The sequence below is a fragment of the Bos taurus genome, chromosome 16 (genome assembly GCF_002263795.3).
Source record: "Bos taurus isolate L1 Dominette 01449 registration number 42190680 breed Hereford chromosome 16, ARS-UCD2.0, whole genome shotgun sequence".
NCBI classification, from domain to species: domain Eukaryota; kingdom Metazoa; phylum Chordata; class Mammalia; order Artiodactyla; family Bovidae; genus Bos; species Bos taurus.
Genome location: NC_037343.1, coordinates 14,400,968 through 14,473,056, shown reverse-complemented (window position 1 = coordinate 14,473,056; position 72,089 = coordinate 14,400,968). Strand labels below are relative to the sequence as shown.

General features: G+C 37.3%; 1 pseudogene; it reads right to left on the bottom strand.

The window, feature by feature from the left end:
• Window positions 1–12,519: 12,519 nt before the first annotated feature.
• On the bottom strand, window positions 12,520–62,857 carry LOC789551 (large ribosomal subunit protein uL24-like; annotated as a pseudogene).
• Window positions 62,858–72,089: the final 9,232 nt, after the last annotated feature.

Sequence of the window (72,089 nt, the reverse complement as noted above, 5' to 3'; positions counted from 1 at the left end):
TGTTTTTAAGTTAATCAAATTCATAAAATGTTTTTATATTTGTTCTAACAGGAATTTCTAAAGAAAAGTAACAGTAAATGACTCTACTTGAGCAAATAAAGCTAACAATTATTAAAATGGTCAAGGGTCAGGAAAAGTAGGCCAGGAGACAGAATGAGAACAAAAGCATCTTAGTTGAGCAGACAGTAGACCTACATTTTCTTGCATATCATCACTGGAATACAAGGTTTTCAACATGTTTTTGTTTGAGTTGCCTTTATTCACTCTTTTCTGGCTCTATTAATAGAAAAAAATATTTAGATTATTCTAGTTTCAATCACTCCTCTAGCCTGTGACAGTACCACCAAGACGTAAATGGGGAATGGTCATTTCTCCTAAAGAAAATGTGCTATTTGGCATAAGCAGTGGAAGAGGACAAGAAAAATCACAAATGTTTGTTACAGAAATCAGCTGGATGACATTTTATATCATAATATTTACCTGAGAAGGTAGACTGAAAACAGGTTTTGTTGTCCCATGTCTTGCTGGCTTGCAATCTCCTTACAATATTAGGAAAAGAATAAATCTCTAACTAAAAAGAGGCAACAATTCAACACAACAAAGGTAAATAATTAATATGCCTGACTTTAGGACTTCAGTTCAGTTCAGTTCAGGTGCTCAGTTGTGTCCGACTCTTTGTGACCCCATAAATCGCAGCACACCAGGCCTCCCTGTCCATCACCAACTCCCGGAGTTCACTCAGACTCACCTCCATTGAGTTAGTGATGCCATCCAGCCATCTCATCCTCTGTTGTCCCCTTCTCCTCCTCCCCCCCAATCCCTCCCATCATCAATCTTTTCCAATGAGTCAACTCTCTTCACATGAGGTGGCCAAAGTACTGGAGTTTCAGCTTTAGCATCATTCCTTCCAAAGAAATCCTAGGGCTGATCTCCTTCAGAATGGACTGGTTGGATCTCCTTGCAGTCCAAGGGACTCTCAAGAGTCTTCTTCAACACCACAGTTCAAAAGCATCAATTCTTCGGCACTCAGCCTTCTTCACAGTCCAACTCTCACATCCATACATGACCACAGGAAAAATGATAGCCTTAACTAGACGGACCTTTGTTGGCAAAGTAATGTCTCTGCTTTTCAATATGCTATCTAGGTTGGTCATAACTTTTCTTCCAAAATAAGGGAGTATGGTATTGATGAAAGAATAGATAAATCAATGGAACAAAATAGATAGCCCAGAAGTAGTTCCACACAAATATAGTAAACTGATCTTTGAACCATTTCATAAAAGAAAGCACTGATAAACTGAAATTCCTCAAAAAAAAAAAAAAGTTTCTGCTCTGCAAAGACATCATCAGGAAAACAAGACAAACCACAGACTAGAAGAAAATATTTGCAAAATGTCTACATGAAAAAGGTCTCTCAGCTAAAGTTAATTAAAAAAAATCTCTTATAACTCAATAGATAAAAACAAATAAAAACCTAGTTAGAAGATTATGAGACCTGAACAACCATCTCACCAAAGAAGATACACAGATGTACAAGAAGCATATAAAAAAGTGAGTCATCCTCTATCACTGTACACTTTCAAATTATAACAATGAGAATACTTTTTACTGAAATATCTTAAATCTAGAACACTCACAACGTCAAATGCTGATGATGTGAAGCAACAGGAAGGTTCATTCATTGCTGATGGGAATGCAAAATAGTATAGTCACTTTAGAAGACCATTTGGTGGTTTCTTACAAAAGGAAACTTACTCTCACCATGTAATCCACCAACTGCAATCCTTGGTATTTACCCAAGTAAATAAATTGAAAACTTATGTCTATACAAAAACCTGCACAGAGATATTTAAAGCAGCCAAAACTGTATTTGTAACTTCCAATACATAGAAGCAATCAAAATGCTCTTCTGTAGGTGAATGGGTAAACAAATTTCGGTACATACAGATATTACATTATCAAGATACAAACATACAAGAGTGAAACTTAACTGTGTATTAGTAAGTGGGGAAAAAAGCAATCTAAAAGGCTACATACTATATGATTCCATCTACAGGATATTTTGGGAAAGCTGAAACTATGAAGAGAGTAAAACAAAATAAAATCAGTGTTTGCCAGGGGTTGGGAGTTGGTGAATAGGTGGAGCACAGAAGACTTTCAGCAGTGAAACTATTCCACATGATGCAGGGTATATGTCATTATACATTTGTCAAAATTGCATAATGGATGACACCAAGATGAACTATGGACTCTGGATGATAATAATCTGTCAATATTTGCTCATTGATATAACAAATGTTCTGCTCTGGTGTGGGGTATGATGAAGAGGTTATGAGGTGAGGGGAGTGAGGACTGAATAGGGGGCGTGTGGGAGCTCTTTGTACTTTGCACTCAATTTTGCTGTGAACCTGAAACTGCTCGGAAAGAGCTTCTACAAGAATACTTTAGGAACTCAGAAACTGTTTTTTAGCCAGAGCTTTATAATCCATTATATTCGTGACAATCTCCGAGCTGTTCCAGATTTGGCTAGTGACCACTCCTCCAGCTGTCTTCTATGTTTCGACATATTTTTAGCACTTTATCATTTTCTGACTCCAAGATTACCTTGAGATTTCTTAGTCTCAGTCCCGATATAATCTATGTTCTAAGAATACATGATTCCTTTTCTGTGGAATATGGTACATGCACTAAATGTCCATATTGCCACTAGAGAAACTGGCATGCCATTGATACTCATGGAAAATATCTCAGAAAGTACTTTAAATCACGAGATCCAATCAAGCATCACTGGGTATCTTTCCATCCAGTATTATCATTTATATTAATTCACAGTTAGAAGACTGTTCTCAACAACAATAGCATCCTGATAATTACTCATATACTAAATCTTACTTTGCAGATAAAAATGACATCACTCCCACACATAAAACTATTAATAAAACTCAATATAACCTTTCAGTTATAAGAGGACTGTGGTAAAATTCATTTGTATGTGGATAATGGTATCAATAAGATAATATTAGGTTCCCTAATCTCCATTTCTATTCACTGGCATTATATTTCTTATCTGGGTTATATTAATTGCTTTTAAAATCTATGAGTATGTTCATCAGTTCCATTTCTCTTGATTCCATATATATGTTAATGTACAATATTTGTTTTTCCTATTCTGACTTTTGTAAAGCAATTATCCTTCAATTAAAAATTAAATATTTAAAATTAATATGTTTACTCAGAATAGGCCCATTCCTTTCCTATTTTTATACCTAATCCCCTCTCAACTCCTATAGGTCTCTGCTTTCCTTAAATTCTGTTATATATTTGTGGGTTTCAAAAATCTGTGCATTCTTATCTCTTCATATTTCTTAATCAGATATAGTACATAATATACATAAAGCAAAAAAGTGTGCCTTTTTTGTTCTCTTGATACAGTATGAAAATATTTATATAACAGTGCATAGAGTTCTTTATTATTTTTATAAGAGATCTATTGAATTCACATGCCATAGAATTCACCCATCTAAAAATGTATAGTGCAATAACTTTTAGCATAGCCACAGAGTTTTGCTACCTACACTACTATCTATTACAGAACATTTTCATCACCTCAAGAAGAAATTCCATAACTTTTAGATATAACCAGTCAATCCACAATGACCCTCAGCCTTAGAGAACCACTAATCTTCTATCTCTATGTACTGCTATCCTGGAACTTTCACATAAATAGAATAATATATGTGTGTTTTTATGACTCTTTTCACTTAGCACAGTATCTTCAAAGTTCATCATATGTGGTGGTGTTCTTCATTCTTTTTTATGGTCAAATAATGTTTCATTGTATGTATGTGTACATAGTTTGCTTGTGTTATCTATATTATATTTGTCTGTTCATTACTTGATAGATATTCAGTTGTCCATCCTTCATTTCATTTATGTATACATGTATGTTTGGAATTGCTGCATTAAATGGCAACTTTATGTTTAACTTTTAGAAAATATAACAGAATGATTTACAAAGAATCTGTAAAATTTTAAATTCTTACCAACAATACATGAGGATGTCAACTTCTATCCATCCACATTAAAAACATATTATCTGAACTTTAATTATAACATATTCTAGTACAATTAAATTGTTGTCTTGTGGTTTTGATTTTCTAGTCTCTATATCATTTATATACACTCTAGCCCTTGTTATTCCTTTCTTTCTGCTTGCTTTAATTTGATATTTTCTGTTGCCGTTGTTTCCAAAGGTGGAATAGCAAGTCAATGAAATGGTATGGACCTAACAGAAGCAGAAGATATTAAGAAGAGGTGGCAAGAATACACAGAAGAACTGTACAAAAAAGATCTTCATAACCAAGATAATAATGATGGTGTGATCACTCACCTAGAGCCAGACATCCTGGAATGTGAAGTCAAGTGGGCCTTAGAAAGCATCACTACAAACAAAGCTAGTGGAGGTGATAGAATTCCACTGGAGCTATTTCAAATCCTGAAAGATGATGCTGTGAAAGTGCTGCACTCAATGGGCCAGCAAATTTGGAAAACTCAGCAGTGGCCACAGGACTGGAAAAGGTCAGTTTTCATTTCAATCCCAAAGAAAGACAATGCCAAAGAATACTCAACCTACCACACAATTGCATTCATCTCACACACTAGTAAAGGAATGCTCAAAATTTTCCAAGAAATTCCAGATGTTCAGGCTGGTTTTAGAAAAAGCAGAGGAACCAGAGATCAAACTGCCAACATCTGCTGGATCATGGAAAAAGCAAGATAGTTCCAGAAAAACATCTATTTCTGCTTTATTGACTATGCCAAAGCCTTTGACTGTGTGGATAACAATAAACTGTGGAAAATTCTGAAAGAGATGGGAATACCAGACCACCTGGTCTGCCTCTTGAGAAACTTATATGCAGGTCAGGAAGCAACAGTTAGAACTGGACATGGAACAACAGACTGGTTCCAAATAGGAAAAGGAGTACGTCAAAGCTGTATATTGTCACCCTGCTTATTTAACTTATATGCAGAGTACATCATGAGAAACGCTGAGCTGGAAGAAGCACAAGAAGGAATCAAGATTGCCGGGAGAAATATCAATAACCTCAGATATGCAGATGACACCACCCTTATGGCAGAAAGTGAAGAGGAACTCAAAAGCCTCTTGATGAAAGTGAAAGTGGAGAGTGAAAAAGTTGGCTTAAAGCTCAACATTCAGAAAACGAAGATCATGGCATCTGGTCCCATCACTTCATGGGAAATAGATGGGGAAACAGTGGAAAAAGTGTCAGACTTTATTTTTCTGGGCTCCAAAATCACTGCAGATGGTGACTGCAGCCATGAAATTAAAAGACTTAGTCCTTGGAAGGAAAGTTATGACCAACCTAGATAGCATATTCAAAAGCAGAGACATTACTTTGCCAACAAAGGTTCATCTAGTCAAGGCTATGGTTTTTCCTGTGGTCATGTATGGATGTGAGAGTTGGACTGTGAAGAAAACTAAGCGCCGAAGAACTGATGCTTTTGAACTGTGGTGTTAGAGAAGACTCTTGAGAGTCCCTTGGACTGCAAGGAGATCGAACTAGTCCATTCTGAAGGAGATCAGCCCTGGGTGTTCTTTGGAGGGAATGATGCTAAAGCTGAAACTCCAGTACTTTGGCCACCTCATGTGAGTAGTTGACTCATTGGAAAAGACTCTGATGCTGGGAGGGATTGGGGGCAGGAGGAAAAGGGACAGCAAAGCATGAGATGGCTGGATGGCAACACTGACTCTATGGATGTGAGTTTGAGTGAACTCTGGGAGTTGCTGATGGACAGTGAGGCCTAGCGTGCTGCAATTCATGGGGTCTCAAAGAGTCGGACACGACTGAGCGACTGAACTGAACTGATCAGACCTGATGTGATCTATGAGCTATCTCTTCTTTTTTAATATAGGCATTTAGAATTACAGTCTGCTGTGCCCTCACATAGAGACACCTTGCCACAAGTGGTGGCTGAAAGAAAGAAGGAATTTTCAATTTCTTATCCCCAATTATATCAAAATTAATGTCTGCAAAAGGTAGCTGAGGAAAGGATGAAAACTGCTTATGTTCTGCCCATCCAGATCAGGTGTCATTGTCCCCAAACTGGGACCTTGGGAGAAAGAAAGCCTGTGTCCTTAGCTGCACCCATCTGGAGATTGGGGGTTCCATTACTCTGGGCTAGCAGAATGAAAGGGGCAGGTCATAAAGCAAACACCACAGCTTCTCTCTGTTCTTGTGGAATTTCAGTAGACATTCTTGACTAAATGTTCCATCATTTGCTGTACTTTTAGGTCTATTCCCAAAGACTTCATATGTTTTTATTCTTAAATGTCTTTTATTCTTTTCACTGAGAATTGGGTACATGGAGCCCCTTAAAATGTCATGCCAGAATCCAATCTCTTCATTTTTTAATACTGTAGTTTAATGTATAGATAAAAAATCATTTAAGCAATAAATAAAGAGCCTCTCGATGAAAGTGAAAGAGGAGAGTTAAAAAGCAGGCTTAAAACTCAACATTCAAAAAACAAAGATCATGGCATCTGGTCCTATCACTTCTTGGAAAATAGATGGGGAAACAGTGAAAGAATTTATTTTCTTGGGCTCCAAAATCACTGCAGATGGTGACTTCAGTGATGAAATTAAAGGACTCTTGCTCCATAGGAGAAAAGGTATGACAAACCTAGATAGTGTATTAGAAAGAAGAGATATCACTTTTTCAACAAAGGTCCCTCTAGTCAAAGCTATGGTTTTTTCAGTAGTCACGTGTGGATGTGAGAGTTAGACCATGAAGAAGGCAGAGCACTGAAGAACTGAAGCTTTCAAGCTGTGGTGCTGCAGAAGACTCTTGAGAGTTCCTTGGACTGCAAGGAGATCAAACCAGTCCATCCTAAAGGAAGTCAAGACTAAATATTCATTGGAAGGCCTGATGCTGAAGCTGAAGCTCCAATACTTTGGCCACCTGATGCAAAGAGCTGACTCACAGGAAAAGACTCTAATGCTAGGAAAGATTGAAGGCAGGAGGAGAAGGGGCTGACAGAGGATGAGATGGTTGGATGGCATCACTGACTCCATGCACATGAATCTGAGCAAACTCTGGGAGACAGTGAAGGACAGAGAAACCTGGTGTGTTACAGTTCATGTGGTTGCAAAGAGTCGGACACCATTGAGCAACCAGACAACAACAAGGTATGCCCATTTAGGTGTGTCCTATAGCTTGTTATAGGACTTCCCTGGTGGCTCAGATGGTAAAGCGTCTGTCTAGAATGAGGGAGACCCGGGTTCAGTCCTGGGTTGGGAAGATCGCCTAGAGAAGGAAATAGCAATCCAGTACTATTGCCTGGAAAATCCCATGGACAGAGGAGCCTGGTAGGCTACAGTCTATGGGGTCACAAAGAATCGGACATGACTGAGCGATTTCACTTTATAGCTTGTTATTAGGAATAATACCAGAAGAGTACATATTTGCATGTTGGGAATATTTTTAGAGATGAATATTTAGAGTTACTGTATCAAAGTATGATTTTTGATCCAATGGATTAATGCACATATATGTGTATATATATATATATATATATATATATATATTTTTTTTTTTTTTTGCAAGCGTGCTCAGTCATGTCCAAATCTTTGTGACTCTATGGACTGTAGCCCACCAGGCTCCTCTTTCCATGGAATTTCCTGGGCAATCTATATTTTTATAGTTACTGTGAAATACATTTACACTAGGGTGGTTGCTGTTGTTTAGTCGCTAAGTCATGTCCAACTCTTTTGTGACCCCATGGACTCTAGCCCACGAGGATTCCCTGTCTATGGGATTTTCCAGGCAAGATTATTGGAGTGGGTTGTCATTTGCTTCTCCAGGGAATCTTCCTAACCCAGGAATCGAACTCACATCTCCTGCATTGGCATGTAGGTTATATCATTTTTAATTCTACAAGAAATATAGGAGATTGCCTGTTTCTCCACAGACTGACTGAAAGAGTGTGTTGTCAAACTTCTGAATATTGACAATACTGACCGATGAGAAATGGTTATTTTGGAATAATTTGAAACTGCATTTTTTCTCATTAGTGACATTAGCAGTTTGTCTTATCTTTAAGAGCTTTGGTGATTTGTCTGTGTATATATTCTGCTCCATTTTCACTGTGGTTTGATCTTTTCCCTTGATGTTTTTAAAGTCCTATTACAGATTTTAGAATTTTCTGTAGCGTGTATTACAAATATTTTCCCCCTGTTCGTCTTTTATCTTTCCTTTTATTCCTCATGGAAAAGTTTATTTAATGTTTTAATATTCTCAAATGTGTCAATATTTTCTTTCATTACATGTGAATTTGAATCATATTTAGACACATTTTCCCCAGAACCATTACTAAGACATTCAACTCTGATTATTGGGTTTGTGAAAGGCTGCTTAAAACTTTTTACCTCATAGGAGGGGTCACAGCTGGCTCTGCACCTTAATACTTTCTCCTGCACTGAACATGCTTATAATACTTGGAGCTTTAGCAACTATTTACTATCATAAAGAGAAGATAAGAGAATCATAGAAAAGTTGGTTTTCACAATTTTAAACCACTGGCAAAAACAGCATATCCACAGTTTTCTGTTACTCAAAAATAAACAACACTCCTGTTTATTTCACTGATGATTAAACAGGCAAGTTAATGATTTTTGCAGATTAAAGAACTTCTAGGTGATACACTAAGCTCCATATGTAAGTTTATATGTGGCACTTATTCATCTCCTTATGTGTTGTTGACCATTCAACTTTCATTTTTCATACTATTGAATAGAGTGCTTACTTCCTTTAATCATAAGAAACCACTTTTATTCTCCATCTCCTTGAGCTATTTACTGTGAATCTTATGCATTTAGTTTTGAGCTCAAATATTAGCATATTTATAAATTTAATGGGCCTTCTTTATAGAATTAACAGAAATACCCTTGAATTCTAAATCCTAATAATGTAGCTGTGTGGCAATGAAACAGAACATGCCTCCTAGACTATTGAAGACCAGAAAATAAAAGTTATTTTTGGTGAAGTTTGTAAGCCAAGGAGACAATGAATTAATTGTGCATGCTGATTTTCATAATGCCACACTTCAGTTTCCCTTGGATTTAATTTTAATTAGCTGACGAATTAATTAATGTTCAGTAAACGCCAAACATAAGATCAGAGATATATGGATAGTTTAAACATTTATAAAGCAGAAGTTCTAAATGGTGAAGATTTATGGACATTCAGGTCAAGTCTCAAACAATAAAAATGTTCTAATTAGGAAAGAAAATAATTTACGTCACATAAAGAAACAATGAACCTTGTGAAAGAAGACTGTAATATAAGGTAGCAAAATTTTACCAAACATCATGTATAGTCCACCTTTGTTGGAAATCTGTTCACAAAAATTCCTGGAAGAATCGTTAAATCAAAATAAAAACTGCTTGATTTACATTTAGTTAATAGTCAATTATCATTCAATTTTCCTAACAACTGTGTATACTATACAGTTCCTTCAAATAATAAACTAAGTCTTCAACAGGAATTATTAAAGCCCTTATCCATGTCAAATTAAGAAAACTATATGGGTTTTGAAATTGTTTGGCCCTCTCCCTCTTTCTTCCTGTCCCTCTCTCTGTCTCTTACTCTCTATCACCTTCTTTCTTTTCGCAACCTCATATGGGATTTTCTTGTGTGTTCTTAACTAATGATTTCTTTTACCTCTTACTTTTTATACTGGGCTTGCTGTTCCCATGAACTGTGTTTTTTTTTTTTTTTTTCTTTCAACCACTCTGTTTCTAAACTCCAGCTACTAGTCAGACCTATGTACAGTGACATTTGTGAAGCTGCATTTTCCTTCAGTGTATTCTGCTAGAGTATTCATTTATCAACTTATGTTTTTGAGAACCAACCACGTGTCCAAGATCTACAAACACATAGACTCTTAAGAAGCTTACAACAGAGTGTTAAAGACAGAAAAGTGGTGCCGTCAATTATTAGCTGAAATAATAATCATATGAAGTAATATATACCAGAAGAAAATGAAAGTTGTGTTTGCTTATTCTCTAAGAAAAGCTTCTGTGTGGAAGCGCTTTGCTTAGAAAGGTGCCTGTCATTCTGCTTGGAGTTGGATCTTGGCATGACAGCTCTGGGTCTCTCTCAGCAGCTCTGCTGAGTTTTTCAAAAGGTTTATTTCTTAATTCTTCCATTTTAAGACAAAAATTGACTCTTCATTTTAATACAACCAGGAAAAATTTTAATTGCTCAAATTCATGAACCTATAATACATCATGTATTAGTTGTATCAGTTTGATCAGTAAATTTACTATATGCAATATCCATTAAGGAATTTGTTGTAGGGATTAAACTTTGCAGAATCGTGTAACCTTGTTGCTTCTGCATATAGTATTGTGAACACGGTCATTAGGGCCAGCACTTGGGAGCAGAAGGTTGGCAAGAAATGAGGGAGAGTAAGCCCAAACTGGAACCCACAAGAATAAAATGAAACTCACAAATTAAAACTGAACCCCACTCCATCTCTCGTAAACAACACCATTGGTAATGTCAGTAACCTGTAGGATGCAGCCTTTTAGTTCAGACGTGTATTTGCATCCGGTCCCGCATTTGGAAAAGGTGGAGGATCAGATGAAAGTGGAAAGAATGAAGGAACTGATTGCTGGAAGATACCAGCCATGTGAGCCAGCTGTTTAGTAAAAATATACATGAGATTCAAAGTGTACATTGACTACAAGCACCTTCACAGTGGGGAAATGCTAACTCACTTCTGTTTAACAAATGAAATGTGAATTTCTTAGGCCAACACTAACCTGGAACCAAAAGAAAATGAAATTCTGGGAAATATATATAGATCCAGTTTAGTTAAGGTGACATATTAGAAAAACACTACACTATTCTTTATAAACACACAAAAGCATAGCAGTCCAAAAGATTTATACTTTGCAATCTAAAGCTCATTTTTGAATAAGATAGATAATCTATTTTATCTCATTTTAAAACTCAAAAACAAAAAGTCTGTCTGGTGAGCCAATTAAAATTGTAAAGAACTTGCAATCATGAATAGAAATCCAACTGAGTGTGTAGCTAGTTAGTGATTAAGAATAAACTGGAAAGAATGATATTGACTTTCCCTACAGAAAACAATGATTAAACCTCAATATGACAAGACTGTTATTCATTCATCCATCCATATTCCTCAGCTTCATTATTCCTCAACATCTATTCATATGATAAATATTTATTTATTTCCTATAAACTAGTAGTATCCAAATCTGCAAGGCTACAAAAATATAAAGATTTGCCTGCCATTTAAAAACTGATATTTAAGTGAAGAAGCAAGGCATTTTAATATATCACAAAGCAATGTGAGGAAAACTATAACAGGAAGTGTACCCTAAGTATAGTATTATTATCTGAGAAGGAACAGATATAATGCATTCAGTACAGATAAACAACCATATGCAGTACTGGTGTATGTTTCTGTATTTCAACTCACATGAAAAATAGGATGCAAGCATTGTAGAGAAATAATTCAGTGCAATATTTTATTTGGCTCCTTTGGTTGGGTATTATGGTTGGTTGATTTTTTTTTTTTCTGTTGTTTGCAATTTTTGCTAGGTTGAATATGCAAATAAATATAAAGCTGAAGTAATAACACAGGAGTTTCAGTTTTAATCATGGGTTTTACACAATGACAGTATGGTTAATTTTCTATCTACCAGACATTTCTTATTCTTACTTACAATTTTGTTTTGACAGCAATATGCACTTGGAGGTAAGAAATCATGGCTTTAAATTGGTTTTAAAAGATTCTGTTTTCCTTTACCAGTTGGGCGTTTGAACTAACTCTGGCCAATAATATGCCTGGGAAATTTGGCTCAAGCATTTTCAAGAAAGACTTTAGTCTCGTTTTGGAAGAATAAATAGGATTCTTTTCTTTCCTTTGATCTTCTGAACTCTTTTGTTCTGGTCACTGTAGCCTGAGGATGTGAGCCTTTGGCCCCTGCATGGTTTCCCTATGCCCTCGCAGACAGTGAGAAGGCTAAGGAGTCACAAGGCAGTCCAGTCAAAGCCAGGGTACTGATAAGCTGTCTCACCCAACACTAAAATGCCTAACTCCAGCTCTCTTTAAATGGTAAAGAGTCTTCCTGCAATGTGGGACACCAGGGTTTGATCCCTGGGTAGGAAAGATCCCCTGGAGAAGGAAATGGCAACCCCCTCCAGTATTCTCGCCTGAGAAATCCCATGGATGGGGGAGCCCAGCAGGCTACAGTCCATGGGATTGCAAAGAGTCAGACACGACTGAGTGACTTCACTTTCAGGTCTCTTCTTAAGTGGATTTTCTTTCCTTTCTTTTTGGCCTGTGCAGCTTGTGGGATCTTACTTGCCTGACTATGAATCAAACCCACACCCTCTGCATGGGAAGCATGGAGTTCTTAATCACTGGACTGCCAGGGGAGTCCATTATGTGGATTTTTTTTTTTTTCCATTTTAACGGTTTTTAATGAAAGCTGTAGACAAGATGACTTTATTCTTGCATCTTCTCAACTGTTTCTTCCTTATATTTGCCCTTTTCCTTTCCTACTTGGCGAGATTTGGCTTTACGTTCCAGGATCTTTTTGTGGTCTTTGTCCAGTTTTAGTCTGGTGATAACCACCTTGCTGGGGTGAGCGCCCACATGGACAGTTGTGCCATTAGCCTTCTCCTGCTGCACTCGTTCAATGCAGATGACGTATTTCTTCCTGTAAACCTGGACTACTTTGCCAATTTGCTGCCCTTTGTAGTGCCCTCGTACAAACTGAACTTCATCATCCTTTCAGATGGGCATGGATCGAACGTTGTACTTCTGTCTTAGCTCTTTAGAAAGAGGAGAAGACATAATTTTCCTGAGAATGTGGGAAGGCGCATTGAAATGCCTTTTTCGATTCTTGCTTCGGTCAGAAGTCACAAAGGGATTACGTGGATTTTTATGAGCAGTTTTAAGGTGGTAGGTATTATGGTACTTGAAACTGAGACATTCCTAAGATGATGAGCCTTCCATGAGCTAAGAAATATTTGCCTAAATTTAGATATGCTCAAGGTTTTAATTCAACAGAGACATGCTAGTACAATTAAAAGGTAATTCAGAAGAAATTATGGCTCATATGACTTATTATTTGAAAGTGTTTATATTCCTAGGCCTTTATTCAACAAACATTTATGAAGAGATTTCATATACAATGTACTAGAAACTAAAAAGTATGAAAACATGAAAAACGATGCTGACAATGAGCACCACATTTGTGTAATGAGAAAAGTTATTTGGGGCACAAATGCAGAAAACTGGGTATAAGGTGGCAAGTGTCGTTGAGAGAGACACTGAATAAATTTCCAAGGAGTTTAAAAGAACAAGCCTTGTTTTCTTACAGCATCAATGCAAATATTATGAAGAGACTGACATATTTTTCTTTGAAAGTTGGGTGAAATTTGTATAGAAAGATATGATGCAGGAGGATATTCATTTGAAAGGAGAATAATTAACAAAATATGTTAAGGCAGAAGAGGTATATGAAGTTCTGAAGCATAAATAAAAGGCAGCAGTGGTACATGAAATGGATTTTATGTGCAGGTGAGGATGGCAGAATTAGGAAAGCTTTCTATCTCATGTCACATTTCTTTCCTACAGGGATTTGAAATTCAAAGAAATGTTTTGAATGAGATCATCACTATGACCAAAGCCTGCCTCTCTGGAGAAAGATCTGGTTCTAGTGTGTGGAATTGATGGGAAAAGAGAAAAATCTGACCCTAAAAGAATTAACACTAGGTAACTTTTAGAATAGACACTGTGAGTGCTAAATTATAGGAGTATCTGTGTGCTAGTCGCACTAGTATTGATAGAAAATTGTAATTTAGTGGGAAACAGATAATATTGTCTCATCCATCTTTAACCTTATGAGTAGGAAACCCTATTCTTAAGTCTGTTACTTATATATCACTACTTTTTTAAGGTCAGTTCAGTTTAGTTCACTCGCTCTGTCGTGTCCGACTCTTTGCGACCTCATGGACTGCAGCATGCCAGGCTTTCCCTATCCATCACCAACTCCTGGAGCTTATTCAGACTCATGGCCATCATGTTGGTGAGGCCATTCATCCATCTCATCCTCTGTCGTCCCCTTTTCCTGCTTTCAATCTTCCCCAGCATCAGGGTCTTTTCCAAGGAGTCAGCTCTTCACATCAGGTGACCAAAATATTGAAGTTCCAGCTTCAACATCAGTCCTTCCAATGAACACCAAGGAGTGGTCTCTTTTAGGACTAACTCTCTGGGTCTCCTTGCAGTCCAAGGGACTTTTAAGAGTCTTCTTCAACACCACAGTTCAAAAGCATCAATTCTTCAGCGCTCAGCTTTCTGTACAGTCCAATTCTCACATCCATACGTGGCTACTGGAAAATAGCTTTGACCACACAGACCTTTGCTGACAAGTAATGTCTCTGCTTCTTAATATACTGTCTAGGTTGGTCATAACTTTTCTTCCAAGAAGCAAGCATCTTTTAATTTCATGGCTGCAGTCACATCTACAGTGATTTTGGAGCCCCAAAATAACGTCTCTCACTGTTTCCATTGTTTCCCCATCTATTTGCCATGAAGTGATGGGACCAGATGCCATGATCTTAGTTTTCTGAATGTTGAGTTTTAAGCCAACTTTTTCACTCTCCTCTTTCACTTTCATCAAGAGGCTCTTTAGTTCTTCTTCACTTTCTGCCATAAGGGTAGTGTCATCTGTGTATCTGAGGTTACTGATATTTCTCCTGGCAATCTTGATTCCAGCTTGTGCTTCATCCAGCCCTGCATTTCTCATGATGTACTCTTTATATAAGCTAACTAAGCAGGGTGACAATATATAGACTTGACGTACTCCATTCCTGATTTGCAACAAGTCTGTTGTTCCATGTCCAGTCAGATTACAAAATTTCATCACATAACACATGAATAACAAGAACATTAATTTCCAAAATAATTTAAGCAGGAATAAGTACCACAAGTACTTTCCAAAATTGTCATCTTTTTCTGGAGGTTTGAGTATATCTATTCTTGTATGCATGGAGAGTATTGTGTGAGAAGAATTTAATAAGCTTTTTGAATTGAATATTCCCTTGGAAAATTTAATTTTTCTAATGTATGGACGCTGAAATTAATGCTCTTATATTTTCTTTATAAATTTCATGATATTACATCAGAATTTCCTCTTTTGCAAAAATATATCATTTCAGGAAAGTTTATAAGTTTTAACTCTTTAAGTATATAAGTATTAACAGTTTTTGGAAAACTAAATACTAACCATTCATTAAGACATTATTGTACTATTTTACTTCTTCAGCTTTGGAAGTGATATTAGATAGAGAGCTTCAGGAACACTGATAAGATCACATTTTGTTCTGGTTAGCTAACGGTATGTTAAAAGATATAGGACTTTTCTACACATATCCATGGGACTTCCCTTGTGGCTCAGACGGTAAAGCGTCTGCCTACAATGTGAGAGACCCGGGTTCGATCCCTGGGTCGGGAAGTTCCCCTGGAGAAGGAAATGTCAACCCACTCCAGTATTCTTGCCTGGAAAATCCCATGGACGGAGGAGCCCCGTTGGCTTCAGTTGATGGGGTCGCAAAGAGTCAGACACGAGGATCACAATAAATTGTGGAAAATTCTGAAAGAGATGGGAATACCAGACCACCTGATCTGCCTCTTGAGAAATTTGTATGCAGGTCAGGAAGCAACAGTTAGAACTGGACATGGAACAACAGACTGGTTCCAAATAGGAAAAGGAGTTCATCAAGGCTGTTTATTGTCACCCTGTTTATTTAACTTATATGCAGAGAACATCATGAGAAATGCTGGACTGGAAGAAACACAAGCTGGAATCAAGATTTCCAGGAGAAATATCAATAACCTCAGATATTCAGACGATACCGCCCTTATGGCAGAAAGTGAAGAGGAACTCAAAAGCCTCTTGATGAAGGTGAAAGTGGAGAGTGAAAAAGTTGGCTTAAAGCTCAACATTCAGAAAACAAAGATCATGGCATCTGGTCCCACCACTTCATGGGAAATAGATGGGGAAACAGTGGAAACAGTGTCACACTTTATTTTTCTGGGCTCCAAAATCACTGCAGATGGTGACTGCAGCCATGAAATTAAAAGACGCTTACTCCTTGGAAGGAAAGTTATTTCCAACCTAGATAGCATATTGAAAAGCAGAGACATTACTTTGCCAACAAAGTTTCGTCTAGTCAAGGCTATGGTTTTTCCTGTGGTCATGTATGGATGTGAGAGTTGGACTGTGAAGAAGGCTGAGCGCCAAAGAATTGATGCTTTTGAACTGTGGTGTTAGAGAAGACTCTTGAGAGTCCCTTGGACTACAAGGAGATCCAACCAGTCCATTCTGAAGGAGATCAGCCCTGGGATTTCTTTGGAAGGAATGATGCTAAAGCTGAAACTCCAGTACTTTGGCCACCTCATGTGAAGAGTTGACTCATTGGAAAAGACCCTGATGCTGGGAGGGATTGGCGGCAGGAGGAGAAGGGGACGACAGAGGATGAGATGGCTGGATGGTATCACTGACTCAATGGACATGAGTCTGAGTGAACTCTGGGAGTTGATGATGGACAGGGAGGCCTGGCATGCTGTGATTAGTGGGGTTGCAAAGAGTCGGACACGACTGAGCAACTGATCTGATCTGATCTGATACATATCTATGTGGCAATTATAAGAATCCTTAGATGAAATGATTGCCTATACTTCCCAAGGTATTCAACAGATGACAAAACACACCAATACAGTTGGATTTTGAAATAAAGTCCCAAAGAAAAATAAAATTTTTAAAAATTCTGGAGATGTACATCATAGTGACTATAGGTAATTACATTGTATTATATATTTGAAAACTATTAAAGAGAGTAGATCTTAAAAGTTCTTATCACAAGAAAAAAATTGCAACTATATGTGGTGGTGAATGTAATCTGGACATTGCCATGATCATTTTGCAATACACACAAATACTGAATTATTATGTTGTACACCTACAATTAATATAATGGTATATATTAATTATATCTTAGTAAAACAGAGAAGAATAAATAAGCAAATTGACCAAGGGGTAAGATGTATTTTCATTAAATTTTTTAAATTTTAGTTTCAGGGAGAAATAATTGAAGAAGATAATCAGCAAGTTCTGTTGTAGTTCTAGTGTGTCAAGGGGTTTTCAATTATTTTAAGATTTTTTAGATTCTTTTTTTCCCTTTTGTTACAAGAATAAGAAGACATATTTTATTGGGTAATAGAAGATGTAAATATAACTGCATAGACAAAAATATTATGAGAAAACAAATGAGAAAAAAACTTATCTGTAATAATGATAAATAACTTTATAATATACATTGTATTTGGGATTGGCACACGAGAATAGGTCAGATTTATGCAGACAGATGGAAGAAAACCATCTTCAACATAGAAAATGCTCAGAGGAAATACACAAAACCTAGAAAATTTGTTTTGAGAGTAGAACTCAATAAATGTTTTAGTTGACCTTGGCATTTTCATAAATTTAGATGTCATAAGATATATGATATTTGTTCATGATTTAGTGAAAAGGCAGTGCTTTTACTTTATTGCTTTTATTTTAAAAAGTAGATAGAAGGTTAAAGAAAAGTTCATTTGAGAGGGAGATATTGAAACTTCAAAAATATGAGTGAGAGAGATAGAGAATTCACTTAAGAAAAGAAATTAATAGTCCCAGTGAACAGATACAACAGAAGAAAGGGTCACAGTAGTTGCCACTGATTTCCTTATTCATACTTCTTGGCATTCAACAAGCATATCTGCCAAACTTTGCATTAGTTTTCAGGGCACATGGGTGTGCACAAAAGACATAACTTACTTCCATGAAGCATTGGTAGAAAAAGATGTAAAACCATAAAAGATACCTAGATATATGATTACTTATTTTAATAGGAGCTATAATGTAGATAGTACTGTGAGAGAATAATGGTTTAGGCAAAACTGGAGGGCAGTCATTGCTGGAGGAGAACAGTCAAGGCGAAGGAATTTCTAGGTAATGAAATCTGTGAGCACAAACTTGAATTGGGGAGGTCTTCAGTGCTAGAGGAATTATAAGAAGAGGAGAGCTCCTGGAAGCATTCTGACCTAGGGGAAGCATGGCACATGATGAAATCAGGGAGGAAGGCAGAAGAATGATTCATCACTTCCAGCATCACAGATGTGATTTTAAGTACAACTGAAAGACATTATAATGCTTAAGATAATCAATTAAAAATTTTTTTTAATGATTCATAAATCTGGGTGCAGGACATATGAGAAAAAAGAGGAGGGGCGAAATTCTCTCATCTGGGAAGAAATGATAATAGAGACTAATATAGAGGCAGTAGAATTTGTAAAAGTTGAGAGATTTGAGATATTATTTGGAATAGAAACAAGAAGACATTTTAGAGTCTTTTACAAGTGTATTTGAGTCTGTGTGACATTAAAAGTTTAATTTTTAAAAGGTGCATTTTCTAATGGTCAAAATGAATTTGGAAGATAATAGAAATTAATAATATTAACACCTATGTGACACATATTTCCCAGTTAGATTCTAGCTGCTAACAGAGAAGGCAATGGATATATAAACTAAAAATCACATTTTAGACAAATATAATTCCAAAAACTTTAGCTGATATATTATTATAAAAGGCTTCCCAGGTGGCACCAGTCGTAAAAGAATCCTCCTGCCAGTGCAGCAAATACAAGAGATGCAGGTTCCACCCCTGGGTAGGGAAGATCCCCTAACATAGAAGATGGCAACCCATTCCAGTATTTTTTCCTTGAAAATTCCATGGACAGAGGAGACTGGTGGGCTAGAGTCCATGAGATCACAAAGAACTGGATATGACTGAGCAAGCATGCACTCACACACACACATGCACAGACACACAAGCACATCATTCAAAAATATATTCCTGACCAATGTTTTCTTAAACCAAATGGTAGAAAATGTTTCCAATAAGGTACTCGATTATATCATTCCAGTTAAGAATAACACACTGTGAGCTCTGAATTTGTTTATTATTCACTTGAAAATAGTATTACAATATGAAAAAAATGGACTGGGATATTTGTCCCCTCCCTATTTCTTTAAATCAATAAACTTCATTGAGCACAAATTATCAAAAACTGCTGGAAATCCTGTCGGTATAAGTCCTTTGTTTAAAATAATTAAAAAGAAAAAGGAACAAGTTAAGATGGTTATTATTGAAAATGAAAAAGGAGAATTAAGAGTTGTTAAAATGACCTCTAATATTAAGAATCTGGAGAAGGCAATGGCACCCCACTCCAGTACTCTTGCCTGGAAAACCCCATGGACGGAGGAGCCTGGTGGGCTGCAGTCCATGGGGTTGCTAGGGGTCGGACATGACTGAGCGACTTCACTCTCACTTTCCACTTTCATGCATTGGAGAAGGAAATGGCAACCCACTCCAGTGTTCTTGCCTGGAGAATCCCAGGGATGGGGGAGCCTGGTGGGCTGCCGTCTATGGGGTCACACAGAGTTGGACACGACTGAAGTGACTTAGCAGCAGCAGCAGCAGCAATATTAAGAATCAAGTACTGCTACATGCAAATATGATTGTTTCACCTGATCATTTTAGGTTGTTCAACACAGCAAATTAGAATGTAGATTGTAAGAACTGCCATTCTTACTGCATTTTATTTTACTGCATGCTGTTTACTGATTTTTGCATACTGGCTACAGATAAGTTTCTAAATAGTGACCTCTCAAAGTAATCAGAATGTTAGAAGAAAAGGCAATTACTGTGTGTCAGTTAAGTGTTATAATAAATTGAATATTCTTTTGTTGAATTTTATAATAAACATTAGTAATATTCATTTCTTTAGTAGGCAGAAAGCCCAAAATTTAAATAAACATTGAAACAGCATGCTTGTATTTTGTTGAGAGTTTATAGGACAAGAGCTAAAGTTTAATCTTGAAGAGAATTTTCCTAAGATTCCTGGCTGTGAAACAATAGAAGACATTTTGGAACAGAGATAAAATAGTTAATACAGTTTACTTAGAATATGGGCAAATCAACAATGATGATTAATTTAATACTCATGTGATAACAAACATAATGTTAATCAATTTTATTATCAATATATTTAGGACAATAAATTTTATTAGTGATTACTAAATTTTCATGGGAATAAGAAACTGCCATGCATTTCAATTTCTAGCCATTAACACAAGTCAGTTAACACAAAGCTGAAAAGTTTTTACCAAAGTTCAATTATATATTTTTAATCTTAACATAGGCTTCTCAGGTGGTTCCAGTGGTAAAGAATCTGCCTGCCAGTGCAGGAGATACAAGAGACATGTATTCAACCCCTGAGCCTGAAAGATTCCCTGGAGGAGGAAATGGTAACCCACTACCGTATTCTTGCCTGAGAAATGCCATGGACAGATGAGCCTGGCACGCTACAGTCCATGGGGTCGCAGAGAGTAAGACACAACTGAGTATATACAGAGACACAATGTTAACATTCCTCTTTATTGGGTATTTTTACATGACATTATATTCCATTTTTTTTTAATCATAACATTGCTTAATAACACTATGGAAACTCAAGTATTTCATGCATTGTTAAAGCAATTTTATGTTAGAAACTATATTGCAAGCAATTCCTATTAACAAAAAATTCCTATTAAGTTGTCCCTTGTAAATTCAAAACGTTATTTGAAAAATTTAAATATTACTAAGTATTAACTATTAAGATATGGTATAATTAAGTCATTTATTTACATATTTCATAAATCATTATCATATAACACTTTTCCAGCAATGAGTGTCTATCAGTGGGTAAAGAGCTAAACTAACTGCCCTCAAGAACTTTATTATCTAATTTTCTATACAGCAAGTGCAGACACATTTTTTATGGGATCAGATTATGATAATGCTATAAATGAAACAAACAAGGAAAAGATAGTAGTGATGAGAGATATTTACAACTATCAACTGCAAATTTGAAAGACTGCATAAAAAAAAGTGAAATTTTATATATCTGAAAAATTGAATATAAAGATATGTTTCTATAATTTTTTCTATAAAAATGGCTGTAAGGCAAAGGATATTAGATACTCTTGCCATGAAAAGAAAAGTAAAAGTGTTAGTTGTTCAGTCGTGTTCAATTCTGCAACACCATGGACTGAAGCCTACCAAGGCTCCTCTGTTAATGGGATTCTCCAGGCAAGAATACTGGAGTGGATAGCCATTCCCTTTTCCAGGGGAATCTTCCAGATCCAGGGACTGAACCTGGCTCTCCTGCATTGCAGACAGATTCTTTACTGTCTAAGCCACCAGGGAAGCCCATATTCCCACTCAATGTGTATACATACACACACAAGCACACACTCACTATTGCCATGGATCTTGTTGTATTACCTTGCAAGTGAATGTATCCCTTCTTAAGCCTGAAATATACTTGTCTGGAAGTTTATCACTGAAAAAAATTTGCCTAATAATATCACTCTAAGTACGTTTTAAATGATATAGTATTAAATATAGACATCGTATTTTTATCCTAGAATCAACAGTATATAGTAGAATTAATAGCTTTCCATTACTTTCTGACAAAGCTACTCTTGAACAATTGTCCAGAAATCTGAGCCCTTGGAAACCCCTTTAATATCTCTATAATTCCAACCCCTATTTCTCAAGTAGTTAGGCTTTTCAACTTAGGCTCTTTTATTCATTCTTTCAGTTACTAACATAACTTTCCTCATAGATCACTTCATGGCAGATAGATGAGGAAAAAATAGAAATAGTAGAGGATTTAAATTTCTTGGGCTCCAAAATCACTGAAGACAGTGACTACAGTCATGAAATTAAAAGGCATTTCAGTTCAGTTCAGTTACTCAGTTGTGTCCTACTCTGCAGCACACCAGTCTTCCATGTCCTTCAAAAACCCCCAAACCTTGCTCAAACTCATGTCCATTGAGTTGGTGATGCAGTCCAACCATCTCATCCTCTGTCGTACCCTTCTCCCACCTTCAATCTTTTCCAGCATCAGGGTCTTTTCCAATGAGTCAGTTCTTCCCAAGTTGGCTAAAGTATTGGAGTTTCAGCTTCAGCATCAGTCCTGTCAATGAATATTCAGGACTGATTTCCTTTAGGATGGACTGGTTTGATCTCCTTGCAGTCCAAGGGACTCTCAAGAGTCTTGTCCAACACCACAGTTCAAAAACATCAATTCTTCAGCACCCAGTTTTCTTTATAGTCCAACTCTCACATCCATACAGGACTACTGGAAAAAACATAGCTTTGACTAGACAGATCTCTGTGGGCAAAGTAAAGTCTCTGCTTTTAATACTTTGTCTCGGTTTGTCATAGCTTTTCTTCCAAGGAGCAAGTGTCTTTTAGTTTCACTGATGCAGTCATCATCTGCAGTGATTTTGGAGCACAAGAGAATAATCTTTCACTGTTTTCATTGTTTCCCCTAATATTTGCCATGAAGTGATGGGACCAGATGCTAAGATCTTAATTTTCTGAATGTTGAGTTTTAAGCCAACTTTTCATCTCCTCGTTCACTCTCATCAAGAAGCTCTTTAATTCTTCTTTGCTTTCTACCATAAAGGTGGTGTCATCTGCATATCTAAGGTTATTGATATTTCTCCCAGCAATCTTGATTCCAGCTTGTGCTTCACCCAGCCCAAAGTTTCTCATGATGTACTCTGCATATAACTTAAATAAGCAGGGTGACAATATACAGCCTTGATGTATTCCTTTTCCAATTTTGAACCAGTCTGTTTTCCGATTTCCAATTCTAACTGCTGCTTTTTGACCTGCCTACAGATTTCTCAGGAGGCAGATAAGGTGATCTTGTATACTCATCTCTTTAAGAATTTTCCACAATTTATTGTGATCCCCACAGTCAAAGGCTTTGGCGAGGTCAATAAAACAGAAGTAAATTTTTTTTTTTTTTTTCTGGAACTCTCTTGCTTTCTCAATGATCCAACAGATGTTGGCAAGTTGATCTCTGTTTCCTCTGCCTTTTAAAATCCAGCTTGAACATCTGCAAGTTCTTGGTTCACATACTGTTGAAGCCTCCTTGGAGAAATTTGAACATTACTTTACCAGAGTGTTCTGCTGCTGCTGCTGCTGCTTCAGCCATGTCTGACTCTGTGGGATCCTATAGATGGCAGCCCACCAGGCTCCCTGACCCTGGGATGAGTGCAATTGTGCAGTAGTTTGAACATTCTTTGGCATTGCCTTGCTGAGTTTTCCAAATTTGCTGGCATATTGAGTGCAACACTTTCATAGCATCCTCTTTTAGGGTTTGAAATAGCTCAACTGGAATTCCATCACCTCCATTACCTTTGTTTGTAGTGATGCTTCCTAAGGCCCACTTGACTTCACATTCAAGGATGTCTGACTCTAGGCAAGTGATCACACCATCTTGGTTATCTGGGTCATGAAGATCTTTTTTGTATAGCTTTTCTGTGTGTTCTTGCCACCTCTTCTTAATATCTTCTGCTTCTGTTAGGTCTGTACAATTTCTGTCCTTTATTGTGCCCATTTTTGCATGAAATGTTCCCTTGGTATCTTGAATTTTCTTGAAGAGATCTCTAGTCTTTCCCATTCTATTGTTTTCCTCTATTTCTTTGCATTGATTTCCGAGGAATGCTTTCTTATCTCTCCTTGCTATTCTTTGGAACTCTGCATTCAAATGAGTATATATTTTCTTTTCTCCTTTGCCTTTCACTTCTCTTTTCTCAGCTATTTGTAAGGCCTCTTCAGACAACCATTTTCCCTTTTTGCACGTATTTTTCTTGGTGGTGTTCTTTATCACTGCCTCCTGTACAATTTCACGAGCCTCCATCCATAGTTCTTCAGGCACTCTGTCTATCAGATCTAATCCCTTGAATCTATTTGGCATTTCCCCTGTATATTCACAAGGAATTTGATCTAGGTCATGCCTGAATGATTGAGTTGTTTCCCTACTTTCTTCAATTAAAGTCTGCATTTGGCAATAAAAAAGAATTGATGTTTTCAAACTGTGGTACTGAAAAAGTCTCGAGAGTCTTTTGGACTACAGGAAGATCAAACCAGTCACTCCTAAAGGGAATTAGTCCTGAATATTCACTGGAAGGACTGATGCTGAAGCTGAAGCTCTAATACTTAGGCCATCTGATCCTAAGAGCTGACTCATGAGGAAAGACCCTATGCTGGAAAGACTGAGGGCAGGAGGAGAAGGAGAACAAAGATGAGATGGTTGGATGGCATCACTGACTCAATGGACATGAGTTTGATTAATCTGGGTGATTATGAAGGACAGGGAAGCATGATGTGCTGCAGCCCATGGGGTCACAAAGGGTCAAATAAGACTTAGAGACTTAACAACAACAACCTCATTGATAATGGGTCTTCTCCAACTTATAAACTTCCTTCTTTGAAAGAGCCAGTATCCCATATTCTAAGTACTTGAATATAGCAAATAATATGGACTGAATTAAAAGTGTGTATCATGACTACAATAGAAGAATCTATCACATAATGTACATCTCAGACTGGAAAATTTTCCACCTAGTAAGTTCAAGTAGTGAAGTGAAGAGAATTCACTCAGTCGTGTCTGACTCTTTGGTAACCCATGGACTGGAGCCCTACCAGGCTCCTCCATCCAAGGGATTTTCCAGGCAACTACTCCAGGTGATATCTGGACCCAGGAATAGAACCCACATCTCTTGTGTTTCCAGCATTGGCAGCAGATTCTTTACCAATGCACCACTTGGAATGCCCTTTTCAGTGTATGGGAAGATGCAAGTGTCTAGGCTCATTGAAATCATTCCTGAGATATGCATCTCAGCTATGTTGGGCCAGAATCCTGAGTTTTCACATTCTAAATTTTCCTCAGGGCTCATTGTAGGGAGTGGCTGCAGTCTGGAGATAGATAGGCATTTACTATCAGTATTTAATACTGGAGATATCAGATATTCTTTCCTTCTTGAGTTACCTCAGGGCTGACCAGCTCACCATCCATGGTGGCTGCAATTGCTGCTGACTGTAACATCCTTGTATATGGATCCAGCAGGAAAAGATTCCATTTCTCAGTTGCCTCGTTATAAAATTATCCCCAAAAACTTAGAATTTGAATACAGCATATCAGTCTACAAGGTAAAGTAAATGAGTAGTACTAGGTTAAATTGCCAACATTAACTGGATCATAGAAAAAGCAAGGGAATTCCAGAAAAAACACCTACTTCTGCTTCATAGCCTTTGACTGTGTGGATCACAAAATACTGTGGAAAATTCTTAAAGATATAGGAATACCAGACAACCTTACCTGTTTCCTGAGTCACCTGTATGCAGATCAAGAAGCAACAGTTAGAATCGGACATGGAACAATGGACTGGTTCCAAATTGGGAAAGGAGTATGTCCAGGCTGTACATTGTCACTCTGCTCATTTAACTTATATGCAGAGCACATCAGGAGAAATGCCAGGCTGAATGATGCTCAAGCTGGAATCAAAATTGCCAGGAGAAATATCAATAACCTCAGATATGCAGATGACACCACCCTAATTGCACAAAGTGAAGAAGAACTAAAGAGCCTCTTGATGAAAGTGAAAGAGAAGAGTGAAAAAGTTGGCTTAAAACATTCAAAAAACTAAGATCTGATGACATGATCCTTTACATAGAAAACCCTAAAGACTCCACCAGAAAATTACTAGAACTAATCAATGATTATAGTAAAGTTGCAGGATATAAAATCAACATACAGAAATCCCTTGCATTCCTATACACTAATAATGAGAAAACAGAAAGAGAAATTAAGGAAACAATTCCATTCACCATTGCAACGGAAAGAATAAAATACTTAGGAATATATCTACCTAAAGAAACTAAAGACCTATATATAGAAAACTATAAAACACTGGTGAAAGAAATCAAAGAGGACACTAATAGATGGAGAAATATACCATGTTCATGGATTGGAAGAATCAATATAGTGAAAATGAGTATACTACCCAAAGCAATTTATAGATTCAATGCAATCCCTATCAAGCTACCAACGGTATTCTTCACAGAGCTAGAACAAATAATTTCACATTTTGTATGGAAATACAAAAAACCTCGAATAGCCAAAGCTATCTTGAGAAAGAAGAATGGAACTGGAGGAATCAACCTACCTGACTTCAGGCTCTACTACAAAGCCACAGTTATCAAGACAGTATGGTACTGGCACAAAGACAGAAATATAGATGAATGGAACAAAATAGAAAGCCCAGAAATAAATCCACGCACATATGGACAACTTATCTTTGACAAAGGAGGCAAGAATATATAATGGATTAAAGACAATCTCTTTAACAAGTGGTGCTGGGAAAACTGGTCAACCACTTGTAAAAGAATGAAACTAAAACACTTTCTAACACCATATACAAAAATAAACTCAAAATGGATTAAAGATCTCAACGTAAGACCAGAAACTATAAAACTCCTAGAGGAGAACATAGGCAAAACACTCTCCGACATACATCACAGGAGGATCCTCTATGACCCACCTCCCAGAATATTGGAAATAAAAGCAAAAATAAACAAATGGGACTTAATTAAACTTAAAAGCTTCTACACAACAAAGGAAACTGTTAGCAAGGTGAAAAGGCAGCCTTCAGAATGGGAGAAAATAATAGCAAATGAAGCAACTGACAAACAACTAATCTCAAAAATATATAAGCAACTCCTACAGCTCAACTCCAGAAAAATAAATGACCCAATCAAAAAATGGACCAAAGAACTAAATAGACATTTCTCCAACGAAGACATACAGATGGCTAACAAACACATGAAAAGGTGCTCAACATCACTCATTATCAGAGAAATGCAAATCAAAACCACTATGAGATACCATTTCACCCCAGTCAGAATAGCTGTGATCCAAAAGTCTACAAGCAATAAATGCTGGAGAGGGTATGGAGAAAAGGGAACCCTCTTACATTGTTGGTGGGAATGCAAACTAGTACAGCCACTATGGAGAACAGTGTGGAGATTCCTTAAAAAACTGGAAATAGAACTGCCTTATGATCCAGCAATCCCACTGCTGGGCATACACACCGAGGAAACCAAAAGGGAAAGAGACACGTGTACTCCAATGTTCATCGCAGCACTGTTTATAATAGCCAGGACATGGAAGCAACCTAGATGTCCATCAGCAGATGAATGGATAAGAAAGCAGTGGTACATATACACAATGGAGTATTACTCAGCCATTAAAAAGAATACATTTGAATCAGTTCTAATGAGGTGGATGAAACTGGAGCCTATTATACAGAGTGAAGTAAGCCAGAAGGAAAAACACCAATACAGTATACTAACGCATATATATGGAATTTAGAAAGATGGTAACAATAACCCTGTGTATGAGACAGCAAAAGAGACACTGATGTATAGATCAGTCTTATGGACTCTGTGGGAGAGGGAGAGGGTGGGAAGATTTGGGAGAATGGCATTGAAACATGTATAATATCATGTATGAAACAAGTCACCAGTCCAGGTTCAATGCATGATACTGGATGCTTGGGGCTGGTGCACTGGGATGACCCAGAGGGATGGTATGGGGAGGGAGGAGGGAGGAGGGTTCAGGATGGGGAACACATGTATACCTGTGGCGGATTCATTTTGATATTTGGCAAAACTAATACAATATTGTAAAGTTTAAAAATAAAATAAAATTAAAAAAAAAAAAAAAAAGATCTGGCATCTGGTCCCATCACTTCACGGCAAATAGATGGGAAAACAATGGCAACTGTGATAAACTTTATTTTCTTGAGCTCCAAAATCAGTGTGGACAGTGACTGCAGACATGAAATTAGAAGATATTTCTATTTGGAAGAAAAGCTATGTCAAACCTGGAGAGTATATTAAAATGTAGAGACATCACTTTGCTGTCAAAGATCCATTTTGTCAAAGCTATGGTTTTTCCAGTAGCCATGTATGGATGTAAGAGTTGGACCAGAAATAAGACTGAGTACCAAATAATTAATGCTTTTGAACTGTGGTTCTGGAGAAGACTCTTCAGAGTCCCTTTGGCAGCAAGGAGATGGAACTAGTTGGAGATCAATGCAAGAGATGCAAGAGACACAGCTTTGATCCCTGGGTTGGGAAGGTCCCCTGGAGGAGAGCATGGCAACCCACTCCAGTATTCTTGCTTGGAAAATCCCATAGATGGAGGAGACTGGCGGACTACAGTCCATGGGGTTGGAGAGTCGGACACAACTGAAGCGACTTAGCACATATGTCCATATTATGTGTGATCTTTAGTCGACCTAAAACAAAAGTTCCCTATGAACATACAGAAAAACAAAATGAATGGGGTGAAGAAAGTACCGTACAGAGTTGAGTTACTTAATGATTCATGGGCTTCCCTGATGGCTCAAACAGTAAAGAATCTGCCTGCAATACAGAAGATCTGGGTTTAATCCCTGGATAGCGAAGATCCCTGGAGAAGGAAATGGGAACCCACTACAGTATTCTTGCCTGGGAATCCCATGGACAGAGGACCCTGGCAGGCTACAGTCCATGGGGTCACAAAGAGTCAGAAACAACTGAGTGACTATCACTTACTCACTCATACCATGTAATAATCTCATTAGCATTTTCTACAGATACTGGATTTGACAAATTAGCTATTCACAGAATAGAGAAAACTTGGTAACATTTGATAAAATGAAAAATATAGTAGCTGTAGGGCCCGGTATTCCATGAAAAATTAAAAAAAGGAACCTACATTTCATCACTAAAAGATAAACATTGCAAACATAAAGCTTGATACGAAAATATTTTGGAATATTTACCTCATATCTGCCCCTTTCTTAATCAATGCTGCTGCTGCTAAGTCGCTTCAGTCGTGTCCAACTCCATGAGACCCCATAGATGGCAGCCCACCAGGCTCCCCCATCCCTGGGATTCTCCAGGCAAGAACACTGGAGTGGGTTGCCATTTCTTTCTCCAATGCATGAAAGTGAAAAGTGAAAGTGAAGTTGCTCAGTTGTGTCCGACTCTTCACGACCCCATGGACTGCAGCCTACTAGTCTCCTCCATCCATGGGGTTTTCCAGGCAAGAGTACTGGAGTGGGGTGCTATCGCCTTCTCCTTTATTTATCCATGGTAGCCAATTAAAGAGTTTATTTTTAGTATAGAAATTACAAAGAATATTACAATATTATTAATTGAGTAATACTAATGTAATGACATTTCCCAAGACTGTGTATATTGCTTTTGGTTGCTTATTGCTCAGGGGCAAATAAAATAACTCAATAAATTCATGCCAATACTGAGATTTTCTTTCTAAATACCATTCTTCATTGTGATCTTTTCTTTAAATCTACCTAAATGAGAATGAGTTCATTTAGATTCTATAATATTTTAAATATCTCCATGAAACTTTTAAAGAATACTGCATACTGTGTAAGAATACTTAAAATAAATCTCTGATTAACCAGATAGCATAAGAAATAATTGGAATATATTTAAGATGCAGTTCTTTAAAGGTAAGAAGTATGTCCTGGACTTCCCTGGCATTCCAGTGGTAAAGACCATGTTGCCAATGCAATGGGTGCAGGTTTGATCCTTGGTTAGGCAACTAAGATCCCATGTAATGTGCAGCATAGCAAAAAAAAGTCCCAGTCAAGATATCAGACAACAGAGGAAATAGAGACAGTGATTTATATTATTGTAAAGGAATAGATGATCTTCTAATTAAATACAAATATGCATTATTTATTATCTTGAAAGCTAATTTGATAAAGATCCCTAAAATAACTTGACATTTCCCCATATACAAGAGCTTTTGTAAACACTGATCCCTTATGAATGTTGTGAAAATGTTTAGTGGAGTATCATACCAAGTAACAGAGAAACATGTTAAAGCATCATTTTTCTCTCATATTTTGAAAGACAAGCTTTTTCCTTTTCTATTTTCCTTGATTTTTATTTTGCTAGGATATTCTAGATAAAAATTTTGGACAATCAAAGAATAATTCCTAGAATAATTTTTAGTTATACATCTGAAACACCCATTTACCATGCCATATTGTATTATCACCAACAATTACTGCTTTTAATGAAAAACTCCTTCATTGTGACAAGCAGCAGGCCCTCCACATTATTTCTACATATGCAAATATGTTCTTGAAATACATACAATAGCAGCATCCATTTCTTTGTTTAGTGGTGGTTGATGAAACTTTAAACTGAGGCATATATTTATCTTCCTTTGACATTCATGATCAATAGTATGCATTAGAAAACAGTGAATTTGTGTTGTTATAGAAATATTTGATCGTAGGATGAGTAGTTAAGATCCAGAAATAGTTGAAGGTCTTTAAACTCTTTTGATTTGTGTCACATGTATCAGGAAGAAATAATTTCTTCTTCCTCTCAAATGTGATTTCAGTATCAAATATTATAAATAAATATCCCTTCTAGCTATTTGGGGGAGAGTTCATTTTCATGAACATGTTAGTCATTGTTGTTACACATTTTCAACACAGATTCTCCTGCATCCTCTCTTGTTGCTATAATTAGATATCTGTATACCCTTGTCTTTTGATCTTTTATTGTCTTTGCTAGCTAACATTTAACAAAATGACCATGTTATTTTTAGGAAACTTAAAACAGCTATTCTCATGTCAAAGCTTAATTTGATATTGCTGTTTATATTATAAAAATTAACTTCTCCAATAATACTTATAATTTCAGAAAATATACTGTGTGGTGCATGAAGTGACAGAGAAGGCAATGGCACCCCACTCCAATACTCTTGCCTGGAAAATCCCATGGATGGAGGAGACTGGTAGGCTGCAGTCCATGGGGTCGCTAGAGTCGGACACAACTGAGCGACTTCCCTTTCACTTTTCACTTTCATGCATTGGAGAAGGAAATGGCAACCCACTCCAGTGTTCTTGCCTGGAGAATCCCAGGGACGGGGCAGCGTGGTGGGCTGCCATCTATGGGGTTGCACAGAGTCAGACATGACTGAAGAGACTTAGCAGCAGCAGCAGCATGAAGTGAAGTTAAACTCTAGATATTTGACTGCAATATTAATAAGCAGGGGTTGGATTATCTTCTTACTTGCAAAACTGAGTATTTTCATTGCTTTCTGATTTCTAGGAAATTTGTGACTCTTTGATTGAAATTCAGGCTTCCCTTGTGGCTCAGCTGGTAAAGAATCCGCCTGCAATGTGGGAGACCTGGGTTTGATCCCTGGGTTGGGAAGATCCCCTGGAGAAGGGAAAGGCTACCCACTCCAGTGTTCTGGCATGGAGAATTCTATGGACTGTATAGTTCATGGGGTTGCAAAGAGTTGGATACGACTGAGTGATTTTCACTTTCACTTTCTTTCACTTCATACATACACATACATATATACATATATTACACACACACACACACACACACACACACACACACACACACACACACACAGACATGGGCTTCCCTGGTGGCTCAGATTGTAAAGAATCTGCCTGCCATGAGGGAGGCCCAGGTCCCACCTCTGGGTCAAGAAGATCCCCTGGAGAAGGGAATGGCAATCCACTCCAGGATTCTCACATGGACATTCCATGGACAGAGGAGTCTGGCGGTCTACCATTCATGGGGTCACAAAGAGTCAGACACGACTGAGTGACTAACACTTTCACTTTCATACACAGACACACATATATATGTGTGTATATATATGTGTGTGTGTGTATATATATATATATATATATATATATATATATATATATATATATGCATGCTAAGTTGCTCTAGTCCTGTCTGACTCTTCATGACCTCATGGACTATAGCCCACCATTCTTCTCTGTCCATGGGATTCTCCAGGCAAGGATACTGCAGTAGGTTGCCATGCCCTCCTTCAGGGGATCTTCCCAACCCAGGGATGGAACCCACATCTCTTATGTCTCCTGAATTTGCACGTGGGTTTTTCACCACTAGTGCCACCTGAGAAGCCCATATATATGTATATATGACTCTATTAACTTAATCTGATATTTGGTAACAAAAACTGCAATATGGAATTTTAGGATTAATTAACATATACCACTGAAGAGAGAAAAAATTACAAGATTGGGTTTCAGTTACTAGTACTGTCAATTTTCGAACTTATTAAAAAGTAAATTATATTTATGGTAACTATAATAGTTACATAACATTCTACTTTTTAAAGGAAATGGAATTAGATTTCTGAAAGTGTATCTCGAGGTCATTGTGTCTAAGAATATAAACAAAGGTGATAGAATTTATACCTGCTCTGCTCTTTTGGACAATGTAGTTTCTGTTGGGAATGAGTGGAAGGTCCTAAAATGTTAAATAATGTTTTTAAATAAAAGTCAATCAAGAAAGATATATTTATGAGATCTGGAGTCAAATGCCCAATTGCAAATCTTGGCTCAGCCAATTACTGCTATAATGCTGGGAAATTTATTTAGTATCTTTGAAAAAGTTTCCTCAACTGAAAGATGAAGAATAAAAACATTTAACTTGAAGGATTACTATGAGGATTTATGAAATCATATAAAGAATCTAGGGTTTAACCTATATTTTCTCAATACATTATTATTATTATACCACACTCTAAGGAGTATGAGATTTTGAGGGACTATTTTGAGGGGAAAAAATACACAGGAATCTGTGTATTAGATTCCTATTGCTGCAATAGCAAATGACCACACACAAGGGGTTACAACACATACAAATATTATCTTAAATTTTTGTAGGTCAGAAATCTGATACAATTCTGACTGGGCTAAAAGCAAGCTGTCATCAGGGCTGACTTCTTTGTGGAGGTTCTGGAGTGGAATTTATTTCCTTGCCTTTTCTAGCTAGCGGCCCCCATCTATCTTCACAGCCCTTAACGCTGGTAGAGTCTTTCTCACCCAGTATCACTCAGGCATTTTCTTGGTTTTGTATACCTCTTTTACTTCTAAGAATCCTTGTGATTGCACTGAGTCTACCTGGATAATCCAGAGTAATTCCTATTTTAAGGATAGATGATTAGCAAACTTTAATTTCATCTGCAACTTTCATTCCCCCTGACATGTCACCTAGCATATTAATAGGTTTCAAGGATTAGAATGTGGAAATTGGGGGTGGGCATTATTGTGCCTACCACAATCTGTGTAATATATATTTTGTTTCATAAAGTGTAGACTAAGTCAATTAGCATTTCACAAACTGTTTCACAAAATACAAAGAAAAGTGTTGTATGTGGGCAGTTTGTAACATACAAAAATTACAAGATGTATTCAGTGATCTCCACTAGGAGAGATCATACTTTGGATATACAGGGGGCCAACAAACACATGAAAAGATGCTCAACATCATTAATTATTAGAGAAAAGCAAGTCAAAACTACAGTGAGGTGTCACTTCACACCAGTCAGAATGACTATCATCAAAAGGTGTATGAAAAATAAATGCTGAACAGGGTGTGAAGAAAAGGGAACCCTCCTACACTGTTGATGGGGATTCAGTTCAGTTCAGTTCAGTTCAGTCACTCAGTCGTGTCCAACTCTTTGCTACCCCATGAATCGCAGCAGGCCAGGCCTCCCTGTCCATCACCAACTCCCGGAGTTCACTCAGACTCACGTCCATCGAGTCTGTGATGCCATCCAGCCATCTCATCCTCTGTCGTCCCCTTCTCCTCCTGCCCCCAATCCCTCCCAGCATCAGGGTCTTTTCCAATGAGTCAACTCTTCCCATGAGGTGGCCAAAGTACTGGAGTTTCAGCTTTAGCATCATTTTTCCAAAGAAATCCCAGGGCTGATCTCCTTTAGAATGGACTGGCTGGATCTCCTTGCAGTCCAAGGGACTCTCAAGAGTCTTCTCCAACACCACAGTTCAAAAGCATCAATTCTTCAGTGCTCAGCTTTCTTCACAGTCCAAGTCTCACAGCCATACATGACCATGGAAAAACCATAGCCTTGACTAGATGGACCTTTGCTGGCAAAGTAATGTCTCTGCTTTTCAATATGCTATCTAGGTTGGAAATAACTTTTCTTCCAAGGAGTAAGCATCTTTTAATTTCATGGCTGCAGTCACCATCTGCAGTGATTTTGGAGCCCCAAAAAATAATCTGACACTGTTTCCACTGTTTCCCCATCTATTTCCCATGAAGTGATGGGACCGGATGCCATGATCTTCATTTTCTGAATGTTGAGTTTTAAGCCAACTTTTTCACTCTCTTCTTTCACTTTCATCAAGAGGCTTTTTAGTTCCTCTTCACTTTCTGCCATAAGGGTGGTGTCATCTGCATATCTGAGGTTATTGATATTTCTCCTGGCAATCTTGATTCCAGCTTGTGTTTCTTCCAGCCTAGCGTTTCTCATGATGTACTTTGTATAGAAGTTAAATAAGCAGGGTGACAATATACAGCCTTGACGTACTCCTTTTCCTATTTGGAACCAGTCTGTTGTTCCATGTCCAGTTCTAACTGTTGCTTCCTGACTTGCATACAAATTTCTCAAAAGGCAGGTCAGGTGGTCTGGTATTCCCATCTCTTTCAGAATTTTCCACAGTTTCTTGTGATCCACACAGTCAAAGGTTTTGACATAGTCAATAAAGCAGAAATAGATGTTTTTCTGGACCTCTCTTGCCTTTTCGATAATCCAGCAGATGTTGGCAATTTGGTCTCTGGTTCCTCTGCCTTTTCTAAAACCAGCTTGAAATTTGGAAGTTCACGGTTCATGTATTGCTGAAGCCTGGCTTGGAGAATTTTGAGCATTACTGTACTAGCCAGTGAGATGATGGGGATTAGTGCAACCACTATGGAGAACAGTATGGAGGTTCCTTATAAAACTAAAAATATAGCTACACTATGATCCAGGAATCCCACTACATGGTGTATATCTACATAAAACCATAATGAAAAGATACATGCACCCCAATGTTCATTGCAGTACTATTTACAATTGTCAATACATAAAAGAAACCTAAACATCAATTTAGAGAGGAATAGATAAAGAAGATGTGGTACATAAATACAATGGAACATTACTCAGCCATGAAAAGGATGAAAAAATACCATTTGCAGCAACAAGGATGATCTAGAGATTATTATATTAAGTGAAGTAAGTCAGACAGAGTAAGAAAAATATCACAATATCACTTGTATGTGGAATTTTGAAAAATGATACAAATAACTTATTTACAAAACAAAAATAGACTCACAGACAAAGAAAACAAACTTATACTCATCAAAGATGAAAGGTGCAGGTAGAGAGAGATAAATGAAAAGCTTGGGATTACCATACACATGCTATTATATATAAAATAAAATAATCAGTAAGTAGCTACTGTACAGCACAGAGAACTCTACTCAATATTCTGTAATAACCTAGAAGGGAAAGGAATCTGAAAAAAGAAAGACATACATATAACTAATTTTGCTGTACACATGAAACTAGCACAGCATTGTAAATCAATTATATTCTAATATAAAATAAAAATCAAAGGGTAAAAAAGCACAGAATTATAGAAAGGATTCTAATTCACTATTTCAGCATAAGATTTTTGGTAAAGGGGAAAAGCTTCATTTTGTGAATCAGGACCCAAACTCAATCGTTTCTTTATACCTACTAAATTACCATATAAATTAAAGACTCTAAGATGCACTTATGCCCCAGACTTCAACATCTTTGAATCATGATGCATCTTATAATTATTGAAATAACTTTAATGAGGAGTTTTAAAAAAAACAGTGGTACAGAAAATAATGTTATGTCTTATAATCTTCCAGCAATTTTGATTTTATAATATGTGATAATGACCCTCATCAAAATGTGTCCTTCCTAATTTCTTATTTAAAAGTAAGATACTAAGAAAATAAGAAATGTAAGTCATACTCTATTATATTTCTATTTCATTTGAATACATGGAATTTTTGCTCTGCTATATGAATTATTTAATTTGGTATGGAAAAATTATAAACTTTATACTGAAGACTTATGGTCTTATAAGTTTTTATCTTTGGTATCAAATAATACCAATTTTGTTAACAATTGATGCTTAAATGAGTTCCACATTTTACAAACTAATAAAATAATTATGTTTGTAACCAAGATAATTTGTTATTCACAAATAGGTTTCATTTCCAGATGATTTTCCAAGGCTAGTTTTCTACCTCATGTGTTTTTTTTATTCACATTTATAAGTTCTTTCATGATAAGGAACATAAGAACTTTAACATACTCTAATGAATTTAGTACATTAGTAAAAGTAATTGGTGAAGCCACCATAGGAAACAATACAGAGGTTCCTCAAAAAAGTTAAAAATAGAACTGCAATAAAATGCAGCATTCCACTTCTGGGTATTCATTCAAAGAATACAAAAACAGTAACTTGAAAAGTTATCTGCACTCCCATATTCATTGCAGCATTATTTATAATAGCCAAGATATGGTAAAAACCTAAGTGACTAGTGATGAATGAATAGATTTTAAAAATATGACACACACAGAAATATTACTCAGCCATAAAAGAGAAGGACATTTTGTCATTTGTGACAACACAGATAGACTATGATGACATTATGCTAAGTGAAAAAAGTCAGAAAAAGACACTTCCCAATACTATACAGTAGGGCACTGTTTATTTCATATATAGTAGTTTGTATCTGTTAATCCTAAACTCCTAACTTATCTCTCCTTTGGGGTGCTGCAGCCCATGGGATGGCAGAGTCAGACATGACTTAGATACCTACCCAACAACAACAACACCCCCTTTCTCCTTTGGTAACCATATATTTGTTTTCTGTAAGTCTACTTCTATTTTGTAAATACGTTCATTTGTATCATATTTTAGATTCTACATATAAGTGATAACATGGTATTTGGATTATTCTTTCTTCACTCAGTATGATAATCTTTGCTGCTACTGCTAAGTCCTTCAGTCGTGTCCGACTCTGTGTGACCCCATAGACGGCAGCCCACCAGGCTCCCCTGTCCCTGGGATTCTCCAAGCAAGAACACTGGAGTGGGTTGCCATTTCCTTCTCCAATGCATGAAAGTGAAAAGTGAAAGTGAAGTCGTTCAGTCATGTCTGACTCTTTGCGACCCCATGGACTGCAGCCTACCAGGCTCCTCTGTCCATGGGATTTTCCAGGCAAGAGTACTGGAGTGGGGTGCCATTGCCTTCTCCATAATAATCTTTAGATCCACCCATATTGCTGCAAATGGCATTTTGTGACAAACCAACAGGCAACATAATACTCAATGGTGCAAAGCTGAAATTCTTCCTACTAAAATCTGTGATGAGACAAAGATGCCCACTCTCACCATTTATATTCAATATTGTATTGGACATCTTATCCAGAGAATTGATGAGGGAAAAAAAACCCAAAGTAACCAACTTGAAAGAGAAGAGGTAAAATTGTCATTATATGCAAATCACATGACTATATATAGAAAACTCTAAAGACTCAACACAAAAACTACTGGAACTGATAAATGAATTCAGCAAGGTAGCAGGATCTAAGATTAGCTTACAGAAATCAGTTGCAATGAGATATCAGGAAAGGAAAGTAAAAGACAATCCCTTTTAAAATTGCATTAAAAATAAAGTATTGACTACTTGGGAATATACCTGACCAAAGAGATGAAAGACATAAGCTGACAGCTATAACACATCGATAAAATTAAAGGTAATCAAGGAAATGAAAAAATATCCCATAATCTTGAATTCAAAGAATTAATATTGTTAAAATGTTCACAATACCCAAAGAAATCTATATATTTAATGTGATCCCTATCAAAGTTAAAAAGTTTATAAATAACAAAAGCTTGAAAGGATGTGGAGAGAGGAGAATCCTACTACACCATTGGTGGCAATGTAAATTGGTATAGCCATTACTGAAAAAAAAAAAGGAGGTTCCTTAAAAAAAATAAAAATAGTGCTGCCATATGATCCAACAATCACACTGCTGGGCATTGTTGTTGTTCTTCAGTCCCTTAGTCATGTCTGACTCTTTGCAACCCCATGGACTGCAACAAGCTTCCCTGTCCTTCACCACCTCCTGCAGCTTGCTCAAACTCATGTCCATTGAATCGGTGATGCTATCCAACCATCTGATCCTCTGTTATTTCCATTTCCTCCTGCCTTCAATCTTTCCCAGTATGAGGGTCTTTTCTAATGACTCAGCTCTTCATATCAGGTAGCCAAAGTATTGAAGCTTCAGCTTCAGCATTAGTCCTTCGAATGAACATTCAGGACTGATTTCCTTTAGGATAGACTGGTTTGATTTCCTTGCAGCCCAAGGGACACTCAAGAGTCTTTTCTAACACCACAGTTCAAGAGCATCAATTCTCCAGTGCTTAGATTTCTTTATGGCCCAAATTTCACATCCATATGTGACAATTGGAAAAACCATAGCTTTGACTAGACGGACTTTTTTTTAATATGCTGTCTAGGTTGTTCATTGGAGAAGGCGATGGCACCCCACTCCAGTACTCTTGCCTGGAAAATCCCATGGACAGAGGAGCTTGGAAGGCTGTAGTCCATGGGGTCACTGAGGGTCAGACCTGACTGAGCGACTTCACTTTCACTTTTCACTTTCATGCATTGGAGAAGGAAATGGCAACCTACTCCAGTGTTCTTGCCTGGAGAATCCCAGGGACAGGGGAGCCTGGTGGGCTGCCGTCTATGGGGTCGCACAGAGTCGGACACGACTGAAGCGGCTTAGCAGCAGCAGGTTGTTCATAGCTTTTCTTTCATGGAGCAAGCCTCTTTTAATTTCATGGCTGCAATCTCCATCTGCTGCGATTTTGTAGCTCAAGAAAATAGTGTGTTAATGTTTCCATTGTTTCCCCATCTCTTTGCCATGAAGTAATGGGACCAGATGCCATGATCTTAGTTTTTTGAATGTTGAGTTTTAAGTCAACTTTTTTACTCTCCTCTTTCCTTTCATCAAGAGGCTCTTTAGTTCCTATTCACTCTCTACCATTAGGGTGGTTTCATCTGCATATCTGAAGTTATTGATATTTCTCCCAGCAATCTTAATTCCAGCTTGTGCTTCATCCAGCCCGGCATTTCACATGATGTACTCTGCATGTAAATTAAATAAACAGGGTGACAATATGCACCCTTGACATACTTCTTTCCTAGTTTGAAACAAGTCTGTTGTTCCATGTCCAGTTCTAACTCTTGCTTCTTGACCTGCAAACAGATTTCTCAGGAGGCAGGTCAGGCAGTCTGGTATTTCCATCTCTTTCAGAATTTTCCACAGATTGTTGTCATCCATACAGTCAAAGGCTTTGACATAGTCAAAAAAGCAGAAATAGATGTTTTTCTGGAACTCTTGCTTTTCTATATTCCAGTGGATGTTAGCGATTTGATCTCTGGTTCCTCTGCCTTTTTAAATCCAGCTTGAATGTCTGGAGGTTCTTGGTTCAAATATTGTTGAAATCTTGCTTGGAGAATTTTGAGTATTTATTTCTAGTATGTTGCTGCTGCTGCTAAGTCACTTCAGTCGTGTCTGACTCTGTGTGACCCCATAGACAGCAGCCCACCAGGCTCCCCTGTCCCTGGGATTCTCCAGGCAAGAACACTGGAGTGGGTTGCCATTTCCTTCTCCATGCTAGCATGTTAGATGAGTGCAATTCTGCGGTAGTTTGAACATTCTATGGCATTGCCTTTCTTTGTGATTGAAATGAAAACAGACATTTTCCAGTCCTGTGAAAATGCCACTGCTGAATTTTCCAAATTTGATGGCATATTGAGTGCATCACTTTAACAGCATTATCTTTTAGGATTTGAAATAATTCTGCTGGAATTCCATCACCTCTGCTAGCTTTGTTCAGAGTGATGCTTCCTAAGGTCCACTTAACTTTGTACTCCAGGATATCTGGCTCTAGGTGAGTAATCACACCATCATGGTTATATGCATCATGATCCAGAGAAAACTCTAATTCAAAAAGATACATGCACCCCAGTGTTTAAAGCAGCATTATTTTCTATAGTTAAGACATTGAAGTAACCCGAATATCCATCTACAGATGAATGGATAAAGAAGGTGTGACAGATACACACACACACACACACATACAATAGAACACTACCCACTTTTTAATGCTAAATAATATTCCACACTAAGTGCAGGTGGCTGCACTAAGCATGGCTGAGAGGAGCTACCCCACGTCCGATGTCAGGGGCAGAAGCTGGGAGGACCCCATACCCGAAGGGCAGCAGCCAAGAGGAGTTACCCCACGTCCGAGGTCAGGGGCAGCGGCCGAGAGTGCCAGGCTACAATGGCGCAGGAACGGCTGAGAAGAGCTACCTGATGTTCAAGGTCAGGGGCGACGGCCGGGAGGAGCTACCCCATGCCTGATGCCAGGGGCGGCGGCTGAGAGGACCAACCCCACATCCAAGGAGCGGTGGCTGTGCCGGTGCAGGAGGGCCTAGAGGAACTATCCCACGATGAAGGTCAGGAAGGGTGGCGGTGAGTAGATACCCCTCGTCCAAGGTAAGGAGCAGCGCTGCGCTTTGCTGGAGCAGCCGTGAAGAGATACCCCAAGCCCAAGATAAGAGAAACCCAAGTAAGACAGTAGGTGTTGCAAGAGAGCATCAGAGGACAGACACACTGAAACCATACTCACAGAAAACTAGCCAATCTAATCACACTAGGACCACAGCCTTGTCTAACTCAGTGAAACTAAGCCATGCCCCTGGGACAACCCAAGACAGGCGGGTCATGGTGGAGAGGTCTGACAGAATGTGGTCCACTGAGAAGGGAATGGCAAACCACTTCAGTATTCTTGCCTTGAGAACCCCACAAACAGTATGAAAAGGCAAAATGATAGGATGGAAACTGAAAGAGGAACTCCCCAGGTCAGTAGGTGCCCAATATGCTACTGGAGATCGTGGAGAAATAACTCCAGAAAGAATGAAGAGATGGAGCCAAAGCACAGACAATACCCAGCTGTGGATGTGACTGGTAATAGAAGCAAGGTCCGACGCTGTAAAGAGCAATATTGCATCAGATCAGGTCAGATCAGATCAGTCACTCAGTCATGTCTGACTCTTTGCGACCCCATGAATTGCAGCATGCCAGGCCTCCCTGTCCATCACCAACTCTGAGAGTTCACTCAGACTCACGTCCATTGAGTCAGTGATGCCATCCAGCCATCTCATCCTCTGTCGTCCCCTTCTCCTCCTGCCCCCAACCCTCCCAGCAATAGAGTATTTTCCAATGACTCAACTCTTCGCATGAGGTGGCAAAAGTACTGGAGTTTCAGCTTCAGCATCATTCCTTCCAAAGAAATCCCAGGGCTGATCTCCTTCAGAATGGACTGGTTGGATCTCCTTGCAGTCCAAGGGACTCTCAAGAGTCTTCTCCAACACCACAGTTCAAAAGCATCAATTCTTCAGCTCTCAGCCTTCTTCACAGTCCAGCTCTCACATCTATACATGACCACAGGAAAAACCATAGCCTTGACTAGACGGACCTTTGTTGGCAAAGTAATGTCTCTGCTTTTCAATATGCTATCTAGGTTGGTCATAACTTTCCTTCCAAGGAGTAAGCATCTTTAAATTTCATGGCTGCAGTCACCATCTGCAGTGATTTTGGAGCCCAGAAAAATAAAGTCTGACACTGTTTCCACTGTTTCCCCATGTGTTTCCCATGAAGTGATGGGACCGGATGCCATAGGAACCTGGAATGTCAGGTCCATGAATCAAGGCAAATTGGAAGTGGTCAAACAAGAGATGGCAAGAGTGAATGTCGACATTCTAGCAATCAGCGAACTAAAATGGACTGGAATGGGCGAATTTAACTCAGATGACCATTATATCTACTACTGCAGGCAGGAATACCTCGGAAGAAATGGAGTAGCCATCATGGTCAACAAAAGAGTCCGAAATGCAGTACTTGGATGCCATCTCAAAAACTACAGAATGATCTCTCTTCATTTCCAAGGCAAACCATTCAATATCACAGTAATCCAAGTCTATGCCGCAACCAGTAATGCTGAAGAAGCTGAAGTTGACAGTTCTACAAAGACGTACAAGACCTTTTAGAATTAACACCCCAAAAAGATGTCCTTTTCATTATAGGGGACTGGAATGCAAAAGTAGGAAGTCAAGAAACACCTGGAGTAACAGGCAAATTTGGCCTTGGAATACAGAATGAAGCATGGCAAAGACTAATAGAGTTTTGTCAAGAAAATGCACTGGTCATAGCAAACACCCTCTTCCAACAACACAAGAGAAGACTCTACACATGGACATCACCAGATGGTCAACACCGAAATCAGATTGATTATATTCTTTGTAGCCAAAGATGGAGAAGCTCTATACAGTCAGCAAGGAGCAGACTGTGGCTCAGATCATGAACTCCTTATTACCAAATTCAGAATTAAATTGAAGAAAGTAGGGAAAACCACTAGACCATTCAGGTATGACCTAAATCAAATCCCTTATGATTATACAGTAGAAGTGAGAAATAGATTTAAGGGCCTACATCTGTAGATAGAGTGCCTGATAAACTATGGAATGAGGTTCATGACATTGTCCAGGAGACAGGGATCAAGACCATCCTCATGGAAAAGAAATGCAAAAAAGCAAAATGGCTGTCTGGGGAGGACTTACAAATAGCTGTGAAAAGAAGAGAAGCAAAAAGCAAAGGAGAAAAGGAAAGATATAAACATCTGAATGCAGAGTTCCAAAGAATAGCAAGAAGAGAGAAGAAAGCCTTCCTCAGCAATCAATGCCAAGAAATAGAGGAAAACATCAGAATGGGAATGACTAGAGATCTCTTTAAGAAAATTAGAGATACCAAGGGAATGTTTCATGCAAAGATGGGCTCAATAAAGGATAGAAATGGTAGGGACCTAACAGAAGCAGAAGATATTAAGAAGAGGTGGCAAGAATACACAGAAGAACTGTACAAAAAAAATATTCATGAAACAGATAATCATGATGGTGTGATCACTCATCTAGAGCCAGATATCCTGAAATGTGAAGTCAAGTGGGCCTTAGAAAGCATCACTGCGAACAAAGCTAGTGGAGGTGATGGAATTCCAGTTGAGCTATTTCAAATCCTGAAAGATGATGCTGTGAAAGTGCTGCACACAATATGCCAGCAGTGGCCACAGGACTGGAAAAGGTCAGTTTTCATTCCAGTTGCAAAGAAAGGCAATGCCAAAGAATGCTAAAACTACTGCACGATTGTACTCATCTCACATGCTAGTAAAGTAATGTTCAAAATTCTCCAAGCCAGGCTTCAGCAATATGTGAACTGTGAACTTCCTGATGTTCAAGCTGGTTTTAGAAAAGGCAGAGGAACCAGAGATCAAACTGCCAACATCTGCTGGATCATGGAAAAAGAAGAGAGTTCTAGGAAAACATCTATTGCTGCTTTATTGACTATGCCAAAGCCTTTGGCTGTGTGGATCACAATAAACTGTGGAAAATTCTTCAAAATTCTGCATGCAGGTCAGGAAGCAAGAATTAGAACTGGACATGGAACAACATACTGGTTCCAAATAGGAAAAGGAGTACATCAAGACTGTATATTGTCACCCTGCTTATTTAACTTATATTCAGAGTACATCTTGATAAACTCTGGACTGGAAGAAACACAAGCTGGAATCAAGATTGCTGGGAGAAATATCAATAACCTCAGATACGCAGATAACACCACCCTTATGGCAGAAAGTGAAGAGGAACTAAAAAGCCTCTTGATGAAAGTGAAAGAGGAGAGTGAAAAAGTTGGCTTAAACCTCAACATTCAGAAAACGAAGATCATGGCATCCGGCCCCATCACTTCATGGGAAATAGATGGGGAAACAGTGGAAACAATGTCAGACTTTATTTTTTTGGGCTCAAAATCACTGCAGATGGTGACTGCAGCCATGAAATTAAAAGACGCTTCCTCCTTGGAAGGAAAGTTATGACCAACCTTGATGCATATTTAAAAGCAGAGACATTTGTTGTCAACAAAGGTCCATCTAGTCAAGGCTATGGTTTTTCCTGTGGTCATGTATGGATGTGAGAGTTGGACTGTGAAGAAGGCTGAGAGCTGAAGAATTGATGCTTTTGAACTGTGGTGTTGGAGAAGACTCTTGAGAGTCCCTTGGACTGCAAGGAGATCCAACCAGTCCATTCTAAAGGAGTCAGCCCTGGGATTTCTTTGGAAGGAATGATGCTGAAGCTGAAACTCCAGTACTTTGGCCACCTCATGAGAAGAGTTGACTCATTGGAAGAGACTCTGATGCTAGGAGGGATTGGGGGCAGGAGGAGAAGGGGATGACAGAGGATGAGATGGCTGGATGGCATCACTGACTCGATGGACATGAGTCTGGGTGAACTTCAGGAGTTGGTGATGGACAGGGAGGCCTGGTGTGCTGCGATTCATGGGGTCACAAAGAGTCGGACACGACTGAGCAACTGAACTGAACTGAATATTCCATTGTTTAGATTTACCAAAGTTTATGTATCCATTCACCTACTGAAATATATAATATGGTTGCTTCCAAGTCATGGTGACTATGAATAAGACTGTTACAAAATACATGTGCGGGTTTTCATACATACAAGTTTTAAAATACTTTGCATAGACTACAGGAGCATAATTGCTGGATCATATGTCGAAAGAATGTTCAGCTTTGTAAGAAATCTTGAAACAATCTTTCAGTCTAGCTGTACCATTTTGCATTCCTACGAATATGAATGAGAATTCTTATTGTTTCATATCTCTGCCAAAATTTGTTGTCATCATAGTTACAAGTTGTTTCCATTCTTATCGGTGTGTAGTGATATCTTGGTTTAATTTGCATTTTCCTGATGACAACGCGGAGCATCTTTTCAATTATCTGTATATTTTCTTTGGTAAAATGTCTCTTAAGCACTTTAGCTTATTTTTAAAAATCAGGTTGTTTAAATTCGTACTGTGTTTTAAGAGCTTCTGTATATTTTGTATATATTTTTTAAGAGTTCTTTGTGTTTTTAGAGTCCTTATTCGGGTATGTTATTGCAAGTAGTTCTCCGAGTCTGTGGCTTGTTTTCTTATTTCCTTGAGATAAGCTTTCACAGAGAAGAAACTTTTCATTTTGATGATGGCCAGCTTATCAATTTTTTCTTTCATAGAGCCTGTCCTTGGTATTGTAGCTAAAGTGTAACTGCCATTCCCAAAGTCATATAGGTTTTCTACTATGTTATCTTCTAAAATCTAAAATCTATAAGCTTTCTTTTAGTAATTCAAACTTCACACCAGCCCATTCTTGAAAAATATCCTTTCTTCTCTTCTCTTGCCTGTTTGTAAAAATTGAGTGAAATAACAAAACAATTGTATTACATGAAATCTGAATAATTAAAGACTGTATTTTAGTGCATACAATACTGGATAGATAGTGATAACAATAATACTAGCTAACATTTTAGTACTTACTATGTGTTAGGAGTTTTAGTAAGTTCTTATCATTGGTAAATTTATTAGGAGAGCAAATCAACTATATGAAATGTTATTTTAATATCTATATTTTGTAGATAAGGAATCTAGAACATGAGAGATTAATTCAGCAAAGGTCACATCGTTAGTAAGTAAGGGAGCTAGTGGATTAACAGGGCATATGATTCCAAATTTTGTACCTGTCATAAAAATTCTGTTCTGCTCTATAGTATGCACTTTTCTGTACACATATATTTGGGAGAGGATCATTATTACTTCAAGTACAAACTTATTTCTAACTGAATTCACATTCATATTTCCACCTTTTAGAAGTATTCTCAACAAGCAGTAAAGACCTAATTAATTGATTGGCATTGGTTTTATGACATAAATGGTATCTCATTTTCTCATTCTTTGATTTTTATGATCCATTGGTAACCAATAATAGCATAACTAAAGTAAAAATTAAGACAGCTCTTTTAATGTTTTTCCTATCAATATAATAATTTACTACATCTGTCTGTATGTATTCTAACACAATAAATGTGAATTAATTTTACTTCTCCAATTTTAATATCAAAAAATTTACATATCCTTGTTTTTTTTTTACTTTTTACCCTGCCCTTGAGGTATTTTCTCTTTAGCAAAGTGACTATAAGTTGGAATTAAATGTGATCCATGGTTTCAAGTTGATAAGTTTCCCTTCTATATCATATCACTCAACTAAACGCTGGTGAATGTGCATGTGCTTATGCTCTGTGTACATATATAATTATTTGGATCATTTTATTTCTTTTGAAGACTATTACTAAAATGCCTGTTTCATTAATATTCCAGCTAAAGTATAAAAAGGGCTCATGAAATGTGGGCCTAAAGTGTTGGTATTCATTTAGCATTTATCGAATGTCTGGCACATACCATATAGAAAGTTGTGTGTTGAGCTAAATCACCTATGCCTTTGTTGAACATAGAATGGGGGAAAAAAGACTGAAAAATAAAATCATCACTAAAAGTACTGAATTGCAATAGACACAATTTCATTCAAGAGAAAATGCATTATGCTCTGAGAGCATAAACAGGGGTGACATTACCTAAGGAGCTATAGAAGACTTCTCTGAGGAACCAACATTAAAGCTGTAATCTGAAGGATGTATTGCAGTTGGTTAGGTGACAAAGTCCGAGGAGAGCATTCTGGTCACTAGGAAAAAGAACATGCCACATTTCAGGGTAGTGAAATTATCCTGAAATGGGGAAGGGTAGAAAGGGATGATGGCTGGGACAAACCAAGTGGTCACTGCACTTCCTGTTATGTTTTCAGAAAGCAATAGGCATCATTGACAGATTGTAAACTGGGGAATGATATGATCAGAATTTAATTCTTGAAAAGATATCTTATTACTTTGTGGATAATGGTGTTAGGAATGTTCAGAATGAAGGCAAGATCAGTTAGAGAATGTACCTACCCAGCTGACCACCCAAAAACCAAAGATATTCATCTTTTACAACTCAAGTCCATCATCAACACCTTTTAAAAACCAATGGTGATTGCTCTTCCTTTTTGAAGAAGTAATCTAACCTTTTGCATTTATTATACAGATATCTATCGTTGCAACTGTATTATTTTATATTAAAACATTTCTTTCTATAAACAATAAGCTTAGTGGAAGAAGGAACTATATCTTAACTCATCTTTCTACCTTCTCTGCCTAACACACTGCTTCATTTATAACAGGTATTGAATAGAAAATGGTTGAAAAAGTTAATGCACTAATCAAGGAAACATGAAAGATGGGTCTTGAATTAATGTACCCATGAAGTGACATTAATGCAAGAAAAAGATCACAAAGGGGTTGGTCTGAGAACAGTAGATAAGATTTTAACTGAGAAAGGACAGGTGTAAGAAAAGAATCCCTTGCAAATGAAGGCAGGTGAACCTCTCATAGAATAAGCAGAAAACCAAGAAACAATGTACAATTAATGAAGTTAAAGGACTGGACATTTAAAAATAGAAATGTTGACATATTTTCATAAAGCAAAGTGCTACAGAAAGTGTAGGGTATAAAAGCTAAGGACTGACAAATCAGAGGCTGCTGCTGCAATTAGGACTGGCGTTCTCAATAGAGGGCTAGGGGAGTGATGCCAGATTGTACCGAATTGAGGAGTGGATGAAGAATAAGAAAATACACACAGAGATAAAAGAGAAAAGGAGCAGCACTTTAAAAAAAAAGTACATATTTTTCGTTTGTTCAGGTTTTAAGAAGGAGCATGTGTGCATGTTTTTATTTCCAGGGGAAAACAGAAGAGCGATTGAAGGAAATACTTGTATTTGTTGCCCCTTATATTGGTCTTTTTTTTTGAAGTTATTATCCTTCTTTAGATCTAATGAGCCTTCACCTATCCCCATAAGGTGACACTAAATCTTCCCTTTCTCCAATGGCCGAAGGCTTTTGTTCCACAGGGAAAATGAGAAGAATGATTCTGGTTTGTGCATCTCCTGCTATGTCTTCTCTTTCCCCTCCCCATGCCTGCATGACTGTGGAAGCTTTCCCCTGTCTCTCACCCTTCCCTCTCTGATGGGATCAAGGAAGGAAGTGACTTTTTTAGATTGTCTGCTTTTGCTTAAAGGTGGGCACTGCTCTTTGTAGATTTATACAATTCAAGCAAAAGCTGAAACCTCAGGGCGGTTTCTATGTACAAATAAAAAATTTTTAGAAGTTACTAGAGTCTTATAAATGTACCATCAGTTCAGTCAGGATATATGTTCGAAATCCATGTCCTTCCTAAGTCTTTTAAGCTCAGTTTCTAAATATTATTTTTCTATTTATAAGTCTAGTAAATATTTGCAACTCCTTTTAGGAGTATTTGAATTAGTGTTCAATCTATTTATTGAATTGGTTTATACTGTTAATTACTTTAAGTGCACTGAAAGTTGCTATAGATAATTTCCTTAACAAATATGTTTCTGTTTTAATGACTTATCATAACTTTAAAAAATATAATTGATAGGTTATAATAAATTAAAATTTTAACAAGATATTTCTTAATTATATGAACATGAGTATGCAGAAGGGATATATTTGTAGAAATATACCTAAAATTATATAATTATATCAGCAAAATATCACTTTAAACACATATAATTCAGTTGCACAATATGATATCATAAATGGAATTAAAAGACTGAACTATTATCCAATAGTTTAAATTCTCTTAATCACAAAAATGACAAATAATTGAAATCACATATATTTTTTGATTCTTTAAGGAAAACTTATTGAAGGTAATTTTATTGTCTTAAATATTTATATAATTAATACTGAAATTGTCTAGAGTCAGAAGATTTGTTGTTTTTTGTTTTAGTTGTTAAGTCTTGTCCGACTCTTTTGCAACCCCATGGATTGTGGTCCACAGCGCTCTTCTGTCCGTGGGATTTCCCAGGCAAGAACCCTGGAGTAGTTTGCCATTTCCTTCTCCAGGGGATCTTCCCTAATCAGGGATCAGGGGATTCTTTACCACTGAGCTACAAGGGAAGCCCAGCATTAGAAGATGCTTATACCACTGAGGAATCAATCTGGATTGTATTTCTGGGTTAAGTAAAGAGAAAGGACAATAGGAGCTAATATCAGAGTGATAATATGGTCCATTTTATTTAAGGTTACTTTTTAAAATTTGGCTTTTACTTTGAGCAGAATGGAGATCTGCTGGAAGGCTTTGAGCAGAGGAGTAATAGATAAAAGGATATGTTTTTGAACCTATGGCTGTTTTGCAGAGAAGAACTTATAAAGGGACAATGGCGGAAGCAAGAATGCCTGTTGGGAGACTATAATCCAGGCACATATGACAATGGTTCAATTTTGCATGGCAGTAATAGTATTAGTCAGGGTCCAAGGAGGAAACAAATCGCACTCTTAAAGTAATAAATATTAATTTATAAATAATTAAATGTAATATAATAAAGAAAACTTTTACAAAATTGCTTCCTTGTTTAAAGGAAAAAATAAAAAGAAACAAGGCATGATGAATCAAGAAGAAAACACCTACCACACACCTAAAAGATCAGGAGAATGAGTAGTGAACAACTCGGTGAAACTTTTAGCCATAGAAAAAGTCACCTTATGAGCTGTGCCCTTTGGTAGAGAAACATAATCACTTTTGAACTTCTGAGGTATAAGACAGGGGGTCTCTAAGCCAGACACCCTGTATTTATCAAGGGAAGTAAAATTTAAGCTTCGTTCTCCCCAAGATTCTCCAAGGACAAAGTTAGTGGTAAAAGCTGAGCTCTACCAGAACAAAGAGATAAGGTGTCCATATCTGCACATGCACAGGAAGGCTTCTTGGGGGTCAAAAAGAGAGGGAACACATCCCATAATAAATGTGGACATACACCCATAGGCTTCTGTGGTGGGATCTACCTTAGCAAAAATTTGCTCATTCATCTTGGGGAGGATCCATGGACCAAACAGATGTAAAGAAAGAAGAAAGATAATTGGCCAAAGGTAAACAAAGATCCTGAATGCCGAAGAATTGATGCTTTTGAGCTGTGGCATTGGAGAAGACTCTTGAGAGTCCCTTGGACTGCAAGGAGATCCAACCAGTCCATCCTAAAGGAGATCAGTCCTGAGTGTTCATTGGAAGGACTGATGCTGAAGCTAAAACTCCAATACTTTGGCCACCTGATGCAAAGAAGTGACTCATTTGAAAAGACCCTGATGCTGGGAAAGACTGAAGGTGGGAGGAGAAGGGGACGACAGAGGATGAGATGGTTAGATGGCTTCATCGACTCAATGGACATGAGGTTGGGTGGACTCCAGGAGTTGGTGATGGACAGGGAGGCCTGGCATGCTGTGTTCCATGGGGTCACAAAGAGTCGGACACAACTGAGTGACTGAACTGAACAACGTCCAGAAGGACCATCCTATATAAGTGATTGACATCACCTCTGCACTGTGCTCCTCATCACTCAGGATGCTTGCACTTCTCTCTGGGTGTGTGTCTGCCTAGTGCCTGACTTACTGCCCTCCCCTTCATTCGAGAGGATGCCTATACCCTTTCTCTCTGGGTGTGCATCTCTGCCCTGCTTCTGAGTTGGATAAACAAACTGTTTTCCTCTGTGCTCTCCCATGCATTGTTCTGTGTCTCTAATAATAAACTTTGTACCTGTTTTTACCATTTTTGCCTCCTTGAAACATTCTTGCTTTCAAACAGGGGCAAAAGCCAGGGCCACTTTGCTTCTTGCCTCTAGCCCCTGGCATTCTAGTGGCTAAGACACTTGATTTTCATCCAGGTTACCCTGGTTTAATTCCTGGACTGGGAACTAAGATCTCTCTTCAGGACTGATCACTGCTCTCCCTCCAAAATCACTTTCACCAGAGAAGAAACTAGGGAATGAATGCTCCAACCAATTTCTTTTCTCATCTGCTGTTCTGTAAGTTTCTCCATTTTGAAGAAAGTAAGAAGAATTCAGAAGGCAAAGTGCTTTTTGCGATTTAAAGATTCTTTGATGTAGGACACAATATATGTCACCTGAATAGATGAAAAGCTGAACTCTTGGTTACACCTCTGAACAAAAGAAGGATGTCAAGCAGAGCTACAGAGATGGCTATAGTGGGGAGAGGATAACAAGCTGGAGTTTGGGGGGAAGCTTCTCTATGGTAACTGGGGTACAGTTGGCTGTTTCCTGGGCTCCCTGTTGATTACCTAATTTGAATAATTTCCCTAGAATCAGGACAAAGAACTGTCCCCAGCTATCTGGTACTGGGCCCCATGGCAATGAAGGCAACTGCATAGTGGCCCAGAGTGGGAGAACCCAACCAGGCATTGTGGTTGGACTGTGATCTTCACTTACTACTCAAAAAGGGAACTGGTCAGTTTCTAATCAAGGCCTTAGACCTGAGTCAAGACACCATTAAACACACACACATACACAGAGCTACCCTACACAACTTTTTTAATATAACCTTTAAACTTCAAGTCTGCAAATTATAGTACCAAAGTGGAAAATGTGATGATGAGAATAGGAATTGAGATGTGGAAAAATTCTAATATATGAAGATAGAGACAGATTTTCTGGTACATTAGATGTTGTTGTTGTTTAGTAGCTAAGCTGTCTTTGACTCTTTTGAGATCCTATGGATGATAGCCCACCAGGCTCCTCTGTCCATGGCATTTATCAAGCAAGAATACTGGAGTGGGTTGCCATTTCCTTCTCCAGGGGATCTTCCCCACCCAGGGATTGAAACTCACATCTCCTCCATTGGCAGATGGATTCTTTATCACTGAGCCACCACAGAAGCCCACATTAAATACAGAATGTGAAATAAAGCAAGATGTCAGTGATGAACTCAATAATCTGCCCCCCAAAAAAGCTGCCATCAAAATGAGAGATGTATGTGTATGTGCTTGTAGGGAGCAGGAGGAAATATATGTTTGATGGCTCAGATTAAGTTATCCTTGAAATACAGATTTTGAGATATCTATCAAGTGTAAAATGTCAACCGTCCACTGTACAAGTTAAAGCAAAGGTCTGGTATTAGGGTGAGATACCTGTGCGGAAATTGTTAATTATTGGCATATAGATGATATTTAATCTCACAGACTAAGTGGGATCACAAAAGGCAAGGGTATAAAGAAGAAAATCAACAATTAAGACCTAGGAGTGTCCACTGGGGTGGAGGAGGGTTGAAGTGTTCATGTTAATGGAGCAGGAAGAGGCAGAGGACTTGATAGAGACTGAAGAGCACTGAGAGCAAAAGCACAAATGTGAGAGATTAGAAACCAGACAGGACAAAACACATCAAGGAGGAAGGATATACATTAGCTGAAATAAAAACTGATAACCGGTTGCTGGGATTAGCAAAATGAAGATCACTGTCAAACTTTGTAAGAACAATGACATTAACTGGTGAAGTGTATGAATCTTGATTTGGAAAGAGATCATAAAAGAGAAGAAGAACTGGAGAAAGGCTATAAATAATCCTTTTGCTTTTGCTTTTGAAAAGAATAGCCAAAGGGGGGGAAAAATGAGGCATTGGCTAGTTGCTTATTTGTTGGTTGGTTTTAAGATGAGAGAAACACCAGCATGAAATTACACTGATGAAAATAATTAATGAGACAAAAAATTGATTCAAGGAAAGGGAAAATCCTTTATATGCATCTACACTGAAATGACAAAAAAATTAAGATGGATTAGTATTAGAGTTAAAATGAACTGTAAGCCAAAATACTTTTGAAATGAGGAGGAATGACCTAATATCAGTGGATTATGAAATTAACTACAATTTGAGGAAATGTCAAAGATATTGACAAATGGCAAATCAAGGATAATATATATACAGACTGCTTTGTCTGGCATTTGTAATTGACACATTTTACACAAGGAGATGGAATATCTAGTAATGCTTTTAACATGCAAAGGATTTAGATAGATGTGAAAGAATAAGTTCTCACTTCAGGTTACAACAAAACCACCAGAATGCTTAAAATCTCTGATGGTTTACATACTACAAAAAATTTACAGTAAAGGAAACTACATTTCAGAAAGTATAATGGGATGGCTTGAAAATCAGTGCTCAGATGGTTTTGGTGGGGAAGAGCAAAGCAGGACAGATAGAGGAATATGGTGAAGAAACAGAACAACACAGGCTTGTGTTGCACATAGTCCAGAGATAAAGAAGAATTACATTTACAATTTCTGGTGTATAATTGGAATTAATGAAAATACCTCACTCCAAGTATGCTGTATTAAGTGAAATGTTTTCTGAAGTAAAAAAAAAAAAAAATCTTTGAAGGTGGAAGTGGTGAGAGAGAGAGAGAAACAAAGAGAGAAGATGGGAGGGAGATACCCTGAGTTCTTGTTATAAGCCATTTAATTATCATGGCAAAGTTGAGAGGCAGATTTTATTATCTGTTTATAACAAAGAGAAATAAGAGATTGACATTATCCAAAAGGAGAAAGCTCTAAGTAGATTTTTATTTTAGATTATTTATTTGTTGGTTGGTTGATGAAAACTGAGTTTTAAATGATATAGGCGAATGAGATATAGTAAAAGAAATTTAGTAAGACCATCGTTCATTTTCTTTAGTGATGACATTTAAGAACTATGGGAAAATTAACTGAAGTAAAAAAAAATTGGGATGAAATGATACACATATGCTTTTGGTCTCTATGCTTTAGTTTTTAATTAGTTTTATCAATTGGTATTAGGAATATGGCTTCTTTTCCCTGTATTTCCTTTGCTACAGAAATTTATGCTCTGGCCAAAAGTCCGTTCTCACTAATATTCACTAAATATGTAGGCAAAATGAATTAAATAGCCACATATAACACCTAGCCACTGAAAAACTCTCAGTCTGAGCAAAACAGCACCTCTAAACCTTCTGGTGTTCATAATTATTTCAACTAGGTTACATAGTTTTCATGCTGCTGCTGCTGCTAAGTTGCTTCAGTCGTGTCCGACTCTGTGCTACCCCATAGACAGCAGCCCAACAGGCTCCTCCATCCCTGGGATTCTCCAGGCAAGAACACTGGAGTGGGTTGCCATTTCCGTCTCCAATGCATGAAGGTGAAAAGTGAAAGTGAAGTTGCTCAGTCGTGTCCGATTCTGTGCGACCCCATGGACTGCAGCCTACCAGGCTCCTCCATCCATGGGATTTTCCAGGCAAGAGTACTGGAGTGGGTTGCCATTGCCTTCTCCACATAGTTTTCATAAATTTCCCTAAATAGGACTGTTTGGAAGAGTTGAAAAAGCATATAAAATAAGTCAATATTTATATTTACTCAAAGCAATCTATAGATTTAAGTAGTCCCTATCAAATCACCCATTACATTTTTTAACTGAACTAGAACAAACAATCCTAAAATTGTATGAAACAATAAAAGATGCAGAATTTCCAGAAAAAGGACAAAATGAACGAAAAGCAAAGCAGGAAGCATAACCCCTCCACACTGATTTCAAACAATACTACAAAGCTACAATAATCAAAATAGTGAGGTATTGGCACAGAAACAAACATGATCAATGTAGCAGAATAAGGAGCATAGAAATAAACCCATACACCTATGGTCAATTAATCTTCCATAAAGCCAATCACTTCAGCAAATGATGTTGGGAAAACTGGACAGTCACATGTAAGTCAATGAAGTTAGAACGCACTCTCACAACACACACACACACACAAATAAACTCAAAATGGCTTAAAGACAAATATAAGACATAACATCATAAAACTCCTAAAGAGAAAATAGGCAAAACAATCTCTGACATATATAATACCAATATATTTTCTTAGGTTAGCCTCCTGAGGCAAAATCAAACTTATAAGCTTTTGCATAGCAAAGGAAATAATAAACAAACAAATAAACAAACAAAATAGACAATATAAGGATTGAAACAAAACATTTGCAAACAACGTGAGCAACAAAAGCTTAATTTCAAAAATAACCAAACAGCTCACACAACTCAATAACAATAAACCAACTGAATAATGGGGCAGAATGAAATAGACATCTCTCCAAAAAAGACATACAGATGGCCAATAGGCACATGAAAAAATGCTCATTGTTGCTAATTATTAGAGAAATCCAAGTCAAAACTACAATGAGCCACTGCCTGACCCTGATCATAATGACAATCATTAAAAACTGTACAAATAACAAATGCTGGAGAGGGTGTGGAGAAAAGGGGCACTTTCTGGCATTGTTGGTGTAAATATAAACAGGTGCAGCCACTATGGAAAACAGTATGGAGGTTCCTCAAAAAACTAAAAATAGAGTTGCCATATGATCCAGCAATTCCACTCCTGGGCATATATCAGGACAAAACTATAATTCAAAAAGATATATGCATCCCTATGTTCATAGGAGCACTATTCACAATAGCCAAGACATGGAAACCACCTAAATGTCCATCAATAGATCAATGGATAAAGATGTGGTGCATATATACAATGGAATACTACTCAGCCATAAAAAGGAACAAAATAATGTCATTTCCAGCAACATGGATGGATCTAGATTACCATACTAAGTGAAGTCAGGAAGAGAAAGACAAACACCATATAATAGATTATAATTAGACTTCAGCTATATGTGGATTATAAAATATGACATAAATGACTCTATCTTCAAAACAGAAACAGGCTCTCAGATATAGAAAACAGACTTGTGGTTGCTAAGTAGGTGGAGGGAGGGATGGAATGGGAGTTTGGGTTCAGCAGATGCAAACTATTATATATAGAACAGATAACAAGGTATAGGTAGGGAGCTCGAGTCAATATTCTGTGATAAACCACAATGGAAAAATATTTTAAAATAATTATACATATATAAACAATTTATATAACATATAAATTATATATATATATAAAGTCAGACACAACAAAGTGACTGAACAATCATAAACTATATATACACTATATATAATTTATATATATATAAACTGAACCACTTTGCTGTACAGCAGAATGTAACTCAACACTGTAAATCAGTTATACTTCAATAGAAAAATAAATATAAAATTATTTTTACTCCATTTCCTGTTAATAAGATGTGACTCGAACAAATGTTGCAGTAGTGTCTATTTTTTCATTTTCTTTCTCATAGAATAAAGGGAATAGGACTATTTTAAGGCTAAGGCCTTTCTTGGTTCTATGATATGGAATATATGGTCTTATGTTATTTTAGAAAGAAGCCTAATAGAAAATTATTTTTCCTATGTACAATTATGACATGTTGAGTGTCATTGGTGACATACAATGAAATGAATGACATGCTGAATGAAACTCGATAGAATATATCAGTTTCTACAACAGTTATTATAAATATCATTTTATATTTACCATAACAGAGTCTTCCAGGCAATTTGAGAATTTCTTCCCACTCCAAATTTAATCACATGGTGAATTTTGAAAAGTAGTTCATTCAATCAGTAAGAAAATGAAGATTTAAAGAAAAATTTTTTTCATTATTATGGATAAAAGGGATAGAGAAAACCCAATCACTTATAAACAGTTTTATATGTTTAAAGGGAAAAACACAGAAACCACAACAGTAACAATAAGATTTCCATAAAGTTCTAAATCACGTGGCAGAGACAGATTCAAGTTATTTAATAATGCTTGTTGGTTTACAAATGTGCAGAGTGAGAGAGAGAGAGAGAGAGAGGGAGGGAGAGAGGGTACATTTAAATATATCAAGAAATAAAAAAAGAAAATAACTTTAAATCTCCAGATTTTAACTAGTTTGACGAATGCTGTCTTAATGCCTTACAGAATATCTTTACAATTTTTACATGTAACACCATCCTTAGTGCTTCTTGCTTCAAGCTCAGAGGATTTTTATACGATTCCTATTATACAGGAAAGTGTGTGCCTGCGTGCTTAGTCATGTCCTACTCTGAAACACTATGAACTGTAACCCTCCAGGCTCCTCTGTCTATTGGATTCTGCAGCAAGAATAGTGGAGTTGCCATTTCATCCTCTAGAGGATCTTCCCTACCCAGGGATGGATCCCATGTCTCCTGCTTTGGCAGACAGGTTCTTCACTGCTGGGCCACATCGGAAGACCATAAAGTGAAGTTAGTTGTTCACAATTGGGCATATTTTCTCGGTTCACTTTAGATGACTTATTTAATACATCACCAAGAGATGCACAATCTACTTCATTTAAAGTGGGTTTCCAACTTTCATCTGAGGAGTTGAATCATTACTTTTGCTCCTCAGAGGCAGTCATCTCTAAAACGGCGAACTGGTGAATGCTGTGTATCTGAGGCACCACGCTGAAACACATCAACAGAAACAAGACTTCCAACTCTGAAAACATTCCAGTTCACTGACGGACTCCATGAACTACCATCTGAGCGAGGTCAGAGCACCACTGTCATTTCTATGGCAAGTTCCACCACAACACTTACTCAGAAGTAATGAGCAGACGAGATGGTCAGAGCGCACTTGATTTGAAGCGCACGCTGAAGAAAATGAGAGGTTTCACGTAGCTGAGAGTAAATTAGGTATGTGTCAATCTATCTGTTGGCACAAATCATTCCATGGAGTGGATAATCTACTAACTACCTCAGAAAATGCGAGTTTTCAGAATAGCAGCATGGATTTAAGTACTATATGACCACAGGTATCACAGAGAGAAACTGAAAAGTAATCTTTCAGAGTACACTGTAATGCTTTTATGAGTAACTCCACAGGAAAGTGGAAAATCTGAATCCACATAAGTGTGCATACATCATAACAATTATGAAGGGGACCTTTCACTTCGTTTTATATTTCCCTCAGACTTATCGACATAATCATATCTTCTCCAAAGTAACAAATATAAGCACTTTGTACTGCATACATTTCAAAAAGGTTTATTGGCTTAAGAGCTTTTTTCATCTCTACTATAATTGTCACAGTTTTAAAAGATTTAAATTAGCAGTGATCACATTGGATTTCGTATCTTGCAGAGTGACTTAATCCATACAGCCTCAGACTTGAATTCATAAAACTCGGCTTTTTTATTACCTCCGTTATTTGTAAGCACTGTGAACTTGGGCAAGGAAAGGAAACTCTCAGTCTTAGGTTTTTCATCTGTAAAATGTGGACACATATATGCATTGTAATAGCTTTGTTGTTTTGGATGAAAAACGTCAAACAAAGAAAATGTCTTTGTAAATAGTCAAATGGAGGATATAAGCATGTATAGAAATGTAGGATATGAGGCTATAACATCTGTTATCCAATTTGTTTCCAGATTGAAGTAATTTGGCTGTCTAGGCACTGTCTTTCACTACTCTATAACCATTCCCTTCTACCCAGTCAACAAAATCAAATTTTTTTTTAAAAAAACTATTCTTCAGTCAAAAAGAAGTAAACAGGGGGATTCTCTGGTGGTTCAGCAGTAAAGAATCTGCCTGTAATGCAGGAGACACACAGGAGTTCAGTCTCTGGTCTGGGAAAATCCCACATGCAGTAGAGCAACTGACCCATGCCCTGCAGCAACTGAGCCTGTGCACTGGGCTGGGGGCTGCAACTGTTGAGCTCATATGACACAACTACGAAGCCTGCACACCCTACAGCCCATGATCCACACCAGGAGAAGCCACTGCAATGAGAAGCCCGTGTAACACAACGAAGAGTACAAAGATCCAGCAGAGCCAAACATAAGTAAAATTATTTTAAAAATAGATAAATGCTCCTTGCCAAAACCTATAAACTCCCTAACAAACTTATAGAAGAAATATTTGTAGTATCAGCAGCAATGTCCTCATCATTAACTCCAATAATAAAGAAAGCAGTTTACAATTTTGGATGCCTCTGAAATCAATTTTAATTTGGCCAATAAAATTATTTAACTTGGTTAATCAAAAGATATGTATTTTTACAAGATTCTCCTTTTTTTTTGACTTTTAAAGTTACTTAATGGAAGAACAAGAGAAACAAAATAAAATAGGGTATTATGCTCTGCTTTACTTAAAACTAATTTATGAGAAAATATAATAGAGATCAGATCAGATCAGCCGCTCAGTTGTGTCCGACTCTTTGCAACCCCATGAATCGCAGCACACCAGGCCTCCCTGTCCAACACGAACTCCCGGAGTTCACTGAGACTCACGTCCATCGAGTCAGTGATGCCATCCAGTCACCTTATCCTCTGTCGTCCCCTTCTCCTCCTGCCCCAAATCCCTCCCAGCATCAGAGTCTTTTCCAATGAGTCAACTCTTCACATGACATGGCCAAAGTACTGGAGTTTCAGCTTTAGCATCTCCTCCCTAAATTTTTGCATGGATATTTGTTATTTCTTCCCTTTAAAGGAAAAGAACAAGTAAGGTATTAGTATAAATATAAAATTTCTCCTTTAATATATACGGATATAACCCGTAAGATCTCTGAGGACAGAGGCTATTAGCTTTTACTTGTTTATGACATCCTCAAAGGTGAAATATTTCCTGGCTTGCAGTAAAATTAATGAATGAAATAATGCTAGATACAATGAAGCAAACATGAAAAGCAAAGTGAGCCACTTAAGGTAGTTTGATTTTCTTATGATTTTGCATTATAAGACATAACAGTGATGACCTGGCAAGAACCACGAATTTGTCCTTATTCCATGTCCTCTTAGCTACACATTGTCTACCTCTTACTGTATTAAAATATTAGAGTCTTGTTTGGTGCATTTAAAAAACTAGAAGCAATCATAAACCTCATTCTTCAGCCTGATTCCCTACTGGTACATTTTATGGCAGCATAAATTTTTCTAACTATGGCCATCATGATAAAATTGTCTAGGTCAATTACAGCAATTATGTGCTCTTCAACATTTCCAAGCATTTCAGTTTCAGTGATCATCTGATCAATGTGTCTACACACTAAACTCTATGCATCCTGAGGGTAACACAACTTTACTCACAGTTTTATTCTCGGTGTCTTTAGAGAATGGGAGAGTATGAGAACATCAGTAAATAGCTTATATGTGACTCAATGATCGACTTTAACAATGAATAAATGAAGTTAACTTATTACAAAGTGCTACGAGAGCTTTCCAACAAATAGAAAAATAAAAAATGTGATCTCCCTTTCAACAGGAATAAAACGGTAGGTGCACTTGTTTTGAAATAAACTAAGGAACAAATATTGTCTAGCCCAGCAAACAACAGTTCCAGGAGTATTCAAGTGCTATATTCCTAAGGTAAAACATAAGCTACAAATCAGCATAGTTTGTTGAGGAAAGAGGCTAGTTACAAAATAGCAGCTGAAAGGCAGCTCTGTGTTGCTACACTTGCCCTGACAGAAGGTGTTGAAGTATTTACTTGGGTCTGCTGTTTCAAGCAGCCTGTCCTTGGCAGAAAGTGTGCTTAAAAAAGAGAAGTGTAAGTTAAATATCTTTAAATGTGTCTGCCACTATTATTACCAGTCTTAGTAATAATATTTCTCTTGTTCTTGGCAGATGAGTTTTTTTTTTTTTTTTCTCTCTCTCTTTTACATTAAAGGACAATAACATTTACCTGTGATTGCAACTGAATGCTTAAGGTTGATTTTTTTTTTCTTTAACTGAAAACAATGAATTTTTTCTACAGTGCATCAATATCTACTACTCTGAAACTATCTTCACTGAATGCACAAGAAAGTCACGGTGAGCTCTGAATGATGGCCACCTGCAAAGAAATGATAAGACTGAGCCTTTCTCTCTTTTCTTGGCAGGACCCCTTTGCTGTGTTCTGACTTATGCCAGGTAATTGGAGTCAGTCAACTAGACAACCAGCTAATTTCCATTTTCTCTCTCTTCTGTATATATCAATAATAGCCTCACATTCTTCACAAGGAAATGTAACAATGTGTCTGTCATTTAAATAATTCACCAACTGATGTACAAAAACATTACAAGAGAAAGCTGGAATTAATTTCAGAGTGATACAGGTTCATATATCCATCCTAATTTATATTTTCCTAAGATAATTTTGGAGTTAGTTAATTATTTTGAATGGAGAGGTGGCAAACAATTTGTTGCCATCATGGAGCTTAATTTGAGTGGGTGTTAGTCACTCAGTCATGTCTGACTCTTTGCAATCCCATGGACTGTAGCCCGGCAGGCTCCTCTGTCCATGGAATCTCCAGGCAAGAATACTAGAGTAGGTTGCCATTCCCTTCTCCAGGAGATTTTCCCAACCCAGGGACTGAACCCAGGTCTGCTGCACTGCAAGCAGATTCTTTACCATCTGAGCTACCAGGGGTCTTCAAATTTGAGTGGGTAGAGATGAACAAAAAATAAGCTGTCAAAAAGTAAATAAGATCATTTCTAGTTGGGTCACAATCTGTAAAATAAATTATTGTGACATGATAATTTTAACTAAGGAATGGGGAGTTGCTACCTAAAATGAAGGATTAAACTTAGTCAGCATTTGGCACAATAGAACAGAAGGGAAGCTAGGAGAGCTGATGTAGACCGCAAGGAAGGGAGAATTAAAGGGAATCGTGATGAAGAGCTGGGCAAGAGCTAGACCGAATTGAAACTTGCCGGTGGATGTTACACTTCAAAAGCATACAAGTGGGGTAAGGCTATGATCCAAACTACGATTTGTGATTGCTGTGTGTGGAAATAATTTTAGGTGAACAAGACCGAAAGTAGGAGACAAGAGGCTACTGTGTTAAAACAGCCCCGAGATTGACAGGGACGAAAGTTAGAGAAATAGGAGTCGAAATGGAGAAGAACGTTGAGAAGCATTGCAAGGTGGTAGCAACAGGGTAAACTGGGTGATGAGGGCAGCAGGAACCAAAGTGTTTAGTATTGAACTATTGGGTATGTAGCAGTGCTATTTATTGAGAAGAAAATAATTGTGGAAGGATAAATTTAAGAGTTGAAAATAGTGTTTATTATGATTATTTACCCTAAGATATCTATTTTTTATTTAAATATACCAGCAGAATGAGGGCAGTGCCAAAGATAAAATTTTTAAAAAGTATCGGTGTACTTTCTACCATAAAACTGGTTGAGATCACCCTGGGAGAAGGGTTGGATTGAGAAAAAGAAACAAGGATTAAAAACTTGACATTTAAAATTTTTCTTTCAAAACAATTTTAAACTTACGAAATATAGCAAATGAGGTATAATTTATAAGGTATAATTCCTTCTTCCGTGCTCTTACTCACTTTATTCTGCCTTTATTATTTCCTTTTTACCTTAAGAACTTATTTTGACATTTTTACAAAGGCGGGTATACTGGCAAAAAATTATCTGAATATTTCTTCCTGAGAAACATTACGAGAAGAAATATTATTTATTATTCATTTGTTAGGATAATTTCACTGGGAACAGAATTTTATAGGTTAGTAGTTTTTTCTCCCAACACTATTTCACTTTACTCTCTTCTTGCTTGCATGGTTTCTGAGAAGCTGGATATAATTTTATCTTTTTTCCTCTACAGATAAGGTGCTTTATTTTCCTCTGGCTTCTTTCAGAATATCTTTTCTTTGATTTTTATATTTTATATTATATTTTATCTTTGATTTTTCTGTAGTTTTAAAATGATATACCTAGGTGTGGAGTTCTTTTTTGGGAGAGGGGTTATATTCTGAGTTTGCTGGATATGTTGTTTGGTGTCTGACATGAATTTGGGTAAGTTCTCAGTCATTGTTGTTTCAAATATTTCTTCTGTTCCTTTTTTATTTCCTCTCTCTTCTTTTTCTTCTGCTACTCCCATTACACGTCTGTTATATCTTTTGTAGTTGTCCCACAGTCCTTGAATATTGTTTTGCTTTTTTCAGCCTGTTTCTTTCCATTTCGTTTTTCCAGGTTTCTATCAATTATATTCACTGCCTCAAAGATCCTTTCCTCAACCACGTCCAGTCCACTAATAAGCACATTCAAGACATTCTTCATTTCTGTTGCAACAGTTTGGAAATCTAGCATTTCTTTTTAGTTCTTAGAACTTCCAACCTGTCTGCTTACATTGCCTGTCTGTTCTTGAATGCTGTCACCTCATCCTTTAGCATCCTCAGCATTTAGAGATCAAGTATTTAATCACAGCTTTAGTATTTTAATCATAGCTGCTTTATATTCTTGGTATAATCAATACTCAATATTTCCAACATCCCTACAGTTTCCGGTCTGATGTTTATTCTTTCTATTCAAATTGTGTTTTTGCTTTTTGGTAGGCATTTTATTTATTTATTTATTTTTTGACAGGACTACATAATGTATTGAGTAAAGGAACTGCTATAAACTTAACAGCAGCAGCAGGAGCTGTAAACAGGTCTTGGTGGTGTAGTAGTGAGGTATAGGGGAAAGGGAAGTGTTCTATCATCTTTAATTAGGTCTCACTCTTAGTAAGCTTGTGCCTCTGGACTGAATTTCATGAGAATTTCTCTCTCTCTCTCTCTCTTTTTTTTTTTTTTTTCTCTTTCCTTTAGGTGAGACAGGATGGCTAGACTGGTCCTGAAGTTGGTTATTTCCCTTCCCCAGGTATGTTAGGTTTGAAAATACTCCATCCATTTCAGACTCAAGTTAACTTTTTATAAGACAGGTCTTGCTAAGAGCAGGACAAAAAAGAAGAAGAAGAAGAAGAGGGCACGCGTGTATTTCAAAATGCTTACCTCTTTTCCCTCTCCCTACCAGAAGCCTGAAGGTATGTTTTCTCTTTTTTTTCCCTGTGATACTGTGGGAGTGTGGCTGAGGTTCTGGAGATAAATATTACAATACTGAGGGTCCCCACCCCATGCCTCAACCTCCCTCTAGCATTTGCTGTCCAAGTTGTCCACACTGGGCCTCCAGCCATTCATCAAGTCAAGTTCAGGGTTTGCTGTCCTCACACAAGGCTTATTCTCCTGGTGGTTTCTGCTCTTGAATCTCTGTTCAAATAAACTGGGGCTCCCTGTATTCACCCCTTAGTTTCTCCAAATTGTCAGTCTCTGCAGTCTTGGGGGCAGTGGTTTTCCCTGTAATCTCAGTCTCAAGGAGCCAACAAGCTGTTCAGATTTTCACTTGTAGTGATTTTCTGGTAGTGACTTCTGAGTTCCTTACATGTGCAGATGTGCAGCCTGCTGGTTATTACTATTTTTTAAGACAATTTTCATTTTTTCTGGGAGGGGGATATACAGATGGCAGAACTTGCTAGTGCAGACTCATTTAAACTATCCTGAAGTGAGGATGCCTATATTCCTCAAGGTGAAAAGAGATAAGCTCTTATCGCACTATGAAATCCAATACTAGTAGAGCTGATAATGGATTATAACAAAACCGTCTGCCCATAGAATGCAGCATAGGCACTAGTACATTAGCTCACTTTCATTAAGAGACAAATTCACATTAGCTTGGTAAATTTTGTCAACATTCTATACTTATTTCTAATTTCCAGATATTATTATCTGTATTAAAGTGCTCATTCCACTCAAAAGGCAGCAAGCCCTACCTTGAAAGAGTTACCCATGCATTTAAATTTGTTCTGTTGATTACCTACCCATAATTCTGAGCAATTATCTACCTCTACTAGCCATAATTATACACATATGTCATTTTCACTTTTTCAACAAGTATTTCATACTAGGGCTATATAGGAAATCAGTCTGTATGTATCTCTATATCCATCAGTTGGTTTGAACACCAACTTTATTGCTTTATTACTAAAGAGTATATATATCTTTGGGCAATTTGTTTAACTTCTAAAAGCTTCTATAAGCTTTAATTCCACCATCTTTATAATGGCAACTATAATAACAACATGTACTTCGTTGGCTATTATGATGTTCAATGGGATATGCAATTAAAATATTAAAGTGTTTAGCAATGTTCCTGTCACATGGGAAGGACTTGATAAAGTAATTGCATTTAAAAACATACAGAAACAATATAATAAAATGTCATTAATAAATGCACACACATTTGATAGTAATATACCACTGAAGACATTTTTTTTGTTGTATCTTACTCAAGGAAATAGGAAATTATAATCATTTATTCAAGTGGTTGAAATAGTAAACATATTTACATTTTAAGATCACTTTGAGATATTTGAGAATTGATGATATTGAGAATATCAATTAGACCAGTGAGAAACAGAAGTACATAAACAGAGAAGAGTAATGATTAAAAAAGAAGAAGAAGAAGAAGAAGAGGCATATAGATGTAATGGGGATAAAGTTGATTTTCTCCAAAAGCAAGATCTGTGTTTAAAGTGAGGCTGCTTGGTATTCTTTGTAGTACATAGCATGCACCTCTTAGTTTAAAAAAAAAAGTTGAGAGAATTCTGTATTATTACACAGTGTCAGAAGGTAAATTTGTTATTACCCAACATTATGTTTCTGTATCCTGTATAGCTTCACTGTCATTAATTGAAATCTCCCCCAAATTAATTGAAAGTGTTATTCACTCAGTCCCATTGGACTCTTTTCAACCTCATGGACTATCACCTGGCAAGCTCCTCTGTTCATGGGATTGTCCAGACAGGACTACTGGAGTGGATTGCCATGCACTCTTCCAGAGTATCTTCCAAACCCAGGTCTCCTGTTTTGCAGGCCAAATTTTAACCATCTGAGCTATCAGGAAAGCCCCAAAGTACTTGAAATGCCTCTCTAAATCCTAGTGGTTGCTATCAGTAAATTTTAGAAATGCTGAAGTTATAATTACTCTTTTCCTAGGGCTTCATGTGAAACTTGGGGCTTCCCTGGTGGTGCTAGTGGTAAAGAATCCGTCTGCCAATGCAGGAGACTTAAGACATGTGGGTTCAAACCCCGAGGTGGGGAGATCCTGGGAAGAGGGCATCGCAACCCATTCCAGTATTCTTATTGGAGAATCTCATGGGCAGAGGAGCTTGGCTGGCTATAGTCCATGGGGTCGTAAAGAGTCAGACACGAATGAAGTGACAGTATGCATGCATGCAAGGAGAAATTTAGGAAGAGTTTATTATGGAACATTAGACAAAATCCTTTTTATGTCAGATGTCATGAACTTTCCCACCATAAATACTACACAGCATCTAAATTCATGCACTTGTTATAGAGGTTATTCAAATAGAAACCAAAAGATAAGTTGTTAGAGGTGTTATTAAAATAAAATTAAAATAATTCATCTTCCATACAATAAAGATGCATTTTAAATTGTTAAAGAACTAAATAATAACTAATAGGCTATTAGTCTGATAATATTTACTGATTCAAATGTATCAACATAATATGATTTTGTCTAAAAATATGTTGCCAGAATAATTTTTTATATATTGTTTTTAATCTATTTAAAAAGCTCTGAAATCTAAATAAAGAAATTAAAAATTCAATGGAGACAATTAAAGAGAAAGCTTAAAAAGAAAGAAAAGAAAGAGAACTATTGATTATATGGTTTTGACAGTTGCTAAGTATTTTTTTAAACTTTTTCTCAATCCTCAAAATATGTCAGGTAGGAAGCATTATTCAAATTGGTTTTGTAACACAAGTTGTAAATGACAGAGCCAACATTTAAAGTCAGTTATCTCTGATTCCACAACCTATGCAAAAAAATAGAAATGATGGGTAAAGGTAGGGATTATTATTTTTTCTATATGTTATGTGCTGGTAGACATGTATACATGGTATTAGAATAATAAAAAGAAAAAGTAACTTGTGAGAGATCAAAAATATATTACAAATACTAAATCCCAATACCAATGTCATAGGACCATGTGTATATTAGCTTTAAATCATTTTACAAATTTTTTTGATTGACAGATCCTATAGACATTATACAGGAGCTAAATCACACTGAAATTGAAAAAGTCATTAAAAGTGTAATTATCTTAATGTGACTTTTTCAATCTCAGTGTGATTTATGCATGAACATACCCAATCCTAGTAACCTTTTCTTTTCTATATTTATATTTATGTATGTCTTTGAAAAATAAGGCATCAGATATGTAATTATGTTGGTTTAGCCGCTAAGTCATGTCCAACTCTTGGGACCCCATGGACTGTAGCCCACCAGGTTCCTCTGTCTATGGGATTTTCCAGGAAAGAATACTGAAGTGGGTTGCCATTTCCTTCTCCAGGATTCCTGCACTACAGGCAGATTCCTTACTGACTAAGCTACGAGAGAAACCCGTAAAAAAATAAGGAAGAGGGTAAAATATCCAGGTCAGGAGAAAGAAGATTAAATTATGTTTAAGATAATAGGTTTTTGAATCAAATATACCTTTCCTTTTCTTTTAGTTCTGCTGAGATTAAGTGTGATCCATTGAATTGACTTTCCTGTCTTGTTTATTCATCTGTATAATACAGTAGTATTATTGGCAATTTAAGTTTGTTATGAGGATTAAATGAATAAAAAGAACACAACACAGTGACAAATAAATTAGTAAATACACAGAACCTATTTTTTAGATGTTTGCTGACAGCTTTTATGCTTCACCCTTCCTTCATCCCCTTTTGCTTATTATCTGGCTCAGTTTATAAGAAAGCAGGATGCTGCCCGTTTGGGCTCTAGCCTAAGTACCAAAGAACACAATCTCTTGCTCAGATACAAAATCCTGTCCCCCAGTCCTACACTCTAACCACAAGCCAGTCTCCTTTCTTTCTCAAGTCATTTCAGGACAGCTTGGGAAGTATGCCAGCTCTCCTTGGAAACTTCCTTATGTAACTAATAAATTATTCATACCCTATTGTGTGTGTGGCTCCATCAGCCTCAAACTTCAAATTAAATTTTGGGTGGAGGTCTCTCTCACCTTTGCAGAACGGCAATAACACAGGTGTACATTTATATGTATTTCTACTAAATTTCAGTTATATCTCCTCCATTTGTTTATTCATACACTCCACCAATCTTGTGGACAATCTACTTTTTGTAGACACTGACCTAACACTCTGTTTGCCATGATTGAGAAAGAAAAAAAGAAGAAGCACATCTTTTGTCCTCAAGGGCTGCACAGGTTAATAAGTAAATAAAATAAATCACAAAATTACAGAAATTTAATTAGAGACCACCAGATGAGCTATCAAAAATATAAGATGTTGGAGAGAGGGATAAATTAGGAGTATGGGGTTAATAGATAAAATATACTATATATAAAATAGGCAAACAACAAGGATTTGCTGTATAACACAGAGAACTATATTCAGTATCTTTCAATAACCTATACTGGAAAATAATCTGATATATATATATATATATATAACTAATCACTTTGCTGTACATGTGAGACTAATACAATATTGTAAATTAACCTACTTCAACAAAAAGGACATATACATACATGTATATGTATATGATATTATTAGCTTTTATTATTAAAGGTAATTTTCTGGTCTAAGGATGTCAAAGAGTAATTTTCTTGGCAAGGAAACATTTAATTTAAGATATGAATTATTGGAAGACAGCAAAAGAGACACTGATGTATAGAACAGTCTTATGGACTCTGTGGGAGAGGGAGAGGGTGGGAAGATTTGGGAGAATGGCATTGAAACATGTGAAATGTCATGTATGAAACCAGATGCCAGTCCAGGTTCAATGCACGATGCTGGATGCTTGGGGCTGGTGCACTGAGATGACCCAGAGGGATGTTATGGGGAGGGAGGAGGGAGGAGGGTTCAGGATGGGGAACACATGTAAAAAAAAAAAATAAAAAAAATAAAAAAGATATGAATTATTAGTAGCAGTTAGTTTCACAAGGTCTGTGGATCTATGGTTAGTGACAGGAGAAGGAGAAAATTCATTTACAACAGAAAGGGAAGCATAAATTAAGTTCCAGATGGGCGCTGGTGTGGGTAAGACAAGTAACTTTAAGATTTCATAAAAAGACTTAAAAATCTAGTGTGGTTTTGATGTAGTGTGCAGATATACAACCAGCACAAAGAAAACAGGAACACAAGAGACACATATGCATCTGATCAGGAGGGTCCTCTCAATAATCATATACCTAATAACTTATTTTAAAAGTGTGCATATTTAGGAAGACATGTGAAATTGGCAATGAAATGTCATGTAGCCATACACCATGAAGACAAATATATAAGGTTCAAGTTAGTTTTGATTTATTGGTTTGTTTTCTTTTTTCTCAAATTTTCTTTTCAGGAATGCTCAAAACATTTTTATTTTAGAAAAGCATCTCTGATTTCTTTGCATTCCTTATCATGAAAAATTATCTTTCTCCAAGAAAAAGAAGAAATTTTTTAAACTTCCAATTTAATTAAGATTTGAAATTGTATGTTTTTATGGAAGTGACATATTGAGGAATAAATAAACAATGAATTCCAAAAGCAGTGGGAAAAAAGGAAATGGAACCTGATGTGATATAAAGGTCTGCTCCGCTTGACAGTAATTCAAATTCAGATCAAAATGAAACTAAGGAGACACTTCATCTCCTTAGTTTCATTAAATGAAACTAAGCGTCATCTAACATCAACTAGAAGACAAGATGTACAAGAGAGTGTACACAGCAAGAGTGTGGTCAAGTTCTCATCACTCCCAGGAATATCATCCAATATTCCCACTTGATAATTCGGAATTACATGGACATGAGACTAGAAACTGAATGGCCTCAGCTACTTTATAGGCTGAGAAGGTAGATAGACAATAGGAAAGCAGACAACAAATGATCAAGTGGTAGGCAGCCTCTAAAATGCCTTTCAGTGATCACTACTTCCTGTTCATGTCATTGTATAATCTCCCCCTTGCATGTGAAAACTGACTCACTTGAAGGAATAAATTATATGAAATAATCATAATAAAAAGATGAACTTCTGTTATCCTTTGCTCTCACTTGCTGTGATGGAATCCACCTTCCACGTTTAGCTTCTGAAAAGAGTGAAGAATTGAATTCTTCCAACAATAATATGTTTGATTTGGGAAGCAAATTTCCCCTTACTTGAATCCTGAAATATGTACATTCACAGTCAACACCCAAACTGCATACTTGTGGGGGATAGCAAGCCTAAAGATTAAGCTGAGCATTACCTAAATTTCTGACCCACAGAAACTGAGATTGTAAAAATATTTATTGTTTTAAGACACTAAATTGTGGGGTACTATATTGCATAACTTCCCTGGTGGCTTGGTAGGTAAAGCATCTGCCTGCAATGTGAGAGACCTGGGTTTGATCCCTGGGTTAGGAAGATCCCCTGGAGAAGTAAATGACAATCCACTTCAGTACTCTTGCCTGGAAAATCCCAAGGACCAAGGAGCCTCCTAGGCTACAGTCCATGGGGTCGCAAAAAGTTGGACATTACTGAGTGACTTCACTTTCTTTATTTTCATATTATATGGTAATAGAGAAAGCAAGGGAATTTCAAGAAAACATCTACTTATGCTTCATTGACTACACTAAAGCCTTTGAGTATTTGGATCAGAACAAAATGTTGAAAATGCTTAAAGAGATGGGAATACCAGACTGCCTTACCTATCTCCTGAGAAACCTGTATGTAAGACAAGAAACAACAGTTAGAACCGGATATGAAACTACAAACTGCTTCAAAAATGGGAAAGGAGTATGACAAGGCTATATATCATTGCCCTGCATATGTAATTTTATGCAGAATACATCATGAGAAATGCCAGGCTGGATGAATCACAAGTTAGAATCAAGATTGCCAGGAAAAATATCAACAACCTCAGATATGCAGATGATACCACTCTGATGGCAGAAAGTAAAGAAAAACCAAAGAGCATCTTGATGGTGAAAGAGGAGAGTGAATAGGCTGGCTTAAAACAACATTCAAAAAACTAATATCATGCATCCAGTTCCATCATTCATGACAAATAGAAGAGGGGAAAGTGGAAGCAGTGACAGATTTTATTTTCTTGTACTCCAAAATTACTGTGGACTGTGACTGCAGTCATGAAATTAAAGGACACTTGCTTCTTGGAAGGGAAGCTATGATAAACCTAAACAGCCTGTTAAAAAGCAGAGACATCACTTGCTTACAGAAGTCTCTACAGTCAAAGCTGTGGTTTCTGCAGTAGTCATGTACAGGTGTGAGAAGTGAACCATAAAGAAGACTGAGCACCAAATAATTGATTCTTTTGAATTGTGGTGCTGGAGAAGACTCTTGAGAGTCCCTCTGACATCAAGGAGATCAAACCAATCAATCCTAAAAGAAATCAACCCTGAATATTAATTGGAAGGACTGATGCTGGCACTGAAGCTCTTATGGCCACCTGATGCAGAGAGCTGACTCATTGGAAAAGATCCTGATGCTGGGAAACATTGAGGGCAGGAAGAAAAGGGGGTGCCAGAAGATGAGATGGTTGGATGGAATCACTGCCTCCATGGACATGAGTTTGAGCAAACTCTGGGAGATAGCAAAGGACAGGGAAGCCTGCTTGCTGCAGTCTCTGGGTGGGGGGCAAAGAATTGGACATGACTTAACAACTGAACAACAGACTGCATATTAAAAAGCAGAGACACCACTTTGCCTATACAGGTTCATATAGTCAAAGCATGGTTTTTGCAGTAGTCATGTATGGATGTGAGAATTGGACCATAAGGAAGGCTGAGCATGGAAGAATTTATGCTTTTTAACTGTGGTGCTGGAGAAAACTCTTGAGAGTCCCTTGGATGGCAAGGAAATCAAGCCAGTCAGTTCTAAAGAAATCAACCCTGAATATTCTTTGGATGGTCTGATACTGAAACTGAAGCTACAATACTTAGGCCACTTCCCTCATAGCTCAATCGGTAAAGAATCTGCCTGCAATGCAGGAGACCTGGGTTCGATTCCTGGGTTGAACCCAGGAATCCTCTGGAGAAGGAAATGGCAACCCACTCTGGTATTCTTGCCTGGAGAATCCCATGGACAGAAGAGCCTGGCAGGCTACAGTCCATTGGGTCGCAAGAGTCAGACACGACGTAGCGACTTAACTACTACTACTACTACATGATTCCAACAGCTGACTCACGGGGAAAGCTTGAAGGCAAAAGGAGAAGGGGTCAGCAGAGGATGAGATTGTTAGACAGCATCACTGACTCAGTGGACATGAGTTTGAGCAAACTCTGGGAGACAGTGAAGGATAGTGAAACCTAGCATACTACAGTCTATGGGGTCACAAAGAGTTGATAACGAGTTAGCAACAGAACAACAAATTGAAAAATAATTCATAACATAATTTTGATATAAAAGCCAGGTCATTGTAATAAATGCTTACAGGTAAAGACATTAGA